General features: G+C 34.5%; 7 protein-coding genes across 14 annotated transcripts; 2 read left to right on the top strand and 5 right to left on the bottom strand.

Annotated features, from left to right (window-relative positions):
- Positions 1–18,038: 18,038 nt before the first annotated feature.
- On the bottom strand, positions 18,039–26,729 carry LOC113731123 (serine/threonine-protein kinase 12-like). Of its 6 annotated transcripts, none has more exons than XM_027256210.2 (13): positions 26,566–26,729; positions 25,576–25,957; positions 24,537–24,611; positions 24,330–24,425; positions 22,856–22,944; positions 22,628–22,748; positions 21,407–21,486; positions 20,599–20,661; positions 20,355–20,473; positions 19,996–20,081; positions 19,371–19,492; positions 18,613–18,724; positions 18,039–18,349 (listed from the first exon to the last, which is right to left on the bottom strand). In XM_027256210.2, the coding sequence occupies exons 2-13, from the start codon at positions 25,924–25,926 to the stop codon at positions 18,263–18,265; spliced, it is 1,401 nt and encodes a 466-aa protein (XP_027112011.1). In that variant the 5' UTR covers positions 25,927–25,957; positions 26,566–26,729; the 3' UTR covers positions 18,039–18,262. The 6 variants fall into 6 exon arrangements, with proteins under 6 accessions (XP_027112011.1, XP_027112009.1, XP_071935287.1 ...); XM_027256208.2 differs by having other exon boundaries at positions 25,576–26,025; positions 26,566–26,704; XM_072079186.1 differs by having other exon boundaries at positions 20,032–20,081; positions 25,576–26,025; positions 26,566–26,704.
- A 7,279-nt stretch (positions 26,730–34,008) lies between these two features.
- LOC113729705 (monothiol glutaredoxin-S2-like) lies at positions 34,009–34,317 on the top strand. The gene has a single exon (XM_027253957.2). The coding sequence runs from the start codon at positions 34,009–34,011 to the stop codon at positions 34,315–34,317; it is 309 nt and encodes a 102-aa protein (XP_027109758.1).
- Positions 34,318–34,861: 544 nt separating this feature from the next.
- Positions 34,862–37,778, bottom strand: LOC113731122 (probable ribonuclease P/MRP protein subunit POP5). 2 transcript variants are annotated; one of them, XM_072079183.1, is made up of 5 exons: positions 37,487–37,629; positions 36,841–37,020; positions 36,570–36,707; positions 35,824–35,980; positions 34,862–35,354 (listed from the first exon to the last, which is right to left on the bottom strand). In XM_072079183.1, exons 2-4 carry the CDS (start codon positions 37,016–37,018, stop codon positions 35,832–35,834), a joined length of 465 nt encoding a protein of 154 aa, XP_071935284.1. In that variant the 5' UTR covers positions 37,019–37,020; positions 37,487–37,629; the 3' UTR covers positions 34,862–35,354; positions 35,824–35,831. The 2 variants fall into 2 exon arrangements, with proteins under 2 accessions (XP_071935284.1, XP_027112008.1); XM_027256207.2 differs by lacking the exon at positions 34,862–35,354 and having other exon boundaries at positions 35,564–35,980; positions 37,487–37,778.
- Positions 37,779–38,410: 632 nt separating this feature from the next.
- LOC113731121 (uncharacterized) lies at positions 38,411–42,969 on the top strand. Of its 2 annotated transcripts, none has more exons than XM_027256206.2 (8): positions 38,411–38,943; positions 40,700–40,767; positions 41,201–41,268; positions 41,484–41,551; positions 42,082–42,188; positions 42,320–42,369; positions 42,502–42,584; positions 42,667–42,969. In XM_027256206.2, the coding sequence occupies exons 2-8, from the start codon at positions 40,710–40,712 to the stop codon at positions 42,779–42,781; spliced, it is 549 nt and encodes a 182-aa protein (XP_027112007.1). In that variant the 5' UTR covers positions 38,411–38,943; positions 40,700–40,709; the 3' UTR covers positions 42,782–42,969. The 2 variants fall into 2 exon arrangements, with proteins under 2 accessions (XP_027112007.1, XP_027112006.1); XM_027256205.2 differs by having other exon boundaries at positions 38,802–38,943; positions 40,693–40,767.
- A 479-nt stretch (positions 42,970–43,448) lies between these two features.
- LOC113731120 (cyclic phosphodiesterase) lies at positions 43,449–46,871 on the bottom strand. The gene is made up of 3 exons (XM_027256204.2): positions 46,260–46,871; positions 45,365–45,419; positions 43,449–43,841 (listed from the first exon to the last, which is right to left on the bottom strand). Exons 1-3 carry the CDS (start codon positions 46,833–46,835, stop codon positions 43,636–43,638), a joined length of 837 nt encoding a protein of 278 aa, XP_027112005.2. The 5' UTR covers positions 46,836–46,871; the 3' UTR covers positions 43,449–43,635.
- Positions 46,872–48,267: 1,396 nt separating this feature from the next.
- On the bottom strand, positions 48,268–49,924 carry LOC113728671 (oil body-associated protein 2C). Its single transcript, XM_027253044.2, has 4 exons — positions 49,487–49,924; positions 49,262–49,344; positions 48,871–48,985; positions 48,268–48,740 (listed from the first exon to the last, which is right to left on the bottom strand). The coding sequence occupies exons 1-4, from the start codon at positions 49,752–49,754 to the stop codon at positions 48,481–48,483; spliced, it is 726 nt and encodes a 241-aa protein (XP_027108845.1). The 5' UTR covers positions 49,755–49,924; the 3' UTR covers positions 48,268–48,480.
- Positions 49,925–51,259: 1,335 nt separating this feature from the next.
- Positions 51,260–53,426, bottom strand: LOC113729224 (oil body-associated protein 2A-like). The gene is made up of 4 exons (XM_027253547.2): positions 53,046–53,426; positions 52,300–52,382; positions 52,020–52,134; positions 51,260–51,730 (listed from the first exon to the last, which is right to left on the bottom strand). The coding sequence occupies exons 1-4, from the start codon at positions 53,329–53,331 to the stop codon at positions 51,471–51,473; spliced, it is 744 nt and encodes a 247-aa protein (XP_027109348.1). The 5' UTR covers positions 53,332–53,426; the 3' UTR covers positions 51,260–51,470.
- Between the last annotated feature and the right edge of the window lie 2,763 nt (positions 53,427–56,189).

Here is a 56,189-nt window from a genome sequence, read left to right as displayed (position 1 = left end):
TTTAACATTCAAAAAATTATATAATTTGATGATCTATAGTAAATTGACCCAATTTGATGTATTATAATAAAAGACTTAATTCATAATTATCAATGGGCTACAATAAAAATAATTACTTTATTGGTCCATATACAAATATACACCTTAGCCTAATTGATAAAAAAATTTAAAATTAGTGATCTATCCTCTTGTTGACTCATATACAAATATACAAATAATTACTTGAAGGCTTGGTGAAGACAAGAAATTGAGTGATATATCCTGTTATTGGCAGATTGATGATATTTGTTCTCACTCTTTTTGTATCAATTGCAACTATAGAATGTACATTTTCAATTGTGAATATAATCAAAACAAAACTCTAAAACAAGATAAAAGATAATTTCTTGAATGATTGTCTAACAATGTATATAAAAAAAAAGGATGATCAAAATTTAACACTGATTCAATTATAGATGAATTTAGTTCTATGAAAGAACGTAAAACTCAATTTACTTTTAAAAAAAGAGGTTGAAATTTCAAGGTATGCTAACATAACTTTTATCTTTTATTAATTGAAAATAGTTATATTATATTGTATAGTTATATTTTTATTTTTGCACAAATGACATATTGAAGCATCTTCTCATAATGTACAATTTGGGTAGTTTGTTATGTTATAAGATATTTAATCAAAGGTTATTTTTTGTCCTAATTTTTGTTATGACTATGCTGCATATTTATGTAATAGACATACCTTTATAATTAAAATTAAAATTTGATATTTTAAGATATCATATATTTAAATAGATGAAAATTATTTTGAACATAACATATTAAGATAATTTTGTTCAAAAAAATTTTGGCCCCCCTCCCAAGGAAAAAATCATGGCTCCGTTTTATAGTCTATAGAATGGACATTTTCAATTATGAAAATAATCAAAATAAAGCTCCAAAACAAGATAAAAGATCATTTCTTGAATGATTGCCTAACAATGTACATAAAAAAAGGAAGTTGTTCGAAAATTTGGCATTGATTCAATTAGAGATGAATTTAGTTCTATGAAAGAACGTAAAACTCAATTTATTTTTAATAAAAGAGGATGAAATTTCAAGGTATATTAACATAACTTTTATCTTTTTTTAATTGAAAATAATTATATTTATATTACATAGTCATATTTTTGTTTTTGCACAGGGAACATATTGGAGCATCTTCTCATAACGTGCAACTTAAGTGGTTTGTGATGTTATAAAATATTTAATCCAATGTTATTTCTTATCTTAATTTTAGTTATGACTATGCTACATATTTATGAAATAGACATACCTTTATAATTAAAATTAATATTTGATATTTTAAGATGTCATATATTTAAATAAATAAAAATTAGTTTGAACATAACATATTAAGATAATTTTGTTCGAAAAAATTTTGGCCCCCCCAAGGAAAAAATCCTGGCTCCGTCACTGAATGTGAGTTTTACGTTTAAATAATAAGTTAGCTGACGAATTCCTTGCATAATATGGAGAAGATAGATTGTCTTCGAGAATACTATAGTCTATTCTTCCATCCAAAGCTGAGAGTCAACGTGGTGTTCCATTTGCGTATTTTGCTTTCTTTTTCCGACCATCTCCCTTTCTTAATCAATAGAGAAGAAAACTCTCTAAATTATTTGCAGCAATGGCACTTGTCAAGAGTTTTGTACAACTGTGTTGGCTAATATATGTAATGTATATACAAATACACACACAACCCCTTGAACTAACTTAGTAAAAATGACCTTTTTTTCGTATTTTTCCCTAAACAGTAAAGGAGTGAAATTTAAAAAACGAAAAAGGGAAAGAGAGATTTAAACCCAGAATTTCAAATTTTTAGGATCTCAACTTGTAAAAATGTCATGTGCAATATACAAATCTAAAATTATGCCCCTTTGTTAACTAAACAGACCATTTATACAAATTCTTTCGAGATTCGAAAATTTACAACTAAATATGTTTTTTGTCAAAATGGAAAATTTCTACAACTGTTGGACCTAAAGTGGAAAAGCATGTTTTATCCTCAAATTCCTTGTTTTTCCCCCCTAACAGGGAATAGATGCTGCTCGTAGGAGTGGTGAAGGACCCATTTGCGGATATTATTTACAAATGGTTCTGTTCTCCCTGAAAAATTCAGAGTTACAAATCTCCGAGTTGTAATGTGTTTGAATTTTCTAAGAAAAATTTATTCCCAAAATTAAATGATAAATTATTTACTTATCATTGAATGTGATATGCATTCAAATATATTATATTTAATAAATAACTTAATGAATTCAAATTTCAGATTTCAGTTTTCAAATTTCAATTTTATCAACTGCATCCTGACAGAGTTGTAATGTGTTTAAAATACCACTGGGTTGCATATTTTCGTTGATTCACGAATAATTCAACAAATACAGTACAAAAAGAATTACAAAAAATAAAGACAAAAAGGATATAAAGCTTCTCTAGCCGTTGCTGAGGGAATCCTGATAATTATTTAGACATTGCATTTCATTAGCCTTCCATGTGCATTTAAGACCCATAAATTTTCAGCGAAAAGTGAAAAAGATTTCGTTAAATTCATTTTCAAAGCTCAACCGCCCTGTCGTTGTGAGTTCCGACCGGCAACATCACAAGGAAATTTCTGCCGTTTTCCTCTGTCCTACCACTTTACGTAGAAAAGAGAAGTCCGAAATGAATATAGTAGCAAATACAGCAACCGTTTTGTTGCAAAACTGATCTTAATTAGGGAAAAAAAACACTTAGTTGCCTTTTTGTTCATAGATTACCAAAGGATACTGATATTCATTATCACATACATAAATCTACATACACAGATTTAAATTTTCATGGAAAAGTGAAAAATTGCTTGTAACTGCTAAAGCTAAATTAAACGGACTAATTAGGTTTTATGTAAACTACGACTGTTAGACATAATTGATCTTACCGATTTGAACACTACAATTTCTTATGATTTGGGATTAAAGATTTTATGGTAGAACCAAATATACCAATTTATCGTGGTCATAGTCATGTTTGCCTCCCTTAATTGTCACCCCAAATCACATCTTCTTAATATAATCTTTCTCTTCCAGGCTATTAAATTTATAATGACACGTACGTAGTTGTATTAGCAACATTCTTTAAAAGCTGATTTTATTTGCACTTGAGGGCCACATGTTTGTTGGCTTCATTTTGCAAGCCTTTGATTGTTCAAAACTTGATATGATTTTTAATAGCTGGATCACGAGTGTTTTAAATTCTTGATATAAAAATATTTGGGTTAGGTTCGATTTCGACCATCATCATGGATAAGAACATGCTTTCGAAATCCTAAGTTGCTTAGGAAAATTTTTACAAATCAATCATCAATACAGCCTTTATATCAGTAGCTTGATTCGAGCACATAATCTTTATGAGAAAATCTCTATCCTCGCTAGCTGAATCATGAGGGCACTTTGGCGTTCATACTTTTCCTTCATTGTGGTACTTTTCACTTTCTATACATTACATGACTTTTAGAATTGACCCTACGTCTCATTGCCTGATTTGACCTAACAATGGCTTAAAATACTTGTTGTCACTTTGGCCTCCATATAGTTGTTCTTTAACAAAACTTAGAATCACAGAAGACAAGCAATTCTTGCATGCCAACCAAGTAGCATTGCGATGACAAGTCATTATTTGGCTAGGAAATGTACTTTGCTCCTCTTCTTCATTGAAATCCTTGATGGATATTGTCCACATAGTTAGTGCCAGCTTAAACATCACCCCTTCTGTCAATTGTGCTGCAACTCCATGATCAATTTATAACACGAACTTCGGACGTAATTCTCAACAGCTAAAACAAATTACATCTGGCAACGTTTAGATTAATTTGCTTTCAATAGCTACACATGAATTTTTTTTTTTATCTATTACTTACTATCGAGACTTCAAAAAATAGAAATCACCAATTAATTCTTCCAGTCTCCTCTGCTGCTTCTTGCATCTCACCTTTTCTCCTATTCAGAAAAAAAAAAAATTTTTAAAAAAAACATCGTCACGTCATCTAATCACTCTCAAAATCCATCCTTAGAAACAGACAATGACAATTAGGAGAAATTAAATTAAATAATCGGTACCAATAGAAGCCTAGGACATAAAGTGATAGCAGGCTGCAGTTAGGTACCATCTGTGGAATAGAGACCACAGTCTTCATATGTTGTGTCCATTCGAGTCTAGCCAAGCTCCGTGAAAAACGTCGAGCTTTCTAATCGGGGAAACAAACTGACCGTGGGTAGGCAAGCTCTTTATTTCCTTCTTATAACAACTCATCCACAACCAAACACCTCAAGAATATACACATGACCAAAAAAAAAAATTTAAAGAAAGCAATCTCCCTTCGCTAAGAAGATAGAAACAAATTAATGTGATTTGTTAACTTTCGATGTTACCTCCTTTCCAATAATGCTGAAGAATGCCAAAATTTCTATTGCTGGCCAGCAATAGTTTTGGATAAGTATACAATCATTTCTTACTATTTTTTCTACCCTTGGTAATTTTAAACCTTAGGATCTATTTTTTTGCTTTTTTGTTCCTGTAAGAAAAAGTACGGTTGCCATCAGTTCCGATGCGCTTGAAAAGTGAATGGAATTGTTAGTAAAAAGAATGACCTTAACCGAAAATCAAGAAACGTATAAAGAGAGCAGGAATCTTCCGATATCCCACCATATATATATATGAGATTTACAACTGGAATAGTCATCATATGAATACTAATTTAATCATAGAATTGCCCAAAACAAAATTAGTCATAGAATTATGTCCTCAAAAAGAATGTCTACGAATTGCCAAAATGCCTCGGGAATAGACTTTTTGCACCCTGATACGGAACAACAAGTCCTGGGTTTAGGAACTCATGATCATCCGTATCCATTAATCTGCCCAAGAACTCATTTAGGGTCCTAAATTAGGATCTTTTCCACAGACTACGCCATCTGATACGAAACGAAGAACTCCAGGTTCAGGAACCCATCATCTGTATCCGTTGATAATTGTTTTAGGTTTCTTAATTAGGATAGTTTTCATAGGTTTCATTTATTTTTATTTAGGCAAGAGAGTAAGTGAAGCAAGAAGGAAGAAAGAGTCGCACAGGACTTGTTTCCGATCAAGATCCACAGAAGTCCGGCTCAATTCCGACCCAATATCCGACATTAGGCTTCCTTTGAAGCAGATCTTCATGTAATTCCAGAAGATGTCTGGCCTTAAGTCCGGCTCGATGTCCAGTGCCCGACATATGCATGCCAAATACATATTTTAGTTCGTTTAGAGTTTTGTGTATTATTTTTTTTTAATTTAGTCTACTTGTAACCAATAAATAGGTGTCCTTAGGGTTTTATTTTATAGCTTTTGATAATATTTAGTAATTTTTACAATTGTTGTGTTGTTTGAGTTATATACCTTGTCTCTTTAGGTACATCCTGAGTTTAGATTCATCTTGAATCTTGTCTATTTTGGGGATTTGATAGTGTATCAACCCTTGGTTCTTTTTTATGGAGGGTGTTCTTATAACCTTATCCAATTTTACGCTTTCGTTGTCGCATCACACCCCAATTTATTTCCCTTCTTTGGACAATATAATTGCTTGAATCCAACAAATGTACTTTCCTTTATTCCAATGTTCATCCTTTATAGACAGGCAATGTCTTTTTTTTTTTGTGTTATTCAACCTAATATAGAATTAGTTACACAAATGTAGGAACTTGAACTTTGGCATTGCAAGTCTATTGGACTAATTCGGTGCAGTTTTTCAACCATGTTTGAACTAAACAGTTATTTTTGACCCGCTTAACAATCTAGATTAATATATAGTCCTATAACTGTCAAATATTATAAAGAAAATAAGCAATTACCAGGAAGTTGGTCATCCCCTGCTTTTACAAAAATGTATTCTCCACAAAAATGCTACACAACATATATTCTCCATATACATATATATATATATATATATATATATATATATATATATATATATATATATATGTGTGTGTGTGTGTGTGTGTGAAAGTAACTATTTTAATTAGAGTTGTTTCTCACTTCTATGTGGCATGCCTAATTAAAGAGAATTAACGGGTTATGGGTCATTTGAATTTTACCCATATTGAATATTATATGTTTAAGAATTATCTCTAATTTTAAAATAACTAATCTTATCTTAATGATATCTAAAATAACTTTAAAAAATATCTAATCTTATCTTAATGCTTTCTATGAAATTATTGCATAGAACTATAGTAAAATCCTTTTCAAATCACAATTATTAAAATCTTACATATTTCATAAATTACTTCCTTTCACCACCATATCATTGATTAGTATTCAAATTGTTCATCATCTCTTCCCTTAATTTTGAATTAACTTAGTACAAAAAAGAGAATTAACCGTTACACCGACAGATTTACCAATATTGTTGAAAACTAAATCTTTATTGATGAAAAAAACTGGATTTCTGGATCTTTTCTACTTAATTAAATGTGAATATATAGTTTTAAATTTATGATCGTTATAAAAATTTAAATTATCTAAAAGAATATTTATAAAAAAAAAAATATCTACCAAGTTTTTTATATGGGATACATTATTTGATATATACTATCATATTATAGTGAAAGTATGTAAACAAATTTTTAAAAATTAGTAAATAATTAAACATTTAGAATAGATTAATTTTTTAAAATAATGAATGAACATGTAGGATTGTTGTTAATTTTCATATTTGTATAAATTCATAAAAAATAAAAAATAAAAAAGAGACCGTGCTAGAGCACGGGCAAAATTCTACTTACTATAATGTAAAGTATGAAGTCTATTTCAATGCCATTACACAAATTAACCTGCAAATGATACTACCAGGTGTCCAACTTTTACTAGCTAAGTTCAAGTTGGGATAGAACTCTTAACGTTTTCAATATGACAAGTAAAACTCAAGTAGCTATGAACAATTTTTACTGCAACAAAAAGCGAGATACTGGAAAAGGGATTCTTAGAACATCATAAGTATGATTAAAATCAAGATATTGGTACACTCTTACCCGTTGATTAATATTGAAGAAACGGGTTTGTTTGGATTGGGCTTTATTTTCCCAAATTTATTTGCTTACATCATCATTACAATTTCCAATACACCTTTTTATCTTTCCAATTACCTTTTTATCTCACATACATCACATCACAAAAAGTACTACAGTAAAAATATCTCTAATAATTCACAAGGAGGGGGCAGCAATTCTTATTCCAAAAGAATCATGAAAATTCTAATGTCGGGACAGCTTCAAACTCAAAATAGCAAGAACAACAAATTATACATAAAAAGAAGAAGTACAAGACCATTTTTGCTAAATAATAAAAGAACAATATAGTAGTAGGGATGCTGTAATGGTGAAAGAATCAATAAATTGAAACCACGTTACTTTTGCCAAAAGTAGTGAGATGTCGATTTCGAAACTGTGTAATAGGCTCATGTTCAAAACTATCTTTTCCAGAAAAAATGTAATAACAATGGAAAAGGGGGTTACATAGAAGAAGCAAGAACGAATGTAATCGAGAACCTCCCTCAAATTTGGAGAAAACTAAAAATCCTTAACCCCTGGATTGTATTGGAATCCAAGTCCCAAATTAGGGTCAAAATCTTGGATTTATCATCTAAAATAACCTTAGACTCTCCGCATACTATGCCAAACAAGAATTCAAACTGACCTGTTTGGGATTGGGGCGACGTATAAAGAAGTACTTCTAATACAAGTGTTTCTAACAAAACTGTTTTTAAATTACCAAAAACTAGGTTCCTTAAATTACGAAAATTAGTTATCAAATATTCTAGAAGTATTTTTAATGTTTAAAAGTATTTTTTTTTTTTGGTGTAAATGCACCGCAACCCTAAATGGGCTAAATCTAATTTCACACACGATGCTTAATTAGAAATGTCTGTCAAAGATCTAAGCTGTTCCATTTCCACACCTCAAATCTATTCCTATACATTTCATTACACAAGTATACGTGCCTTGTTGACATTCTACACTATTTTATCATAATCCATGAGAATTCTTTGGCCAAAGAACAGTATCTGCTTGTGCAAGCGTTTGCTGGCATGATAAGCGTTCTTGAACTTCTCATGTCCTAGTTCTTATTGTTGAGTGTAAGACAAGTGATTTACTCAACTCCTAATTTCTGTTTTTGTTATAATATTAACCTACTTTCTGAAGGAAGTATACCTTTATTTCTAATTGTGGCATTATATGCAAGTGAGCTGAATCCGGATAAAAAAAATGTTGTGGTTGTCAAAGAGTTCCCTCGGCTCAAAGGTCCACAACAAGAAAATCTTCTCAACATCTGATTTGAGGACCACATGATGGCAACACGTACAACAATTTTCTTGCTTGACAGCTCGAGAGGTTATGAAGATTTCCACTTAAACTAGCATCTTATGCATCACTACTATAACATTTTTCAAGATAAAAAGGTAGAAGTTCCAAGAGAACAACATCTATATATATATATATATATATATGCTGTCTATTAATAATTAATTCAGACTAATTTCATTTTACATCTTTAAACTTGTACCATTTTTCGTTTTGTACTTTAAACTTTCATTTTGGATGCTTTGCACTTTAAACTCTTAATTTTGGACATTTTACACCCTAAACTCTCAAATTTGTCGCATTTGAATTCAACTACTGACAACATTAATAAAATTAACAATAAATAAAACCCTACAAATCAATGGTAATTTGCTAAAAGTGGTCAAAAAGAGCCAAGATGTCACAATTATAATAAAACTACGTATTATCATTAATGTGCACCATGCATCTTTTATCAGTTAATTTTGCTAATAGTATTAGTGATTCAGACCATACAAATCAATGACTATATTCTGTAACTATTGTGTACTTTACATTGTGTACACACATAATGTCTTATAGTAAAGGTAAATTCTTATCATATACATCAAAATTCATATAAAACGCCAACCAATATGGAAGTGTATACAAAATTCTGTAAAAAAGTAAAACAGTAGGCTCCTTAATAAAAGCGGCAATAATGGTTGATTGAAATGACGGACTAGTACCAAGATTACTCGAATTTTAAATTCTGAAAATCGCGCAGTTTATATAACATTTTGTACTTCATCTAAAGTGTTATGTGTAGGAGACAAAATTGCATTGAAACTGTACATTAATTGTGTTCAAAATTATTTACTATTGTAAGGAAATGATTTTATAATGCGTTAAAAAGTTGTACGCTATTTTGACACAGTTGCATGATGACCCTTCTTGCCTCTTTCTGGGATAGTACTGTTCTAGTTTTGTTACATTCGCAAGATCTGCAAGCTCTTTTTTTTTTTTTTTTTTTGAGGTGCACTTCTTTTTACGTATAAAAACAAAGGCTAATCTATAAATCCGCTATAACAGTATAATTAGTAAAAAATGGCAGACCTCCTATTTCTAACCATCAAGAATCATCTTATTTTAGACCACTGGTAAAGACGTAGTAATTGTATGGTTACCTTTTTAAAAACAAAATTCTGATCGGGGAAAAATGGGATTTAAAAAGCGATGAGAGAGATGATAGATTGGAATTTGAAGTTTTTAAATCTTGAGATTTCAACCTTAGTCACTAGATAAAAGCTTTATCAGCTAATTGTATGGTTACTTATAGTTAGTTGTATCCTTGCAGACAAGATACTGAATAGTTTGATTGAGGAGGTCGAACTATTCATCTGAACAACACAGTTGATAAGGTCAGAATCAAAAGGAGAGTTCTTGCAAGATTAGAGTTACAAAGAGTGTCTTCTGCCCCTCTTAAGGCAAAGCGCGTTGCCAGGATAATTGGATGTAACGTAATTACTAGATTGTTGATATTCCCATATACTATTCCATACCGATTGTACTTTTACACAAGGTAACTAAATTGAATTGGATCGATGCTCATGGATGCACAATCTAAATTGTTTACTTTATAGTGTATTTATCAGTAAAGATACCAAATCCTTCATTTGAAAGTAACTCATCTAAAGCCGGTGGCGCTCTTGGATAATACGTGTCATAGATATTCATAGGTAGGCAATTAATCACTTTTTTTTTTTATAAATTCGTCTTAGATTGTTAAATCATCTAGCTGCTGTTGGGCTGATACATGTCAATCACAAATCTGTTTGCTGTTTAAATCCATAACATTGGAACTTTTAGGCCTTGTTGTCAAATGCTTTTTATTCTTAAAATTTTTCTCCAGCAGGGAAAGGGTGGAATTTTTTTTTTTTAATTCTTAGATTGAGAAGTACCAGTGTTCTTTCTATGCAAGGAAAGCTCATTTTTTTTCCAAGATAAGAGATTGTATGTAACATAGAGAGATCAAAGGCACCTATTTTGCTGCTTCTAATTTTAAGCTTTATGGAGGCAAAAGAAAAAGTGAAAAAGAAGGTTTTGAAATAGAAAACGAGGTCAAAGCAAAACAAAACCAAACAACTTTTTAAAATAAAATACTAATTACACGATTATAGTCTAGGTGTTCCGAGTCATTTGAAAACACGATTAATTGGAATTAGAGTCTCATCCCAGTTAAATTCTGTAATACATGGTGTAGACTGCAAAATCATGCATATAAAGGAATTTTTTTTTTCTTTTTGGTATTGGCAAGAGTTTGAATTGCAACATTGAACTTACTTGGCAATGTTTTTGCTCAATTATCTACCACTAAGTTACCAATAGAGGTGGTGGAGTTTATTATGTACAAAAGAAGCACCATAACCAAAAAATGACAAATACCACCAACCTATTTCAAGCTTTTCTGACGAGGAAAATGGAAGCAAGCAAAAAAGTTTCCAAAGAATGGTTTCCTCAATAGAATGTTACTTTACTCACATTATGATCATCAGCTAGCAATGAGAGCAAAGTGCAAGCTCGAAAGAGGTCGAAGCCTAATCAGAAGTGCAGTAACAGATTTTCTTTGTGGGAATGGGACCACGAAACAACTTGAGATGTAAACATTGGCCCATGGATGGTGACCATTGAAGGACATCAATGCAAAACCTAATTCCGTAAATGCTATAGAAGCCTTAAACTCTATGCTCACAACTTCTTACCTAAATTTGAGCTTTTCTTTTGAAGTGCAATTCCTATTGCATGTTCTGTCTTAATCCTTCGTTTATGGACTTTAGCACCCCCCCCCCCCCCAAAAAAAACCCAAAAAAAAAGCTTCATGCATATTATGTTGTTTTCTTGTGTGCAATTGTTATATATTTTCGCAGACCTCAGGGTTTAGCACAAAGGTAATCCTAGCACATTTTGGTGGAAATTTGCTCCTAACAGGAACAATTTCCTAAGTTAAATCGATTAGAAATTGTTGTCAAATGCTAAGTTGCAAACGACTCAAGCAAACATCCAAAATGCTAATTAGAGGACGGATTAGTAGTAGAAACATGAAAATTTGTAGATTGGTGGAAATCGTAATTTGTGTGTACATGTTCACTGCACTGGATTTCACGAAAGCATTTCCAAAACCAGAATGTGGTCCTTTAGGTGAAAGTCCAACATCTTGCTAAATTTGGTGAACAAGATGACTGGTGTTGATTTATGGTTCTCCATCAATCAATTCAAGGCTATAACTTTTTCTGGTAGGCAAGGTCCCCCAGCTAGAGAGTTGTGTTGAAATTCTGTTCTTTAGGCCGTCTGTATGTGAACTGGGAGATAGAGAAAACACTGCTTGTTTCTTAATTATAAGGTTGAAAAATGAACTTATATATCCACCAATATTAGATCTATCATTTGATGTGGAGCCATTAATAGGGACATAAATAGAGTGAACCTACCTTGAACGATGTACAAATGAACAGATGCATGAAGTTCTTAATTAGGTTTGAGTAAATATTGATTATTTATCTTGAGGTGCTAAATTGACACCCCCTAAATTCACACTTTTAATGAATTAATGATTTGTACGATCTACATTAAAACTTGTATAAGATGTGATTTACCATGGAAGAGTGCAAGTGTAACTTATTATCCATGTTTTATATGTTGGCTCTAGTGCAACCAAAGAGGAAATTGGCTAATAAATCTTATGAACAAATAAAACAAGTTAAAGCTAGATTTGAACACAATAATCATGAAATAAACAGTTAAGTACAACAAAACAAATTACAACAAAGTAAAAAAGTAGGCAACAAAACAAACTTGATGTATAGTGGTTTTTGCAATCCCCTTGAAGCCTTCATTCTCTACCCAAGCTCTTTGAGTTTAGTATCTTTACAAGCTGCACTAGCTTAATTTCTTACGCTTAATGCCTCTCCAATCGAATGAGAAAAAACCCTTGCACAATTGGCAACTGTTGTAGAAATCAGCTCCAAATGAGTACCCTTACTCTAATTGAGTCAATCTTTATACTCTCTCCATAAGAAACCTCGTTAACACTAGTACAACAAGTTTCAATCTACAAAGATTCTCTCAGAGGTAGAAACAAGCTCTTGCATACAATAATTTTGATTGCTTTCCTCTCTTGAATGCTCTCGAAATCATTTTCCTCAAAACGGATGAGACTTGGTTTTTATAAGCTTGGTTCCTCCAACATTCAAAAAATTCGTTGTTGGGGCCGTTGGGGGGATTGGATAGTTGAATTCGTGTGCTTGCATCTGGACATGGAACCGAACAACCTCCAAAACGATTTTCTTTTTTGTCTTCAAGGAGTTCAAATAGCCGAACCTATTGCTTCATACAAAGTATGCGTCCGACAGATGACAAAAATCCATAATTTTTTCTATTAAACAAATATGGTCTAGTGATGCATTGCTCTCTATGAAAAGAACGTTATTGGTTGCCATGAATCTTTAATGATGTGATATGATGCTAAGCCTAACCTCGATAAATACAAATCTAGGATACCAATTGTTAGACCTATTGTCTAAGATGAAATTGGCTAATAAACCTTATCAACAAATAAATCAAATTAAGTCTAGAGTAAAAAATAACAATCATGAAATAAAAAGTTAAGCACAACACAACAAAAACAATAAAGTAAAAGAGTAGGAAGATAGAAAAATAAACTCGATTTACAGTGGTTTGGCTTTTTTCTTTGGTGCCTGAGTCCGCGACCCAAATTAAGCTCTCGAGTTTAGAATTTCCACAAGTTTCACTAGTTTGATTTGGTCAACTGAAAGTTATTTCAACCGGGTGAGCGTGAGACAAAGACTTTTGTACTATTAATAGCTCTTATACAATGAGAGTTAACCTCGCTCCTATGAGTATCCCTACTATAATTGAGCAAGGATTTTACTCTCTCTATAAGAAACAACAGACTAGCACAAGAAGTTTCAATATACAAAAATTCCCTCAAATAGTAGATGATGAAATTAAGTTTTCAAGTAAAATAATTTTGTTTTCTCTTGCATGTCTAAACAATATTGTGGCACAGGCATTTTTCTCAATATGGACGAATATATCTTGGCTTTTATAGGCTAAGAACAACATTCAAATATTTTTGAAGAAACTAACTGTTAAAAATTAGCCATTGAGGAGATCAGACTGCTGAACTCATGTGCTTGCGTTTAAACACGATAATCTTTTATGTCTTCAAGGAGTTCGGATGGCCGAACCTATTGGCTATTGCTTGCGTTCGAAGTATTTCTCCAAGAATATGACTTGTTGAATTCCTTTCATTCTTCATGTGCTTCTTTTTATTTGCAATAACACTTGAAATTAAATATACACAAACTTGTGCTTCCTTTATGTATTTAGAAACTTTCAAATAAACCATTAGTCATCTTTCATTATTCATTTCTTGTTATCAAAACTTAGAAGACAACACTAACAATAGCGTTTTCATTTCACATATCTTTATAATATATGATGACTAGCAACACTTATTATTGATTAAGGTGACAAAAATGATAAGAGTACCAAGAATCCTTAGAGACATAATAAACATCTCCCAAAATACGCATCTACACAATTCTTGCATTCGCCCCAAGTAACAATTTCGTCGCAAGTCAAAAGCCATTGCGAACAGGAAACTAATTCATCATATACAAGAGGCATGATTTTGGAAAGCAAAAGAAGAAAATTCACGCGGGGCACTATAAGATACGATAGCTGAAAAAGCCCTGAACCATGGAAAAGTTTTTAACAACGTACCTTTGAAGAATATACAACAGAGACAGTTGTACCGTGAATAAATAAATGCATATTTAGTGAAAAGATTAGTTTAAGGCCTTCAGGACTAGAAGCATTAACATCAAGATGGGGCCAAAGCAATTTATCCCGGAAAAAGATATTAATAACCCATTTGAAAAAAAAAACAAAAAAGAAAGTTGTAGTCCTCAGTTTATCTACTTGAACGTTTCTATTTCAGTCCAAGTATATGCTATTGTATCTTCGTATAAAGCTGATTTCGTTTAGTGGGCTTTTGCCTCCTTTCCAACTGGGGAAAACATAAAGGATTGTAGACCCCAAACTGATTATTTGTATTTGAAAGAAAGAAGCCAATTGAATAACTTTAGGTGCGGGTTCCTCAGTGATAGTTAGCACTGACTGTGTAGTTCCCTCAAGTCTTTACTTGAAATTGTTAAGGTTTTGTTCATCTATAAAATCACTTATCGTTTCGGAAAAAAAAAAAAAAAAAGAATAACTTTAGGTGAGAATCAGGCAACCCATTTTTCACTATAATTTGTCTCAATCATTTAGGTAAGTAAATCTTTTATGACCATTTGTTGCCTTGGATGGTTTAATTGACCTTACACCATTTTAGTTCATGTTAGTTCTTGAGTTCAATATTTACCTCTCCCTTCTCTTAGTTGCCAGATTTGCATCCCCTCCCCTCTTTCCCTGTTTCCCAACCAGTAATAAAGGCCTTGTAAATTTTTAACAAATTTATAATCTCCAATCGACTACGCCATTTGGATTAATTGCACGGTATAGTTGGGTTAAAATTTATCAGACATTGTGCCAATTATGTAAAATGCACACATTTGCTTCATTTCTACAAGAGAAAAAGGTACTAGCTCACTTAAATATATCAAATATGCTTTTTGAACAAAAACCGAGATAATTTTGAGAAATTTCCCAGTAGAGTTTTTATGCATTTCACTTAGCACCGATGAGGTTTCTAATGATATATACATTTACCTTCCCTATTTTGATTTTGCATGTAATGATAGGTCATAATTTGTTGCTAAATTTATAATTATTTTTCCCTAGATTTTAGCCAAATGTTATTTTAATTGATTGATTCTACTTATATTTGGTATTTGGTACTAATTGCAGGAAGGTGAAGCAAAAAGAGATAAAAGATGTTATTTTTCAAGAGTTTTCTAATTCAAAATGGAGTCTACGTGGATTATTGACGGAAGATTAGGAGGAAGTTTATTTGGTTTCAAAAAGTTAAAAATTAGGAAAATCAATTCTTTCAATTTTGTGGCTACCAAAAGGAAAAAGAGGGAAATATTAGACTCCTAGTAGGTCTACTTGGCTTGGCATGAATTTCTGTTTGGCTTTGCTATGTAGGGACCATCGAGAGAAAGCCACGGTGGTGGACCTTTGTATTTGGACTTTGGCTAATTTGGACTAGAAACAAAATAGCATTGTAATTGGTCTTGATTTTGCTCCTTTAGCCGACCGAGAAAATAGGAAAGGGAAAGCCGGATCCGCGTGATTAAGAGTTGAAGGCAGCAACAAATTCGGGAGGAACAATTCGGCTGGCACTTAGGTCTTTGTACTTTTCCTTTTTAGCCGACTTTGGGGAGGACAATTGCTTTGATTTTGATTTTCATCTTTTACTTTTCTTCCTTGGCCGATTTGGCCAGGAACAATTTGGTAAGATTCAGATAGCTTTTTCGCAAGGTTGTTCTCCATTAATGGAGGACTAACCTCCTAATGCTAGTCAAGGGGACAACTGAAGATTTGGTTCAACAATGACTGTGAGATCTAATTTATTTTAATTGTTTCTTCCATTTATTGGTATTCATATGTTTCCTGCTTTTAACCGTTATAGCTCGTGTGGATGATTGATTAGTGCGCAATAAGTAATTATTCATAGAGGCTATTTTGCTAGATAGGGGTAATTGAATCCGTAATTGTTAGTTACCTCTGTGTTAGTAGCAACTGGCGTAATTGGGTTTACGTCAGGGGACCATGTGATCTAGTTTAAATAAACCCTCGTAGCGTGTTTGTTAGCTAGGATTGGGCCTTTCTAATTGATAATGCAATCTAGAAATTAAATCCTACGGTCGTACCTAGGGTTGTTTTTGGGTTAGAGAAATAGTTAACGGTCGTACCTTAACTATCGAGAAATTAAGGAAAGGTTGGTTGTTTATCGCGTGCATGACAACTATAACTGATCTATTAATAAATGTTGGAATTATTTTTGCATCAATGATCAGTGCATGACCCATTTCTGAAGTGTACCCTTGGCTAGAGTTTCTCTTAATTATTTCTTTTAATCAGTTATTTTCTGCAGTTAATTTATTTAGTTAGCATTTAATCCAAGAACCCCCCATACTTTGGATTCTAGAAGAAACGAATTATCCCCAATCCCTGTGGATTCGACCCTACTCACCGCTATATACAAAATCTGTATTTTTTTCGAGTAGGTATTTATTATTGCACAGGTTCGGCACCTGTCATGTAACAATATCATAACACATCATGTCTGTGACAAAAATCCATACAAATCTGAGAACTGATTTCCATTTACATGGCCAATCATAATATTCTTATTTAACTTAAAAAAGGCATAGTCATGCAGGTACAAATGAGCAAATTCCAGCTTCATGAGCCCTTTTTTCTGCATCTATTTGCCCTTATTTCATTTTAAAATGTTACTTCACTTTATTGTAGTCTAAGTAAGGATAAGCGGGAAAGAATATTTTGTACAGAGTTTTTTTTTATGAATTTTGTATATCATTACTACTAAATTGGCTCAATTACAAGAAAGTTAAAGTTAATGGAAGTGTATAATCAAAAAATTCAATGGGCTATGTGCAATTGTTAAAAATTTCAGGGGCGGCTTCTGAAATCACTCCTATCACATTTTTGTCTACACAACCCTTTTCTCCACTTGGACTTTTATCTTCTGATTTGGGCTTTATCATTTTCCAGGGTTCACTTTAATATTTAGAGGCTGCTTTATACCCCAATAAGTAAATAAATAAATAAAAGCCGACATAGTAAAACAAACTTCCATTTCCAAAGCAAAAGTCTCGGAAGAACAAAAAACAAGCACTCGTTAAATTCCAAAGATTGTGTACCGTATAGAATTTGAGTAAATTTTATATACACTGTCAATGTATACATATCACGGTCAGATGGATGACACATGAACAAATTTTGAATTTCACGGTCGGTATATTATATATGTAATATATATAATAATATAGTGTATATACTGACAGTATATATAAGATTAATTCATAAAATTTTCCCAAATGTTTTAGGCCATGTAATGTGCTTCCTTACTGATCACTATCTCAACAGACCTGTCCCCATCTCAATAGATAAAGGGAAACATAAATTTGGCTATTAGTTATCTCAATAATGAGCAGCTTTATGCTTCTCCCATGTTCCTGTTTCGACTTATAGTTACAATCTGAGCTACTGCAGCAGCAACTGCACCTGCTGACAGTTGTGGTCCAAAATGTACTTGAATTCAAGACAAGGTTTGGGACCAGAACTACATAGAGATGCAGACACATCTCAATAGACAGAAGGCAGAGGAAAAGTGTGCCCTTAATCATCATAGGTAGTATCTTCCATGGCCATACCAATCGATAAGGACTGCAAGACCAGGGCTTGAAAGAGCTTAGCTGGCTTTAATACTTTGGTTCCTAATAGTGGATCCTGCTTTAGTGTAGATTTCATCGTGCTATGGCCATATATCAAGAAAAAAAAAATCATATCCTTGTGATTTTAAGTTCTGATGCCAATAATAAATTCCTTGTGTTTCTCAAAAAAAAAAAAAAAAAAAAAATTCGAGCCATGATGCAAGTAATTCTGCGTTAATGAACAAGATTTTGCCGAAAATTCATACTAATGAAGAGAATACGGAAGTCATCGACACTGGGAGTGAACTCAATGTCACTAATAATCATCAGGAGATGTGAACAAAATATTCTAAAGGCCTTGTGCGGTACAGATAGCAATCAATCTCTTCTAACTTTGGCTGGAAATTCTCATAGCAGGAAAAAGAAGTAAAACTGCATGCTTGAGCCAAGACAAAAGTATACCCAGATGACCTAAATGCTGCTGGTAGATCGAGAAGAGGGATCTAAATCTTTCTTCCACATGGCCTCCACTCTCTGGAAACATTTCAATGGTCTGACCTGTACATTTAGGCACACATTATCAATCATCAGCACAATGAATGAGTGAAAGACTACCTCATCTGCATCCTATATTATTAACAAGTAGATAGGTTTCCAGCCATTTTCGAGGTTAGAAACGGATTTTTTGCAAATCAAATTGCAAAACCCCACCTAACAGCCACTTGCTCAATAACTAAGGATGCAAAATTAAAAAAGTATAGACATGCAGTAACGCAGACACAAACAACAGACATCTAGACGGATTTGAAGAACAGCCTGACCTTCCAACGACTTCGGTGCCCAAATTTGTTGGAGATGATTTCCAGCTTATGAATTATTTGCTCAAATGTTGGTCTATCTGCTGGAATTTGGCTCCAACATTCCTCAATCAATCTGCACAAAGACAATTGGAAATATAAAACTTCCGCTACTAGATAATGCAACACAATCTGCTGCAAAAAAATATAATTGCATCACGGAAGAAACAGAATTTTGGTGAGGAGATACAAAATTTTCACAAAAAAAAGTTCCAAGAAAAAAAGGACAACACTTTTTGATAGAAAACGAGAGGAAGATTACATTACACTTTGTCAGGATATTTGGTTTTGGCATTTCTCTATAGTTGCAGGGATAATAATAATAACATCTCTTTCACATTTAGGATAGTCTAACAATGAGCACAAAGAAAGGTTTAGAGTTTTTTGAAAACCTCGAAGGTGCATGACTGCACCTGCGATATCTCAAAATATTTCCCAGTGCAATTGCATCACATAATATCTCAGCAACTAGTTGCAACACACCAACTATATTCTAGGCACAGCTCAAGGTTGCACAGAGCGGAAATAAAGAATAAATGCCAGTGAAGACGACCAAATGCACTGACAAAGCATACCAGGAACACAAAGAAAAGCTTAGCGTACTGCAATTCAGAGAATCTGAAGACAGTCAAAAACATTTCAACCCAATAATGCTGCATGCATCATTTGAGGAGAGAGCTATCTTATTAGCACAAGTTTTATGTTTGAGAAGAAAAACTTACTCTTTTATTCCATGGGCATAAAACTTCGTTGGGGCTTTAAAAGGAGGGCGCTGTTTCGCGGCATATAAATCAGGAACTTCACCTGCTTTCTTTGTATAAAATGGTGGGCATCCTTCAATCATCTATGGTAGAGAACATCACAAAGATTAATTTACGAGACTGTTTGTGACAAAGAAAATTTGTCTAAATAGTCAGAGCTTACCGAGTCAATGAACGACAGATAACCCAATAAAATAGTGCAAATAATTGACCAACTTGTCCTCCATGGGAGTGATAAAGAAATTGTGCTTCAAATTAGTTAGCAAAAGGTAGTTTGTAAAGTTCTCAAACAGATTCCTTATTTTGATGGGGGGAAAAAATAAGTGACATCAGACAAAAAGGAAAGTAAGACATGCTAGAAGAGGAATCAACAGACTCTGTTTATATTTGGGTAATTGTAAGAGTCGTTATGCAGACTTTACACAGGTATGTAGCAAATTAGCCCTTCAAAAACAAATTGAGCTCAAGAACAAAGGATGAGACCTATATTTGGGGTGATAAGAGTGGCTACGCAGAGTTTACACCGGGATGTAGCAAACTAGCCTTTCAATAACAAATCAAGTTCAAGAACAAAGGATGAGACTACCTCTTGTAAAATTAGAGCAAATGAAAAAACGTCCACCTTGGTATCATATTCTTCATCCCTGAAAACCTCAGGAGCTTCATATCGGCCTGTAAAAAAACCAAAAAAAAAAAAAGTTAACTAAATAATGGGCTCATCATGTAGGTCATCAAAATCAGATAACTATGCTGTTTGGATGGAAAGCATGCTCCAGATGTATATTACATCCTACTGGGCAGATAAATAACAAGTTATATTCAGTCTAGTGGCTCATCAATTCAAAGTACACAGACTACCAAAAACTCTCATCTAGTGCTTTTCTCAACGTGTAGCAAGCAAGCATCTATGAGAAGGAAATCAAAAGTCCAAAAAGCAGCACTCACAAGAAACTTCATGATATGATAGAGGCCTATCTTCTTTAACCCTTTTGGCAACTTTTAGTAGCTTGGTAACTCCGAAGTCTGCAACTTTGAGATGTCCAGAATCATCTCGCAATATGTTTCTGTCATATTACGTGTACACAACGAAAACAATAAATTCAAACCAATTAGCCAAATGTCTGGATGTCCAAAGTTCAGCATTTTTTCTTTGCATATGAAACTGAGAATTTGAGGAAGAGAATATTACGAAGGCTCCAGATGTCGATGAATAATTGCTTCTGGTTTAGTTTCATGTAAATAATTCATTCCTCTGCAAGGCCAAAGGTAAAAGAAAGTATTCAGATCCTGCTGCAAAATCAGAATTATCACTTTTTTCACCAATAACAACTTTTGATATCCTGAACAAAATTAAAAAGCTTACTCAAACAAATCAAGCAACAGCTATCAACTTTGCGACTTTCATGTAGATATAAAGAAAGAACTTTTGTACAAGAACAATAAATCCAGCAAACATGAAGTACAAAATCCGAACAGTGAAAAAATAAAACCAAAGTATCTCTCCACACAACATGATTTATACCTATGGGCTTGTCATATTATACAGATGCTTCTACGCTTCTATCCTTCCACACTTCAAAGGTTATAAATAAAAAATCAACTCTATCGGCCAAAATTTTGGCTGAATTACATGCACGAAGTTGATTGGCAATTGAGCAAAGATTATAGGAAAATCTTTCCAGGATCTAACAATTAAGCATAACAAGCAGCTCTCTGAATAATGTTATAAAGTACATAGGAAAAAAAAGAAAGAAAATAACCATGATCACTACCTCCAATGGCAATTACTACTTATTACTACTTAACACCAGATACGTCAACAGACACCAATCCGAGATTCATATTTACTAACCACAGATCCATCAACAGACACCAATCCCAGATTCATATTTACTATTATGTACCATATGTATGATGCCAATCCAAAATTTGATTGCAAATTTAATTATCATATGAATTATGTCATTGATGTACAGAAGATAGAGTACATTACATACCTTGCAATATCCAACGCATATCTGAGAGCTATAGTAGGTTTAAGGGCTCTTTTTTTCTCCAACAATGAACGCAGATCACCCTGGAGGTGCACAGAGATCAATATCGAGCTAACTATTCTAAACATTAGTCACATATTCATAATGCCATAAGATTATTTGCTTCATAAATTAAATATCTGCCACATTTGAAATCTCTTTAGCAAATATTCAAAAGACTAGTTAAAGAACAACATAACTGTAATCTATGATATCCATATTTGATATGTGACAATGCCGTTAATGTGGTTACCTATGCGAATGGAGTTAACTGCATTGAAAATTACATTTACCACATTAACTGCATTGATAGCGTAACCCAATGCATTGATATATGACAATGGATTGATTAAATACATCTATCAGTGCAGTTAATTTCAAAACCCATATCACCCAGCGATAACAATCATTACGACATCTTGAACTTCAACAATGGATAGCTAATTATTCTTCATTGTAGTTAACTTTTGGACTGTGGTAACCTCCTGCCACCGAATTAGAGCACAACATAATACCAAAAATAGGATTGTTTTGGAAGTTGAAAATCATGTTATTCACAAAATCCATATCATCTATGAATCAGATAGGGACAGAAATCTAGAAGTGGAAAAGTTGCTGACAGAGTGTCTCTCCATCATCCTCACCACCTACATGCTACCTTCTTCCATACTAGACAACAGTGAAAAACAATTTGTAAACATGATGTTTGAGAAGAATAATGACAATTATTGGATAATTAATATAACCAAGCAAAATGCTCAAGTAACTTGTGCAAATCCATTTTCTACATATTTTTGTTATCCTGTGACCACTAAATTGCTGTACGCTCAAGATGCTGATCACTGAAACTCATATTACTGCAATAAAGTACCAAATAAATTGATAAGCAGGATAATGCTCAGAGATGTAGCTGACCATCTAATTTATGTTCATTAAAAAGTAACGCATAAAAGAATTGAAGCTCCTTTCTAATAAAAGTTGAGCTTCCCTACTAAAAAGAAGAAGCATCCTTGCAACAGTAATTCTGTATTGGCAACAAGAAAATTTGTAAAGTCAATCTTTAAACTGTGAAAGCTATTAGGACATGAAAAAAACAGACAAAAATTGGCAGAGAAGGAGCAAAAAAGTATTTAATCTGGTTTCAAATTGCATTCATTTTGAAAGTATTCCAGGGGTCAAAAGTACCTTTGGAAGATATTCTGTCACTATCATCATGGGGCTCCTTTGTGTAACAGCACCAAGAAACTGAACCAAATTTGGATGTCTTAACTTCTGAAGCAAAGCAAGCTCATCTCTAAATGCCCGCCTGCACAGGTATTAAACATTCACAAATTTCATACAATTTATAGAGAAACGCAACTGTATAAAACGAAAAATATCAAAAACAACAAAAATATAACATAAACAACTCACACTTTATCTTCATCAGAGATGACTTCCTCTCCAAACTTTTTCACTGCAACTTTTGTTCCTCGCCAGGAGGCTTCTTCGAAAGTTGTTCCCTAACATTTGCAACAAACTTTCAAGCATTAAGTAGCTATTTAAAGTATCTGTCAAAATGTTTCAATATCATTCTACCAAGTATTGAAAATGCTTAATACACAAAAGTTTCAATGTATACTTATTGGAAATTATTGAAGGTCTCTATTTCTGACAAGTTTACATAATTAAAGTTACATTTCTTCCTGATTCCTCTGCTGCCACACAATCTGAGAGTCCTAAACATACATATACCATCTTATGATACTGATAAACTGCAATATTATATCTGAAACTAATAAGTAGTTGACAGTCTCCAACAAGAATATAAAACCTTATGAGTCCAAAACTCACAGACTCACCATCAACCTTCCCCTCAAGAGTTCAAAAATATTTAAGTTGAGAACAACGAATAAAAGATCTTGTAATTACAAAGATAACAAAAAAGAACACTTTCAAGTCATAGAGCCACTTTACATCACAACTCCAAGCAAAGTTTATTAATTGTCGCATACTCTGTAGTTTTTTTCTGAAGACTATAAAGCGAAATAATGTTCTCTCACAATGGTTAGGAAGAAACATAATTACAGATTGCTCCAACACAGATGAAAGCTGTACTTATCCTCACTTCACAGCTCAAACTTTTAATTGGACACACGACGCCCTAAAGTTTTTCTCTGGCAAATGATAACACTTTCCTATTAATTTGCAAAGAAAGCTTTAGAATAGAGGAAATCCTCCCATTACATCAAAACAAACACTAGTGTTCTATCAACACTAGAACTATACATAAAAAATCAGAAATAGAACAAACACAAGTATAATGATGCCCCAAAGTTACTAACTACTGCCACACCACACCTCAGACATTTATCTTGGGCACACAATCCCAAATTACCCTCATTTCATACACTATCCATGAAACTAGAACAACACATGCATGCATACATTGGCACTCTTCCTTCTCAGGGATCAAATTGGCATCAGTTCTTCAAAATTGCTAAAAATAGCATATAAACGTATAGGTTTTCATACTTCCATCAATAGTGTGGGTGACTAAGGTGATTGGGACCTTTTGCTAACTTCAAGTTATAAGTTCTCCAAAATAAAAGTAACGTTACAAAGTGAGAATCAATCAAAACATTAGATGTGTAAAGTCAAATTGGTCCTGGTCTTGTGCCAAAGCCCTCAATCAAGTTCCTTGATATCCTCAACTTGACAAGGCCAAAACCACTCAGTCTAAGGATGGAAGAATAGCACTTTATAAGTAGATAAAGTAGTTATAGGTCAGATTAATAACATAGCATAACTGTGAATTCAATTTTGCATCACATAATACAGAATATTTAAGGGAAAGTAAAACAAGAATGAAGGATTCACTAAATGAAACCAAAGAGTAATCTATTACCTTCTTTATCTCAGCACCAAAAGTGAAATCAAGTTCTTCAGGATCAATCTCGTATTCAGGAATTTCACGATAATTTTTGACATGCATGGGAGCCATCTAAATAAATGTATCCAATAAGGAGAATCCAAACGTACAGATATCAGTTAAGTGTATCCTCTTATAAAGACCCAAAGTAGAGGGCAGGGACTGGAAAATCAAATGACATACCAAAGGCTTTGCACCATGCTTCTCCAATAGTTTGACCACATCATGATTTTTGTAATGAATAGCATCTGAAAGAGGCTGTTAAACCAAGACGTCATTGTTGTGAAAAAGATAAACATACAAGGTGAATGAGAAAGATTCAAGCTTTCAGTTAGCCATTGAAACTAAGGTCGACGTGAAACACAGAATTTAAGGGAAGAAAGACGGCAGACTGTTAAATGATATTCTTCCAAAAACTATACTACACATAGTGCGATGGTTAATATCCCTCTTCCCTTCTCTTCTATTGCATCAATCCTTTTCTGCCTCATAAATACAAACTAGAAAGAGTTTTTACAGCATAATATAATGGTATAAACTTATGTATGAAACATATGAACACGATGCTCAGAAGCACAGTTAGGAAGCATTTGCACCTTAAATTTTGAATACTATCAGACACTTGAAGATGTCATCATCACAACCATCAGACAGATTATGGATTATTACTTTTTCTGTCTCCATTATTTCTTATGGCAAACAAACAGAATCAACTCTGTCCAAGGAATGCTAGCAATCTACATTTGGCTTCAACTGATACAACTACTTGACTTGAACAGATATTTACTACATTTTTTTCATTCTGAATTCCAAGGGACTCCATGCACCAACTGGTAGTAATGGTAAGTCATTGTTCAAGATCAACACAAAATGCACAATATTTATTCAACTCTTTCCAGTTATTATAAAAAATTTAGCAAGCCTAACTAAAGGAATCAATGTTCTAAACAATTCAAAATGACTCCAGAAAAAAATAGAATAATTCAACATAACAAGAGGGCTACTATCCAAACAAGGAGACATTTTCTGCAATTATTCCACACTGATAATGCTAGCTTGTATACCCAAGTCTTTTATGTCAGTTACCAAGTTAAGATATCCAAAAAAATAGTAATAAATGCAAACAATATACCCATCCAACATGAAAGCATCACATGACAATTACAACCATAAAAATATGAAACAAATATGGCTTAGTTCTGTTCAGGATTTGATGGCATACCGTGCTGCCCCACCGATCTTTGGGGTCAACTTGAGCCTCATTTTCAATCAACAACTTGACAACATTACTAAACCCCTGGCAAGCAGCAACGTGTAATGCTGTCCGGTCATCAATATCCCGGAAATTTACATCGACACCGGAGTCCAAAAGCTCCTTAATGCCATCCAAGTCACCCTCATTGGCAGCATACATAAGCCTCACCCCTGGATCAATATCCTCCCCGTTCCATTCCTCTTCTTCATAATCCTCCTCATCATCATCACCTTCCCTCTCCAACTCATCACTCCACCTTTCTGAAGCAAGTGATGATTGCCTTCCTAATGTAAATCTCACCGACGTTTTTGCCTCCATTTTCAAGAAAGTGGATCACTAACTCGATAAACTAAAATTCAAATATTCCAATTTCAATAAAAATGATCAACACCTGAATAAGCTGAAACCCCAAAATCCCTATATCAAGAAAAATTATCAATAGGTGAACAAACTAAAATCCCCATAGCAAGAAAAATGATGCATAAAAAAATCTATAAACAAAATTCCTAAAATTCGTATATCATAGAAAAAAATATCAAGAACTCAACAAACTAAAATGCCAAAATCTCACAATCCCAATATCAAGAAAAATTATCAAGAGCTCAATAGAGTAAAACTTCAGCTTCAAGAAATTGATCAATAAAAGAACTTTAGGTAACTAAGGCCCCAGTGCAAAGCCCTGAAATTTCAAGACTTTTAGTACTTCAATTTGAATATGGGATTTTCGATAACTATGGGGGAAGCAGGGAAAACCCAGAAATGGTTTGACTTTGAAAGACCTTTTTTTATCTGACAAGCAACAGCTACTGTATGGGAGGGATTTTGAGGTGGTTTTTTCTGTTTTTTCCTTTATTTTTATAAATTCTGGATCATCATTGACTGATACAACTGCATATTGTGGATAGTAAAACAACTAGAGAAAGTAATATATAACAAGGGATCAGTGAAACGACCTACTTTGAAGTGGAATGGTTTCTAGTGTTTGTTAAACTTTGACGACAAAAAATGGGAAAGGACTGAAGGAGTGAGGAGGAAGACACGTGAGGTCCTCGTCCGAAGGTAGGAGCGTGAAGGGAAGATTCAGGTCGCTGGGAAGACTTTTTCTGTTACGCGCCTAGTCGGTGATGGATTGAGCCAACTTGGACGCTGACGGTGGTAAATTGGTTGTGATTGGCGAAAGGTATTTTTTTTATGGAGTAATTATATTTTCCTCCCCTAAGGTTTGGCAAAATTACTAAACGAATTTTGTAGTTTGACTAAATTACATATAAACCAAATTTATGCTAGTAGAGAAATAAGAAAATTGTCCCCTACAAAAGAAATATACATTTCCTTCTTTAAAGGTTTGTTTAAATTATAAAAAGGAACATATAGTTTGACAAGAATGCAATCTAACATTACAATATCCAACTATTTTTAAAAAAAATACCCTTAATATGATCCAAGAAAAAATGAAAACCAAATTTTAAAAAAATTAATCACTTACTACTATGAGAGGCTAAAATTGATGTTTGCTAAATCATAGAGATATAAGTTGAACATTCACCAAATCACAAGGAAAGTTTTTTGCATTTAACCCAAAGATTTACCCATAAGTAAAGAATTTTATAAGTTAGCCAAACTCAACCCCGTTTGGCAAATGAGTTTTTTGAGTGTTTATCTAAAATTTTACTGTAACTTACTGTAGAAGTTGTAGGAAAATTTTTTGAAATATGTAAATTTTGAGATATTTTAAAATATATAGTTTAAAATTTTTTAAAAATTTTTTGATGTTACTATAGATAAAGTTATTAAAAACTTATAGCAGACAAACTTGATCGAAAACTTATTCGCCAAACAGCCCTCAAATGTAATTAGTTGGTTTTTTTGTATGGTCTTTATAACTCATCAACTGACTGCGTAGGTTCTGTAGGAAAGCTTTTTCCTTTTTCTTTTTTCCCCTGTAGAGTGAAAAGTGGGAAGAATTTTTGTTGTGGTTGTGTCTTAATAACAAAAGCTGTCAACCGCGTACAGGTATAGCTGCTGATGGGGAAAAAGTATGCCTTGTGACGCGCTGGAACACGCGCTGAGATGACAAAGAAGCCGACAAATATTCCGATGTGGAAAACCAACGCAATGTCTACTCCTCGTTTGGAGATTTATTTTCTTTTTCGTTTCTTATTTTAGTTTTTTTTTTGGTGTAACTCAAAAGTGAACCACCATACTGTTTGAAAACTTCAATTTCATGAAACATCCTTTGTCTTGTAATTTCTTCCCTTGTCCATGGAACATTCAAGGATAAAAATCCTGGTGAGTATTTTAGGTGCTGGGTTTGAGCTTGAAGCACGGGAGAACATAAGAACTGGCGGAGGAGGTCTTGAGAAAAAATCAGCAACCACATATTATCTTTTCCTTTGATGTGCTTAACGTCAAAAGTGCACTGTGAAAACCAATTTGACCACCTGAGAAGCTGCAGATGGGGCACTGCGTAAATTGAAGCATTTTTGGGAAGATGCTCATACCCATTTCTACAAGGAAATTATGTGATCTGAGATAAAAAGAAAACTTTTAATCCCATATTTTAACGCAAGGATCTTCTTGAATGTAGAATGGTAATGTTGTTCTGCTTCTTCGAATTTCCTGATAGTTTCCCGACTCCGTCATCTTCTTCTAACAATACTGCTCCCCAGTATTTGTCATTGGCATCAGTTTGGAGCATCAAGATCAGTCATAACATCCTGATCCCTCTAAATCATATACCTGAGGATGTGGTAAAGCAAGCTCAAATAGATGACAAGATGGAAATTTCTCTAGAAAAGATGACAAGATGAAATAGCGACAATGTGAGGAGGTAGAGACAGGAATTTATGAAAAGGAAGTCTGTACAATCCAAAACCATGTAATGCTGTATTCTTGGAAGGATGAAATCACGGTAGTATTAGGTAGCTTGGGCACCCAAACTTTGTGACTCTTGGGTTTCATATCACACTATTTATGAGCATGGCCAAATTTGCTACACAGTTTACACACAGAACAGCAGGAACCGATTCACTCTCTACTCTTTGCACAATCAGTTGACCAAATTCATTGATCAAGGGAAATGACTTAGGCAGAGTCGAAGAAGCGTCAGTTTCCACACATACTCTTGCATGCAATAATCTGCCTTGAGAAGCAGTAAGCTAATCTATACAGAGAGGAATTCCTACAAAGCTAGCCAATTTGCTCAAGGTATCCTCATTGAATAATGAAATTTGATGTCCCAACTAGGTACTTTCTTGATCTCCGCCGTCGAGAAATCAAGTTCAGGAGACCACTCCTTTAGGTAAAGCATTTTGTTGAAATATTGCCAAGGAGAACCTTCATCTTAGACCCCTCCGATTCAAAGTTAAACACAAAAAAACATACTTGTTATTTTTCCCAAATTCCTTCCAAGTGGTTGAGACAACTTTTTGCATCACAGAAAATGGAGGGTTATGCCCAAGAACAAATCCTACCAGAGCTGTTTTCCACTTCTTCACCCCATCCACCACCTCTTAGGCAGAACTATCACCACAGCTTGTTTCTGGAAGGTCACCATCGCCGAAGCCAAAACTTTCAACAAAAGTCTACCATTCTTTAGCTTAGTAGTTTTCACTTTGCACTACATCAGCCCAAGATGATGGACCAGTACGAGAACTTTGTTCCTCCTATGGATGCTTTGTGTCGTAGATAGGAGTGAAAGATGAACCAAACTACTCTATATTCAAATCTAGTGTGACTCCGTAAAAGCTTTTTCACCAACTAATCAAATTAAACTTAAATAACAATTGGCTTTTGATAAATTTTCAAGTTTGGCTCAATTAATATATAAGTAAAATTTACACATAAAAAATTCAAGCTAATCGAGCTTGCCTCTAGCTCGGCTCGATAAAAGTTCAATTTGTTTAGACTCATTTACATTCCTAGGTGTAGATAGAGTTAGGAAATGCTTCGAAGAAATTTTCCCTCCGCCTAGATCTATCACTAGCCAACCACTCCACCACACATCCATAATACTAGGACGAGGCAGATGCCTTGCATCGGACCCCTCAAAGTTATTTTATCAAGAGACTTACAATCAAAAGAAACCCATTAAAATCGATGCAATGGAGAGTAAAAGTGTTCGTGTAGCGAGTGAAATCAACAACAACACAATGAGAAGACCAAAAGGAATCAAAAAGTAGACAGCAGACAGGATAGAGATTCGAAATCAGTAGCAATCTGTCCCCAGAGCTTGGAAAGCTCCATTGATTGCGAACATGGAAGAAGCGTATTTTAGCAATAAGTTTTCTTCTCATAGCATGCGTTAGCACTTGTTTTCTCTCCATTAGGCATGTCAATGGGCCAATTAATATCTAGATCAAATTGATTTGCAACTTCTGCTTTCATGTTTACTCACGGGTGTTCAAATTTGTTTCATTTACTGGCAAAAAGAGCAACCTACATATTTTGACTTCTCATTACAATTAGGAGGGTCCTAAACTGTATTGAAAAAAATATGTTTCATAGGAAAAAAGATTCCCAGACCTCATTCATCTATACTTTATATGTCATCCTGAATCCAATGCAAACCCTAGAATAGTGCTTGCTAAGCAGTAAATCATTTGACTAAACTAATGGATATAATCTAGGCCCCAAAGCTTGTCTAATAGCTGTACCACAAAGACACAAACTTGACATTAACAACGTTATCTTATAAAAGTGTGGAACTATGTATGTTAGGAGATGTTTAAGATAGCAATTACTCGAAAGTAAACTTGCATCAATTGAAATAAAGTTTCCTCAAGGGAGATCAATTACAAATTCATGAATGCCTTTTTCAATAATTAGAAGGTAATGATTTTGGCACTCCACCAAAATCTCTAGGCACTTTTTTTTTTTTCTTAATGAAAATAATATAAACAAATACAATATTCTAGAGCACGAAATTACCCCTCTACGTATATTACAAATTCACAATCCTCTGTAACTTGCCTCTTTAACTCGATCTCACTTTTCACTATCTTGCACCAATTCTAAAATTTTCTACTACTATAAGTGGAGGAGAACCATAATGACGATGAATACACCCCATTGACCTTGTTTGGCTTTTGTTCGGGAGGCATTCACAATTCATTTGCGATCATGTTTGCAGTTTAGAAGCTGTCTATTATTTAGGTCTTGTTCATTATTCTGTATGTCTCTTCAATTCGCTCTTGCTTTTCCATACTCTTGCACCAATTTCTAAAATTTTTACTATTATATGTGAGACCTCATGATTTGTCTGGCATCGGTGGGAAGGAAAGGACATGTTACATGGATAAGATTGGCTTGGCTGATAGGCTATTTAATAACTTGAATTAACTACTTTGAGTTTGTAGTTTTGCTAAAAAATTATTATGCCCAGACTGTGGATTTAAAAGGAAAATTCTAATAATAATCTTTAGGTGGAGTTTCACGGTTTAAAACATGTTTAGGGTTTCTTGTTTTTTGGAAGTTTTAAGATTTTGTAGTAGAGGGCTCTCCATGAAGGTAATGAAATATGATCATTACGTATGAATCGGAGTCTTTTTGGCATTTAAATTGAGTAGAGAAATTAGGTTGTGGATGTTATATGTTATTTTGAAAGGGTGGAGTGCTTAAAGCTCTTCATGGTATGCCAAAATCATTGGCACAATTAGAAACTTTAAAGACAAAATGGGACTTAAAAGTTATAACCAAATGCATCAATGCTTTTTACAACTGTAACTTAGAACTTTGAGAACAACTTGAAATTTTAGCATTCTTTGTTTGTCAAATGAACAAGAGTCTTCGATAACCTATTGCCAAAGGGTTCTTTCTTATATTGGAATCATGGTTCTGTGTACCCATGAAAGTTCACTAAAACTACACTTTTTTTGGTCAAAGCAAGCTATTTATTTTGAGGAAAAAAAAAAAGAAGAGGCTAAAACGTTTCACCAACAAATTCATTTTAGGAGTAAGCAAATATCTGGAAAAGACTAAAAATTTCCAATTAGGCAGAACAAACATACGTGCTCCTGTATAAAAGAAACGACCCCATATATAATGCATCAATTATTAGTAGAGCAATGTGAACGAGAGAATGAAGAAAACAACAGCAAATATACTGAAAAGATAGACGGAAAGGGCAGCAAATTATGGATGCCAATTTAAGAATAAATATAGGTAGGGTACTGAAACAATGCAAATTGAGTGGACATGTAGGAGTTTTTCTCTCTTTTTTTTACCCTGGAAACATACAAAAGAGCAATGAAATAGCATTGAGTATTAGCATTTTCAACAAGATGACATGATATAGATGCACAATTTGTTGCTTTTGTGTAAACTAGTTCAATGATATGTGCGCATTGCTCCACTAGTAATTTGGTGCCTTGTACATGTGGTCGTCTAAACAAACCATTTTATCGCTGCAGATTCTTTCATGTAATCAAGGAAATTTGGTTTTTGTTCTCGATCTTTTGTCCAAATAATAAATACTTAGGCCCTGTTTGATAACCAATTCAGTACTTAAATTTAATGAATTTAAATCTTAACATATTCAAACAAGTTTGATAACCAAAAATTGAACATCTGAATTAATTAACATTGAATTTCCTAGACAAAACTTGCTCTCAAAATTAAGTGATAAGTTGTTCACTTATCATTGAATGTGATATGCACTTAAATATATTAGATTTGATATTTAACAATTTAATAATTTAATGAATTAATTTCATATTTCAGTTTTATCAAACGCACCCTTATAGAACAATGAAAATAGACAAATGAGTTGCGTGATGCTAGGATGTGTACTTACCATAACGCTTTTCAGTTATTATCCAGCTCATGCAGCATAATACTACCATATTTTTAAAAAATCCAAAGAGTACAATAGTGCACTTATTTAGTCGGAGGTTCATCCCCCAACCCCCATACAAGCCCCATTAGACTCCCCTTCCCCCATAGTATAGATTAGTATAGGAGTAGCGTAGATTGTTGCCGTTGCTGGGAAAAAAAAGTTATTATCCAGCTCATGCAGCAAATAAATCCTACATTAATCAGGCAAGCTGTTGATCTAATTGGGGCAATACATACACGTGTACACAGATTGAGTAGGATTTTCAAGAAAAACATATGGAATAAAATTATTTATCATTGCAATTCTTTTGAAAAAGATTGCAAGCAGAATGAAATTTGGCCATGAGAAAGAAACTAGAGTCAGAAAACCCTTTTTTGAGTTAATTAGTGTGACTAGAAGAAAATTTGCTAATTGTTGTTATTCTCTGCATCTTCCTTGTGGCCTCAGATGGCTCTCCAATCTACTATCAGTAGATCTTTTTTATGCCTCCAGGTCTAACCCTCCACAAGAGCCTGTCGTGAATATTAATCAGAAGATATGGAGGATATGTGCCACAGAAACAAAGATATGGCAAAGTCTTCACGTGATATTCATGATTAGAGATACGATGACAGGTCCTTTTTATCGATGGTGAAAAAGTTGATAGGATAATGTGCTTTCTTTAATGTCGAGTGTCCTCATATTTTTGGTACCTTCAACTCATGTTTATCAGGTCTGGATTTTCATCTGCAGTTATATGAGGATATAGTTTCCACATCAATTAACTTAGTGGGGTGAATTGGATGCGATTCTCTTTAGGGAACTGAAAAAAGTGATACATTTTGGATAAGCAACTTTTTCTCATTCTCAATAGTTGATGAAAACAGGTTACGTTTTCAAAGAATGCACACATCAAATAAGGGAAAATTGTCTATAAAAGAAATCTTCACATTACTTAAAATCCTGTAAAAAGCAAGCCATAAGCAGCTTTAGGCCTCAAAGATTTGAGTGTTTAATTGTTTGTAAATTCAAAAATCCTTTTTATATCAATTCTAAACGCCAGGAAAAAAAAAAAAAGGTACAATTATCAATGCATTTCGAAGTAGAAATTCTAAATGATTGGCTCAATTATACAACAGCTTGGCGAGAATGTAAATACGTCCTCACCGTTGACATAGGATAATAAACAAGCTATGGTTTAATCTGAGGGCTGAATGCAGGAAATTCTGGTTTAGTTACATGAAAAAAGCTAAAATGTCCATGTTGCAACATGTAAGTTGATGCAGATAAGGCACAACAGGACAATGTGGGGCAATGATTTGGGGTGATTTAGATTTTAGATTACAAATGCTTTGGCCTGACTTTACCAGGAACATTCTTCAATCGTTTTCAATCTGCAACAGCATGCAGCTCACCATCTCTAAGCTTCTATAAATAATTTCATGCAAGATCAATTCCATTATGCAACAGCTTGCTACTTTGCCAGTAATTTAGCACAATACCTCACTATAACTAACATATACTTGGCCTCTTCGAAATCCGAAAACCTTGTACAACTAGTCTCCGTTCACCTTGTTCTTGGAGAGATGGGCATGGTTAAAAAGTTGGGGTCTGAAAATCCTGTGGTTATCTTCAGCAAAAGCAATTGTGGTATGTGCCACACCATTAAGACACTAATAAACAATTTTGGGGCAAATCCTAAAGTTTATGAGATTGATCAACATCAAGATGGTCAGAAAATGGAAAGGGAACTGCTACGTCTAGGACAAGAGCCAAGTGTGCCTACTGTTTTCATAGGCAAAGAGATGATCGGTGGCTCTGATGAGGTGATAGGCCTCAATGTCAAAGGCGAGCTGAAGCCACTGCTTATAAGGGCCAAAGCTATATGGATATAGAGCTAAATCAGAGAACTCGAGATCAGGCTAGCAGAGAACAGTAAGCGGAGAATTCTTGTTCCCCAATACATAAGGTTAATAAGCTTGTTACCTAATGAGTGTAATATCATAGAACTGGCGTACTATAGAGTATAGACCTATTTTTATCAGAGTTTCAGCAGCTGTCCTGCATTTCTGCAATCCTGCATTAAACTCATAAAACAACTAAGTAGTACGAGAACAATCGATATTTCTCGTCTACTTAACCATCTATATGTGAGAAATTACTTTCCTGATTATGTAATTTGCTACTCTAACACAGGGACTGAGACATCCTGATCCATCAACTCTCTGCGTATTTTTTGTACTTCTCTACATTTCGTCTACTTAAACATTACATAGTCACATGATCTTAGCATTGAAATATGGAAGAAACGCATGGTAAAGGTGATAAGCCCACTGACTACCAGGAACTAGCAGAAATTAGGTTAGATGAGGAAAGCTGACCATGATCAGATAAGCAACCTCATAATTCAAACACGAACAAGGCATAAGACTAATCTAATAACTGATGTCTCAGAAATATCAAAGATTTTAGAAAGTAAAAGGTAACGAGAACAGAAAAGCAACTAAATGTGGAAATTGTACAAGGAACTTGGAAGAAGTCATAGATCATAATCGGTGTTCTGTAAAACCAGATTATGATCTCCTCTCACTAAGGAGGGCTTGTAACTAGAAAGCTTAAACCACTGACTAGTCCAAAATCTGGCTTGATTGAGCAAAAAATGAGATGCTTTCCTACAAATTCACAGATATGAAAGCCCATTTGACCAAAATCATTCCCTTCCTTGCTCGCACTTAACATAAATGACTTAATCATGCAAGACTTTGAAAAGAAAAGAAGATCCACCGTCCACAGTTTTATTGCCACCCTACTCTCTCGATGCAACCCCCAGCTGGAGCAAGGCAACAGGACTACAGGACTGTGCAGTTGCCACTTCGCAAAAAGTAACTAAATCCCATTCTTTTATACACTGTCTTAATCCAGGAGTATGCAGCTTCAGAGAAAAAGGCAGCAGAATGACAAGAGTCATTATTGAAATGTTAAAGATGCACCTCGCTCTCCATAAGCAACAGAACATCAAACAATAACAAAAAAATGATTTAAGAAAAAACGGAACACGGAATAACTCCTTCCCTTTTAAAAGAGAATACTAGATTTTAAGTATAGAAAAATGAATTCTCTGTGGACAGTATGAACCAACAGTTAAAAAGTGCAATTCGACCTACATGATAACAATTGATTCACAATCATCACTCAATCATTATGAAAAAGTAAAACAGATGCCTAATATCTACAACATCGATGCTCAAACCATAATAATTTGGTATCAAAGGAGGGAAGGTATAAATGATGGACAAAGCCACATGTAGAAACTAGCTGGCAATCCAAGAGAGGTATGAGTAGAATAGCAAAATGGCTTTCCAAGTTGGAAAGACAGAAATGAGAAAATCTGAAGGCAACACCTTTGGCCTTAGTGCTCCAAGACTTTGATCTTTTCAAGACAGTTCTGCATCTGTTGAAGGATGTCATCTGTTGTTTGGACTTGGGCCATTAACTTGTATTGCTCAAACTTCAATTCGTCACACTTCAAAGCAGCTTTTTTGCAAGCATTGATACTTCCTATTTGGAGGACAATAGTAGTGCTGATTAGTACTAAATCAAGCATGATAGGATGCACATGTCAGAGCTGTGCTTGCAAGATATCTTCCCAGCTTCCACATGATTTTAAAGTCATAGAAGGGAAAAAAGAAACTTGTAGATGCATATAAGAGACAGTACAGAGAAATTAAGAAGGCAAATGCCAAATAATGAATTTTGGTTCCGACTACACTTCTAGCTGGTAAAGCCAGAGCTTTCACGAGATTTTCAGGTCAAGCATCTATAAGATTCAAGTGTATTAACCAAATTGAGTTAGTGAAATAAATTCCCAGCAAGGTTTCCAAAAATGATCTAGACAGGACATGATGCATTTGGTCGAACAACTTATGACAAAAGATCATTCTGCCAAAATAAAGAGAATAAGCATAAACTCCTATGGTGTGCAAGGATACCATTAACCGAAAAAACATAGAACAATAATCCTCAGCATCCATTCTATTAGAAAGATTGTAGCTATTCTATTTTACAAAGTTATCCTCAACATATTTAGCTACTTCAACAAACAACAACATTTCAACAATGAAATGATTTTGAAGCTGTTCTAACGCACCGCTTATATCAAGTAAGCTGAAAGTCACAGGGCAATTCCCTATACTCCTAACCATGGCAATTGCAGCCCAAACTTTTTGATGATCCTCCCTTGAGGCTCTGATGATACAGAGCTTTGTAATAGGATTCACGTATTTTACTGCAACAAAGACAATAAAACTAATGCACGTTATTGATGAAAACAAGCAACATGAGTAGACAACACAATTGTATTCTCTAATCTCCATTCAAGCACTTGCTCAACTGAAAAGTAAAGCGGCAACAATGCTAACCTTGAAATGAATTAAGCGACGAGGCCAAGCCACATTCACCAAAATTCGTAAGAATGCTATCTTTGATGGCTTTGGACAAATTAAACTGAGTAATAATAATGGGTTCATCAGCTGCAAGGTCTTTATTTGGATCCAGAAACACCTCCATCACCAAGTATCTATTCTTAAAGCCCACCATAACTGTTCACAAATTGTTCACCATAAAAAATATTTTAAGCCAACTACCGATAACAATTTGAAAAAAAGAAGTTGAATGCCTTTTTTTGAAAAAAGTTGAATGCATTCCTAAAAATAATAATCCTCAGAAACCCTTTTGAAATCAAACACCCCCAATGCTGTTTAGGATTGGTGTCATACGGCACTTGCAATTAATGGGCATTCCTCATTGGACTGAAAGAAGCTATTTACAGCATATAAATCTGCAGGAAGTAAAACATCGAAGACAAACGCCAATACCATTGTTCAAGTGAAACAATACTATTTTAAGTTACTGGAAAATCTCCAAGAAGTGCTAATTGAACAATTTTCACCCCATTAAAAGGCTGTATTCATGTGTACCTATCAGAATAAAACATGGAACAAAGAAAATTGACCAAAAATTCACAGAAAATAAAAGAAAGACAGGGAAGCAAGTTGCCAAAACAACCTTTAAACCCCAGAAGGAGCCTTGGGAAGCCTCTGATTGGAAGCTACTGAACAGATTCTAGTCAGTTTCCGAAGTGGGAGTAAAACCTTTGGGAAAGAACGCTTTCTCTCTTTTTTTTTTTTTGGTCGACTGGGGGTATCCTGGTCAATTGACCAGACTAATCCCCTAGGCTGGAAGAGCGCGCCCCAAGGATTCCAGCGCGGTACAGGGAGAGAGTCGACACGGGACCTTGCTCCTGAAGAGGAGGCTACTGTCGCACTAACCCCCGGGCAGGAAAGAACGCTTTCTCATTGGTGTATTTTTTGTGCGGAAGAGGGCAGGTAGACAAGGTAGGGAGAACTTACTTTTGGAAAATGATGAATTTGGTCCCTTATATTTAACAAATATGGTCCTTTATTCATCAAGGCAAATTTGTTTAGTCCATTAATTTTAATTACTTGCCCTAAAATGATGAATGTATGACCCTCTAATAGAAAAGATTGGAGTTATTAACCAAATTGAGTGTTTTGAACCACCTGACTAATCCATTCCCTAATCGAAAATACACTTGGCAAATTGGGTGTTTGGAATACTTGGCACATCCATTCAATAATCCAAAATACACTTTGCTCATTTTAAGAAATCATATTAAGTTAAAATTACAAGTTTATACTTAATGTGAACTTTAAATAATTAAAATAACTTAAAGTGTGAGCTCCAAGCGGATCAGGTTGTCAATTTAATCCCTAAAAGTGAAAAAGTTTTAATTAAACTTTCCAAATTGGAAATTGTGAAATTGTGTTTCGAGTGAGATTTTTTATCAATTCATTTTGAGTCAATAAGGTACGGCGAAACTTTAATATAAAGTGAAATTGTACCAGTATTTTAGGAATTTTAAAGTGTTTAACTTTTTATATAATGAGCCAAAAAGAAAGGTAAAATACTGCTCTTCTTAGGGGGAAAAAAGAAGCGTGTAGACTGTAGAGACTTTTGGCGTTTTAGAAAATTGATAGGATTTTTTTCTATAAAGCAAAAAGTTTTTGTCAAACATTTTTGAGCACGATGACAAAGAGGGGCTTATGTGGCGGAAAATTTCTAATTTGGAAGGCATAATTGGAACTCACTCATTTTGTTTTCAGGGCTGAATCAACATATTGATCTACTTTCGAGGGTTAAATTGAAAATCACCCTTCCACTATAGAAACAAAATTTTTAATTATCTTTCTTGCAACTCCAAGCTTACCCTGGGTAGCCTACCGCTTAAGATTGAAGAAAGAAATGGCCGACTTGAACTTCTCTACTTTTAAATAGGGGCTGGAATATCAATTGACTCTCCTGCAAGCTTTTATGGTGCTCAAAACCTCACCCTCTAAATTCTCTCAGTTTCCAGAAAATGCTCAAAATAGAAGAGTAAACGAGGAAGGGAGAAGGGTTCATCGTCACTGACCTCCACCGCTTAACTACTTTGACATAGCACTGTAAAAACTCTTTCTTTTATCTCTGAGTTTCTTTTTTTTTTTTCTGGGATTTTTTGTTTTCTGAATTGAACTGGCTTTTCTGATTTGGCAATTTATTGAACGTTCTTGTTCTTTCGGTTTGTCTCTTATTTGCTTGCCATGCGTAGTCTTCAATGATGGTGTCATGTGTTGATGCATTTGGTCTCGTGTTTGAGTTGTAAATTCGTGTGATTAGATAATTTTTTTTTTTTGAGCGATATTTAAGCAAGAAAGTATATTTTTATGGATGTACACAAGGCGTTTGTGAAAATTCCTGAACAGAAGTAAACAGAGAGAGCCAACTGGTTTTCTTGTTATGTGTCCTTGTGTGAAGCATTTAGGACTCCTGCGGTTGTGGCAGGCTTTACTGCTGCTGCCGGAGGTGCAATAGGGCCAAATAGTCGAGGAAAAGTTTGGTTGTGCCTTGTATTCTATCTTAATGTTAGTGGAATGTGGCGGTGTTAGCATGGTTTAATTGTTGGAGTTTGATTTAAGTTAATTAATGCATGTTAGTTGTTTACCTTAAGTTCTTGAATTTTGGCCTTAAATTCCTAAGAATGCAAATTAAACACACTGCTGGCTTTCACTGTATGAAGATGCTAAAGGCTAACGCTTTGATGTTCCTCCTTTTCCTTTTAACTGAGCTCCTACAGTTATTTCTCTTGATTTTCAAAGATGAGGAGTTGTCTATGTAAAGGGTTCTAATTTCTTCATCTGAAAAGTAAAACATTTCCTAGAACTGAATATTAAATGTTGACTCCTAATTTAAGAACTATTCCGTGCTATTGTTGGGCCCCTAAACTATTGCATTTGTGAAGCCTCATTTCAGGCCCATATTTCTTTGCTGTTTAATTTACTTTTCTTTCTCTTTTTTTTTCTTTTTGCTTTTACTTCTATTAGTTAAAAACTGGGGCTTGACAGTGTAAAATAAAATTCTGGCAACTAGAATGTGCCGCTAGCAACTTAGTATTTCAGCCATTGAGTTATCTTTTAATGATAATGTTCACCTCAAGGTTATAACCTTGCAAGCTACCAAACTGGTCTATTCTGCATCAAGGGCTGTCTATCTTTTGTTTTGGGGGAAGGAAACTAGCCAAGGGAAATATGATTGCTGAGCATTCATTTTCTTTTCTTCTTTTTTTCCCCTTTTAACTGACTGTTTTCATGTATAATCTTGATTTGTGGGAGATTTGGATACACCAAATTTATCTTCCCAAGCGTCGAGGAACTGAATTTTTCCCATATTGGTTCTCCAACCAGGAGAGCAATAACCCAGTATCTTCAAAGTGACCTTCACTTTCTTTAAAGAAAATAAGAAAATAGAATTTTCTTCTTCCTTTGGCTTTTGTTTTTGTTTATTTTTGTATGTTACATGCTCTCCTGTTAAATTTTAAGTACCCTCAAAACATTTTTTTTTTTTTGGTAATTATATTTCTTTCTTCCATCTGGATTGTAAATTTCAAACATGCCAGGAAGTATTCTGCATCATTTTCCACTGAAATTTGCCAAATAGATAGTTTAAGGCCACTACAACACTTTTTTTTGATGTTATTGAAAAATCTTAGTGGGAATTACTGATGAGTTTCACAAGTTTGAAATCCAACTCTGCTGGTAACCTTTTCAAACTAATAAGGACACTTTGCAGAATTTTTCCATTTGTGTCCATGAGATCTGCTTTTGTTCAATTTTTTTGAAGTTTTGCTTTTGTGGTACGTGCTGTTTATGGTGAAGCTGCCAGGTGCCTGGATATGTTTACCTTAAAACTTTCTAAGCTTGGAGCGCATGCCATCAAGAATTGTCTTAAAGGTGCGTAATTTTTCATGTTATGCCTTGATTTGTCAACATTGTCAAGGGACATTAAAGGAGATGGAGAGCACTTGGAATGTGGAAAAGATATTTGACAATCTGGTTAATTTACCATTTTGGGGGTTTCGGGGGAGAGAGCTGATAAGTGGTGGCACGATGGTGGTTCTTTTATTGTTAAGGTGGTTATGGGGTTTAAAGAGGTTTGCAAATTTGTTCAAAAAGAGAACTTTTAGTGCTAAGTATGACTTACAAGAAGGTTAGTGGATGAAAGTATGTGCAAGCTTACAATAAGCATGCTTTTGCCCTGCAAAAAATAATGCAATAACTTCGCAGCTTAACAAAAGCTTACCTTGCTCCCCCTCCACCAGTTAGAAGATTGTGGATTTTGCCACAATCTTGTTTTGTCTTTTCTCTCATTTTTGTTGCTTTGCAGCTCAATTGGCTTCTACAGCAAGGACGTTGCGTGTCCCTTTGTGTCAAAATGAAAATTTGCTGCCTTTGGTTAGTATCTCACTACATTGAGACAAGACATTTTATTTTCCTAAAGAGAAAGTTTGCCTTTTTATGCCTTCTCTGTATAATATCTTTGTGCTGCTGAAATGTAATAATCTTTGTGCAAGTCAGCTCTTAATTAGTTGTGAAGTCTGTCATAGCAAATTAAAATGTTATCTATATTCCTGCCCTTTCTCATTCATTTTATGGTTCATTTTATGCAGATACATCAAAGGTATTCTACTGCAGCACCTGATAAGGCTTTCCAGAAACAAAATGAAGAAAAAGAAAAGTAAGGTTGCATTACTGATATCATCTGCAGCTTTATCATTCTTTTTCTCTGCTGCTACTTATATGTGAAATTAAGTTTCACAGTATCGTGCAAAAGTCTACTTTTTATATTCCTTCGATTAAAAAATCCATAACCGTGAGAAGAATGTGAGCAGGTGAAGTCAAAACTTCATTTACCCACTAGAGGGAAGAGAACCATCTTTTTGGAAAGTTTTATCAAATAATTGTTGGCCTTCTGACTAGAATCTTTGCCTCGAAATTTTGTACTTGTTGACCAGAGGTAGTGAATATCTGCAGAGTGGAAGCTTCCTTATGCGAACATAAGGCTAATATCTCCATTGTCAGCTTTGAAACCCAGTGAATTTATTTCTCCGATATCCTAACTAGTAATCCCAGTAGCGCTGCTAAATTGGCATCTCAATGACCAAGATAAATGCATGCACTTCAGTTGAGCATTCTTGTATCAGTAGCACACCCTGCCTAGAATGTAGGTTCATGCATCTTAACCTTTGATGTTTGTGGACCCTGCAGAATATCTGTGACATTTGTAGACAAGGATGGAGAAGAGAAGCATATTAGGGTTCCTGTAGGAATGTCAATGTTAGAGGCTGCACATGAAAATGACATAGAGCTCGAAGGTAAGAAATGCCCTGAGCTGTATGTGCACAAATTATCTTGTCCCTTTGTTTTCAATCTGGTTTCCAGATTTACCTGAGGTATTTTCGTATTTTACAATTTCCAAAAGGTTAATGCTTTCATGTGATTACAGGAGCATGTGAAGGATCCCTTGCATGTTCCACTTGCCATGTGATTGTGATGGTATGTCATGGTGTGAGAACGATTCTTTACTAGTCCTCAAGGCAAATTTTCATTCTTTTCCTTCCTTTAATATCTTCCAAAGGGGGAACATTGTCTATGTCGATTGCTGTATTATGTGTTCCTATTTTACAGGATCCAAATCATTACAATAAACTGGAAGATCCAACTGACGAGGAGAATGATATGTTAGATCTTGCTTTTGGCCTCACTGAGACGTATGTCCCATACTCCAGAATCAATGTTGCATTGCTTTGTCAGTCATCCTAGCAACTCAAATTCTAAAATATATTTATGCAGATCACGACTGGGCTGCCAAATAATTGCACATCCAGATATTGATGGAATTCGATTGGCACTTCCTGCTGCCACGCGAAATTTTGCTGTTGATGGATACAAGCCAAAACCGCATTAGATACGCATTCAACTCGGTGACTTCCCTTTATTTTTGAGTGTAGGACAGGCATCTGCCAGTTTTGTAGCGTTTCCAGTGCAATAGGTGATATACACGGTTGTTGTCCTTCCAAACTCTTTGACGATGTATGACTATTCCATTTCATACTTTGGATACAAAACCACATGAATAAAATGATAATTTCAATATTCTTTTGTCTTGTATTTCCTTTTGTACACATTTTGCATAGCGGACATTGTCTCAGATGGAGGCTAATTCCTATGTCCTATGCGTAGAAAATGATAACTTCAAACCTCTAACTCTGTTCCTAATCATGGGGTTATTATCTAGGCAAAGATGAGATGTGGACCAGATAGCTTCCATGAAATGCAGAGACATGAAAGCTGATCGTCCAAAATCATTACTAGACTTGCTTGTAATTAACTTCATCATTCATGACTTTCAAAAGAGAAAAACAAGACGCACCTTCCCCATTTCCTGCCTTGCAATCCCCACCCAAATGGACCAAGGCAGGGCCTTTGCCACTTGGCTAGAAATAACTCGATACGTATACTTTTAAAACATGGTTTCTATCAAGTGGCTTCAAAGAGCAAATCCCCAAGAATCAGTCACAATTAAAACGTTGAAGGTGCACCTTGCTCTTCATAATCATGGTAAAAAAACAAACTACAAAATGGCAAATTTATTATGGAATTGATTTATTCAGAATGTTTCAACTGCTATATGGGAAACCTACAATTTGTTCAGCTCCCAGACTGCTTATATTAGTAAACATTATAATCATAGAGTCTCTTCAAACCAGCCAGAAGAGCAGGTAGGAGGGTTCTATGATACATAACTGAGGTTCAGCTACTCTAGTTAGAAATGAGGTGGTACTCAGCAACTTTTTCCCATGACTTCAGGCTTTTGTCTTCGGTGTCTGTTTTGTACAATGCAAGGCGAGAAATCTCAAATTCTAAGTCGCCAATGGTTTCATCAAGGGCACAGGCTCTCTCTTGAGCGGCCTTCTTCTCCTCTTCTGATGTGGCCGCATACAGGAGGCTTAAATGTGGCATGTAAGCTGTGAGATCATAGAAGACGCATCAGGATGAGAAACATGGATGATCTAAAGAAAAAACCACAACCAATGTATGGGATGCTGAAATATTAGAGGAAGCACATAAACTAACCTAATTTCAGATGACATCATAACGATTAATAACTATTATTTTCAAGAATTTGTAAACATACGAGAAAGAAATCTTATGTGCACCATAAAGTTCACCAAACAACTCATTTTGCATCCGTGATAACAAATCATGCACTTATTCCCAAATTTTCCTACTACATAGTTTCCTAATGCCAGAACTTTTTTTACATTCTTTTGAAGGGATTGCTGATGTCTGTTCTAAGTTATAGCTGAAAAATATCTTGTTCCCTCACTACCCATGACCCATGTATCTTGTATGTCTTAGGTTTTAGCCTGCAGATAAAATCTGCAAGGAAAAAGAGCCTTTAGACCATGTTAGCTGTGAATTAATTTGATCAAGCACATTGACCCAGAAAGTTCAACATAAACAAGTGTGAAAATTACAATTTCACGAACATTAACAAATGTTTTAACTGGAAAAGCATTTCAGTTTTCCAATTGTTATACTGATCGCCTACAAAAGTACTAGGAGATTGAAATTCACCAACATTCACGAAGTCTTCTAATTCAGTAATCTCTGCCCTGCAATAAGCAACTTCACACACACACGCGGTACATAAACAACAAAATTAGAGAAATTATCAGCATCTATAGCTGTGAAGAAAAAAGAAAAATATGATAACAACCAATTCTTAATCCTGACTCGTTTTCTTCATTAACTAATCCTAATCTCGAGTCATAAACTGGTCTAATTGCCAGGTAAATTGACTGCAAAAAGATGTCAAAATTGGATCCAAGGTCAGTGAGGATGTGCAAATCTAAGCCTTCCAGAGGTCTAGCATTAATAGGATCCTCAACTACATTAGTTTCCCAATGAATCTTCTTTCAGAATAATGAGTTTTCTGATGTCATTTATGTAGCTTTGTCAGAATTCTTCTTTTTCAATGAAAGGACAAAGTTGATATACATTTTCCCAAAACAAGCAACTAATGATGCAGTAAAAGACAGGCAAAAGAATCAAGTTCAGATCCATTCATCCAATCATCTGACTGTAAATTAAAACAAAAGAGAGGAAAAAATAACAGAACAAAACATGTGATTGGAACTTGTGCATGCTCTGTAATTCAAAGCGATACTTAGCATGATGCTCACAGTTACTTTCACAAAGCAAAAATACAATGACATCGGAATTAAAATGTTGTAATAGAACTAAGCAGTAGTATAACATTTGTATATGCAACAAGCACATGTGAATGCTTCAACTACAAAAGATGCATTGCTTTTCCTCTCTAACAAGTACAACTTGAGAGACAGAAAAGGACAAATAAAGGCATGAATTGAACTATATAGTGCTGCAAAGTTTTAATTTTTAGAAGATGGAGCAAAATTTCTCCAAGTAAAATCTCAAATACCATTAGATGAACAAAATCTAAACAAATAAATGAATAACTCACGTGTTGAGCGCAGGTATCCAAAATGACCACAGCAATGATTACTAGCTTCCACAACCTGTAAGAAGGTAATTGTCATCACTATCACAAACTATGAAAATGTATCAAAAGTTACAAACTAATGATAAGTAAGATGGAAGTTTCTCATGAATATATTATAAAATGGATGTATACCTATAAATTTGTACTTTTCCAACAAATATCAGGTAAATCCACAGAGCAACAACCTCTTTTCCTTTCCCAAAGCAATGGACATTGCACAGTTAGCATTATTATTTTCCTTCTAAGTTTGCATATTTCACTATTCTACAAATCCTGGTAAGGGAAATGCTCAAGTTTGACAGAACAAACCTTGATCTCGCAAGTTTAAGTGTTATTCCACATGTATTTGTGTTAGTAAAGCATATCCATGAGCTAAAAGGAAACAAGCAAAACAGAATACATGTAAAAACCTCAAGGGCTACTATATGATTCTATGCAAGATTGAATATACAGTATGTCACGCCCCAGAGCCCGGACATGCAAACAGAACAAAAATTTATTAGTCTTCATCCTAGATTGTCAAAATGAAATCCTAGGTTGTATATTACTACTTAGGAGGTTACCTATAGACTACTGGATATTTTCCCGTCACCTTGATGCAGGTGAAAGCTTCAAAGGGTCATCATGACATCCCACAAGACCATACAGCTCCTACAACAGGAATACTTAAAACACTTCATCTAAAATTGCAATCCATAAAACCTGGCACAATAATCATGTCAATTTCAACTCAGGGAACAGTCCTAATCAAGAAATGTGGCCAATTTGTCCTTTCTTCATTTGAACTGACAAAATAAATATAATCATAGATAAGTACATCCTCTTTCACCAAAACTTCGGAAATTATTAGTATTACCTCAGGAGATGGTTCAAGTAAAAGAAAAACACACTGATAAAAGAAAGTCCCAGTGGCAACTTTCTCAACTTTAGCCTTGTAAGCCTTCAACCCCTGACAAGCCTTGTTGAACTTTTCACGAGCTTCATTCTCTGTCAAGCTTATAGCTCCAACAACAGTCACGTGAGGCTCAAATTCCGGCCCATTAAATTCTGATCTCAGTCTCTCCATCAACTTCTTCAATCTAGGCCTCAAATCTTCTGGTGGAAGTCCCCACACTGAATAAGCATGCTTCTCTTGCTGATTTTCACTGCCGCCTTCCATTGAGATTGAATGGAATAAACTCAAAGAAACCCAGAATTTTAAAGAATGACCCAAGAAATGATTTGGGGTGGAGATTAAGGACTGGTTTAAGGGGTTGAAAGAGCAAATTGAGGTGAACGGATGTTCCAAGGTTGACTTTTTATTGTTCTTAATGTGGTTTTTTATTCTTGGATGTAATATGTTTTTGGGATTGGGAATAGGGAGGTGAACCAGCTTGCATTCGGAATTGAATATTGAATGGCATATGGTGAGGTGGGGTGTGGTACAGTGCATTGTTGATTAATTTGGTTGGTGTTTAATGACCATTTGATTATTGTGCTTGATATCTGAATAAAGCTTTTATCAACTTAGTCAAGGATTAATTGCACTTTGCATCCTTGATAATTTCATTGGTTCTCAATTTACACATTTTTTTCATTCTCTCATTTAACACCTTAACATTCATTTTGTGCAGCTTATGTTACGTGTAACTATCTATTATTACTACTTTAGATCTCAAACTCTCGATCTTGATGTTTTAGACAATCCAAAAAAGATACCTTAAACTCGATCTTGATATCTTAGACAATTCGAAAAAGATACCTTAGATTCGATGCTTAGACCCCAAATTACCTATTTGATTGAACTCACCCAATTTTGATACCTTAGACCTTGAAGCAACCTATTCAATTGAAATCACCTTTAACTTGTAGCCAATAATTGCATATAGAGATCTAATGTGTAGGGATATGTACGTTAGTAAGCTTGATATTGGATAAGAAAGTTGAAAGATGGCTAGTGAAAATCGTTGAGAATAATTAGTAACTTGAATGACTAAACATAATGTAATTGTGAAATATTTCGACGGAATTCTCATATGTGGTGTATCCAAGATATATGGATGCGATGTATTTTAGCTTATACCATCTATTTTTGGCTTTACAATTTCATTGCTATAATGTATAAGATGTATGCGACCCACAATAAAGTATTCAAAAGATATAAAATGTACCAGTTGAAATGGGGCTAACACTTGCATGTCAGGTTGTCCAGATTAATAAATTGTTTATATTAAATTGTGTTTTTCTCTTAGGTGAATCAATTAATAATACAAGACATTGCTATAGATCGGATATAAGAAAAGTTGCTTTTTTTTTTTATGAATTGTTGTATATTTACATTAATATAGAATGGGGGCCTTGATTTGCTCAAAATCTGCAATTAGATTGGTCCATGTGCAACCATTTGGTCAAACCGGTGTCTTAAGTGTTGTGCCCGCCGAATGATCTAGAGATCCAGAATCATTAAAAATGAAGAAGAGTGGATCACCAGCCTTGGGGATTTAAACCTTGGTGGGGTGGAAGGAAGGCAATCTTGGTGAAACTTGCCTCCCACCAAATGTCACAATTAAGTGGTTCTCTTACAAATTCAGACGGATGTGTAATGCATCTGTCTGGTCCGACGATGATTCGATTTTCGTCGGACAAATGTCACAATTAAGTGATTCTCTTACAAATCCAGACGGGTGTGTAATTAAGTGGTTCTCTGACAAATCCAGACGGTGTGTAATGCATCTATCTGGTCCGATGATGATTCGATTTTCGTCAGCTCTCATTTGTCCTGTTGAATCTTCTCTTAAAATATATTAGAGTAGGTATAGAATAGACTATTAACGACCGTCGGAAAAAAAATGAAGTAGAGCACTTGCATGAATAGACTCCGAATGTAGAGATAAAAATTAAATGAAATTTCTGCGGTGAAATATATGCAGCAGATTACGAAATGTAAATATCAAAAGGCACAGCTATAATTTGCAGCTTAGACAAACCTAATAACAAAACCTTAGATTATCTTTTTCTACATAGTCACATGAAAACCATATACACTACCCCTATACAAAAAAGATGCAAACATTAATCATGGGAAATTCGTCAAGAACTCATGGAAAAGGAGCCATTCGTTTCATCTCCACCGGCTCAACATCGATTGCAAAACATTTACCATGCTGTTTCCAGTAGTCTGCTTGGGGATTTATCCATTCGGGCTCGTTAATTTCCAGCCGAGTAGTTTTTATGGCTTCATCAGTGGATATGTTATATTTGTCATCCCTCTTCTGAACCAGGGCTGGCTTCACCATGCCCAAATTCACTGGCTGCGGAGACATCATTAGTGCTGGAGGGCCTAGTGGCAACTTATCACCTACAAGATTATACCAAGAGTTGATTAATCTTCTGAATTTTACGATAAAAAGAGCTGTGTCTTGAAAGAAAGGGAAAAAAACATGAAATTTTTACTGTCTTTACTTGGTAACTTGTAGATTTGAACGTACCTCTATCAGTTTGCCAGGTACACCAAAACTTGCCGTAAGTTTTGGCAAGATTTTCAAGTTCAGGCCTCACTACCATCTCTGGAACCCGAGGACTGACCCAAAGGCCTGATTTGATCTGTAGATTCCGACTTTTTTTTTATGACTTATCATTAAACCAAGAATTGATGCAAAGCCAAAATGTCATTGACAAGGCATAAGTTCAAGATCGAATGTCATAATGCATGAAAAGAAAAATATACTACTACTTTTCTTCTGATGTAAAAAGGTGTACGTGATAATTAGTCTGTAATTAGAACAGCATTTTTCTACTAAAAAAGGAGAACTGGTGATGACTGTTGATTAATGTCCAACAAAGGTCTCAAAGTTAAATAGGATAATTAAAGTTGCATACTTCATAAGCGTGAGAATGCCAAAGCTTCTGCTCCTCCGGATCCAAATTCTCAAAAAGACGATCAGAAATAATATACTCCACTCCTATTCAATCAACAAGAAGAGCAATATTATCATTAATGTTAAAAAAAAAAAGAAAGAAAAAGAAAACAATACTAATTTAATTATTGGAAATTGACACGAATTATTTTTTTTTAAAAAAAAAAAAGAAAGAAAAATGGGCTACCAATAAGGCATCCTCTGGAGTCATCAGAGTCATAAACAGCACATTGAAGAAAGTCCTGATTGATCCGAGTGACATGGTGATGAGTCTCAATTTGTCTATTCATGTCATGGCTGTACAAAGCAAAAGTGCACACATGCTGGCTCATTTGCTTAATTGGCTTCAAAGATTGCAACATTTGAGCCCCTTTATCCACCATGTGTTGCTCCATTGACATCGGCCTCCCCGGTGGGATTTCTTCATGACTTGATGCTTCATCTCTTCCTGCCATGGCAAAACCAACAGTAATAATTTTATCTCTTTTTTTTTTGGTTTTTTTTTCTCACTAATCACTGCCCCTTTTTCTTGTTTTCGTGTTCTTGATGGTTTGTCGGGATTTTGGGAGATTTATTGGGGTGATGCATTTGTGCATGAATGAAGCGGAGAGGTTTGGTTAGCCACGTATGCGAGCATGAAAGATTGAGGTGGCATCTATACCTTGGACCTTTTGCCAGGTGGTGTAGATATGACTTGTTGCTTTCATCTCTTTACGACACGATTTTGTAGTGCAACCTAGAAGGTAAAAAAATATATATATATATTGTGCAAATTTTAGAATATAATTTTTGTGGAAAAAGGAAAAAAGAGTAGATATAGAGGAGCAGAAATTTGTGGGAATAAAGAAATCTAAATCTGGAAAGTGCAAGTCTGGTGTGGTGGACAATGAATATATGAGAAACGGAAAAAAGAATGAATAATCATGACAGAAGTTTATTCAGAAAGCATGACATGTTGCATGTCACGAAATTTGAGCTACTGCATCTGGATTCTTGTTCCAAAGGACTCTAACTCAAGTATTTTTTTCAAAAAGTTAATCCTTTATTATTATTTTTTTTTTACTAAACATAAGATTCTTCATTACCGTTCAGTAGAATCTTATCGTTTGAATCATTTAATACCGGTGTTCACACTTTTGGATAACTGGAACTAAATTCGGGCTGATGCAATTTAGTGTCCGTTTGGGGTTGCGGTGCTTTTGGTAAAAAAAAAAAAAAAGCATTTTTGGAGGTTAAAAGTACTTTTAAAGTATTTATAAATATCATCCCATAAAATTAGGAGTAGAGATTTTGATATTAAAAGTACTTTAGCAAAAGCTCAAATTTAGTACTTGTAGAGAAACTTTTGTGATTTAAAAAATAAAATGTCAAATTTAATCATTTTATCCTATATTATGAACTGAATAAAGAGATAAATAATTAAAAATTTTTAAATTACACATTATCCAATACTTATTGAACTATGTTTTCAAACAATATATTTAAAAGCATTTAAACAGTTAATAAGTATTTTTTTAAAAGTTATAATGGAAAAATACATTCAATAAGCTGCCACAGCAACAAACGGGCCCTTAATAAAAATAATTTTAGGAGCAAATATCATATTTGGTGTCAATTCACACACTCCCACGTAGAATCAACTAATGCCTTCCAACTTTGTTTGGTTAGGGAGAGCAATTGGCATAAGTAGCAATACAATTCTATTCAAGAGAAATTGTCAATCATTAAGCTTTTAAGCAGAGGGAGAATACAAAAAGTGAGAAACTGCATCATTTTTTTTTTTTTTTACATCAGAAAAGATAATTCTATAATTTTTTCTCATAGAATCTTATTAATTAAATTCATCTCCACTTCAAAGGCAAAGCTAACCATTTTCGTTGTCATACTAATTAAAGACCATACATCCTAAATTGCATCGACCCAAAATGCATGGTAAAAAAATAAAGAGGAAAAACCCAAGTTGAAAACCCAAAATTATGCACTTACATATACTAGTACTAGACTACCATAGCTAGTAAAGAACTTCTTTCCGATATGATACTGATAGAGAACGTAAACAAAAACAATAAGAAAAGAAATTATCTCCAGGCCAAGATTTCTAGATTCCGTAATGCAAAAATACAACATGCATATACTGCAATGAAACTAGGTGATGAATTTATTGGACTTCTTCATGGAAAAGGTGCTATTCTTTTCATATCAGTCTGTTCCACATCAACGGCAAAACCCTTCTCAGACTGCATCCAGTAATCTGCATTGGAAAGCAGCACCGTCTCAGGCACCGTGACATCTGCCCTCGACATTCTCAGATTGTCAGTGGAAACCTTGTACTTCTCGTCCCTCTTCCGAACCAGCTCCGGCATCACCATGCCCCTATTCACTCCTTGCGGAGACATCATCAGGGCGGGTGGTCCAAGTGGTAGCCTGTCACCTGCATTGATATATTACATGTCACAAACCACTGTTTCATGGCAAAATTTCGTCCCTGGTAGCTAAAGAAAATGGTCCAAAAAATTAACATCATCATTCTTTATTAAATATATGTTGTAGGAAAAATGCAATTCTTGCATTATTTATAGTATGAAACTAGTTAACTAGATTCGTCCTCAGTGTTTCAATTTCACGCATTAATTTGATTTTTGCTCATCAGACCAGTACCCGTAATAGACAGATAGGTAAAAATACTTTGATTTTGTAGATGCTAAATACTTTGCACTCACCCCTATCAACTTGCCAAGTACACCAAAACTTGCCATAAGTCTGGGCAAGATCTCGTAGTTCAGGCTTCTGAATTGCCTCAGAAGCGCGAGGATTCATCCATAGACCTGCTGTGATCTGTACCATTTTACATCCAAATTTCATCAGTGATGTTTACACAATTCAACCCCTCCCCCGGCCCCCCAAAAAATCCAGCTTTTTGGCAAGAAATTGTAGATTGCAATCCATGTCACACAATAAATTGAAAGACATGGTAGTCTAGTACATGTCCAAGAAACCAACCTCGTACGCATGAGAATGCCAAAGCTTCTGTTCTTCTGGTGGAAGAGTCTGGAAAATTTTATCTGACACAATATACTCCACCCCTGTACCATCACCAAAAGTAGTAAAACAAAAAATTCATACGCTCTATTTTTCTACTTTACAGCAGAAAGAGAATGTTTAATTTTCATTTAGTTCCATAAACATATCGATTCTGCCTTAACTTTTCCGCTATCTTCTACTCCCCCTGTTCCAAAATTTTTATCATATTTTTTTTATTTTGAAATATCTCAAAATATATGTTCTATTTAGAAAATCAAAACTCTTTCAGGTGTCTTCTCCCTCTTATTGTCCCTGTTTTTAAATTGAAAATTTGAATTTTGAGAGATAAGATTGAAAAAAGAAATCCAAACATCATAATCAAAACACTATACACTCTGGAGAAAAAGTTGAATTCCTGAAGTATTACTAAAATTTTGAAACGGGGGAATATCTTTTTTCTTTTTTGAAGAGTGAGATTTTGAAAATGGGAGGGCCAAGGGGTTCTACCTTCAATAAATTATTTTATTAGCCGTTCAAAATTTCTTAACACCATAAATAATGTTGAAATAAAACCCGTTATTCACATTTCTTAGACCAAGCCTAATTAGAAACATCTAAATTCCATAGCATAAAAAATTTCATTATCAAGATCAATTAGTAATAAAATTGATAATAATGAATACCAATAAGTGTATATATATATATAGGCACACACACATACATACCAATAAGACGTGCTGTAGAGTCATCAGAATCATAAACAGCACACTGGAGAAAGTCCTGGTTAAGACGATTGACGTAGTGATGAGTCTCAATCTGACGGGACATGTCTTGGCTATACAAAGCAAACGTGCAAACATGCTGGCTCATTTGCTTAATTGGCTTCAAAGACTCCACCATCTGAGCACCTTTGTCTATCATTTTCTGCCCAAAACTCATGGGTTTTCCGGGCGGAATTGATCCATCCCCCGGTGGCATCTGCCCTGGTTTTTCTTCACTAGAAGATAACATTTATTGATGGGAATTAGAAGCTCAGAAATCTTCTTGTTATTCAGTAGAAATAAAATGTTTCTAGTGTTTCTTGATTTTGTGAAGCTAAAGTGAGAGTATGGTGGTGATGGTAATACTGGGCTTGCGGTGCATGCGGGACGTGGATTGTTATTGAGGTCCCACGTTTTCATGCGAGGATATTGAGGTGGCTGACTGAGATTGTATTACGTATAAAGCCTTTTCTCCTTTTTATTTTTTCTACTTTCGATGAATTACTTTGGGAAAATTTAACAGTTAAAAGGAGGCATGATTCTTCTTTCGGGTTCTATTTGAACAGAGGGAAAGCTACGTGGAAAACGAAAGTGCAAGAAAGTGATGTAAAAGAAAATGAAAATAATTTCTTCAAATCTTTGGGTATCAAGAAAAAATTGAAAGGGAACGAGAGGTTAGTGGTAGTCATCGGCAGTTCCCAAAGTTTTTCATGTTTAATTAAACTATTTTGCTTCAAATCTTACAAATTTTGACATAAAATGTAGGAAAGCCCGTGAAAATTTTCTTACTTTCTTGCAAATCAAACATACATGAAAGAAAAAATAATTAATTTTTCTTCATTTTCTCACACTCTTCCTTATAAACAAACACTACCTTAGGGAAGCAGAAGATTTTTGGTTAGACATTTTTATTGAGTTAAGATACTTAAACTGGTGATATTGTTAGTCTTCGCATTGATTTTTGCTATTGGACCACTGCCCATTGGGGAATTTACGCCCATTCCATTATTTGATCTCTTTTTTTTTTTTTTTTGGTTGAGCCTGCCATTGATAGGTTGACCTCTATGCTGTACTACTTTAGGTTGATCATCTTCAATCAACACAATATAAATATGCTACTCTCACACAAACAATAACAACTTGAATGAATAGAAAAGTATCCAACATAAGTAGAACATGTGCAAAACAAATCATTAAAAAACTTCCATGTAAAACTTTGTTTACCCTCAGTACAAGACAATTCTTTATCCAATGAACCGTGCCATTAGAATCATATGCCACAATTTTCAGAAGCAACCATATAGATTCAAGGGACCAAAAAGGACCACATGACACATAAAAAGAGAAGAAAACCAAGCCCTATTCATAACCTTAAGGAAATTCTTCTTCAACTGATAATACGGACTGCATGCATGCCACCTTCAAATAAAAAGAAAGGATAACAAAAAAAATCACAAAAGAAAAAACCCCCCATTTTCTAATCCTAAATCAATAGTTTCTAGTATTGAATGTTTTTTCGTCAACCAAAAGTCATCAAGTATCCATTATCAGCCACCAACTCTTTGTGAGTTCGATTTTCCCAAGCCTTCTTGTGATCCCTTTGATTGCGCTCAATTGTTAAATTTGAATGGAAAAAAAAAAAGAGGTCCTAATGACAGGGAGAGAGATGACAAAACATGAATTATCGACCAAGTAATCATCTCTCAAGTCTCAGGGTACCCTGAATTTTATAGTTCACTGCACCCCTAATCCAGCCAGACAGCAAAGAACCTAAGTCTGCCCATTCTCTGTGCAGCAACAGCAACAGCTGCAGCGCCAACTGCACCAAATGGAGATTGTGCATGTAGCAGTTTTGCATCAAGCGCAATTTGACTATTTAACTGGACGGCTTTTGCTTGTGACTGGTAATAGAGATTGTGGTGTTGGTGGTGATTGTTGATATCAGTGCTAATGACAGGGGTTGACTTGGCTGGCGGATAGTGTTGATGTGGTAATTTTGCTTGAGCGAAGTCCTTGACAGCTTCAGGAGCATGCTTATCTCGATTCTTCAAAGTGTTAGTAGTCCAAAAGAAATACTGCGGAGACATGGCCTGTGGAGGAAGGACGGCATTCTGATTGTACGCACAGGTGCTGGTGCGGGCTTGGTTGTGAGGCCGAGGATCGGAAGTGCTCGTGGTAGGTTTGGCTAATGTATCACCGTTACTTTTTTCGTTAAAACTAACAGTTAATAGTAAAAAGTTACAGTCAAGCTAATAAATTGATAAATTTATTCTTTTATTATTTTTTCCCTCCAATCATAAAAAAGAAGAAATTAAAATAAAAAATAGATAAATAAGAAGTAAAAAATACCATTAAATGTTTGGTTTAAAAATCTATAATGATATTTGTTGTCAAAAAAGATTTGACATTTTTTATTTCTTAACTTATTTATTTTATATTTCCCTTCAATCTTTTTTCATTTCCTACTATTTTTTTTATTTTCTTTCCATCTCTTTTGTATTTGGAGAAAATTAAGATTTTGTAGGCCAATATATAGGTTTTTAAAATCATCTCCTCTCTTCCTGAAAAGAGGAGAAAAAGGAAAGGAACAAAGAAAAAAAAAAGTAGTAAAAGGATGAATTTATTAATTTATCAATTTGATTTTGACTTTTTATTATTGACCGTTAATTTTAACGAAAAAAACTAATGCTAATGATAGGTTGCAATTCTATCATTTATTTTATTATTAATTTCCTCTATTACCTGACTTGATGTGGATTAATTATTAGATTCTACTCACTTTTCGTAATTTACATTTATTTCAGGGAGTAGAACAAAAATATCACAATCAAGGCCAATTTGACAGTTATCAAGAAAGAGTTCAAGTAGCAGGCATCTAGGGACATTTTTGGAATATCAAACCGCAACCCTCATCGGTAATCGGCCCGAAGACTGCATTAAAAAGGGGGGCCGAAGTCTTCTTTCGGCTAGAGGGGACTGGGCGGCGGACGCCGCACAGTAGCCATTAGAATAGGAGCAATAGCTTAGCTTTTGATTTCTCATCTTTTAGTTTAGTCTTGCTTTTGACTTTTCCTTGGAGAATCTCTTTTTGGTTGTTTGTCCTACGTA

Source organism: Coffea arabica, chromosome 2e (genome assembly GCF_036785885.1).
Source record: "Coffea arabica cultivar ET-39 chromosome 2e, Coffea Arabica ET-39 HiFi, whole genome shotgun sequence".
NCBI classification, from domain to species: domain Eukaryota; kingdom Viridiplantae; phylum Streptophyta; class Magnoliopsida; order Gentianales; family Rubiaceae; genus Coffea; species Coffea arabica.
This window is presented reverse-complemented; position numbering and strand designations above follow the sequence as displayed.

Excerpts from the sequence above, each read along its gene's own strand:
- LOC113731123 (XM_027256210.2), bottom strand. The coding sequence starts at position 25,926 with ATGGAGGCAAAAACGTCGGTGAGATTTACATTAGGAAGGCAATCATCA. Across the intron at positions 24,612-25,575 it reads AAGATCGGTGGGGCAGCACG|CCTCTTTCAGATGCTATTCA; the intron begins GTATGCCATCAA and ends TTGGTTTAACAG. Across the intron at positions 20,474-20,598 it reads CATCGACATCTGGAGCCTTC|AAACATATTGCGAGATGATT; the intron begins GTAATATTCTCT and ends GTAATATGACAG.
- LOC113729705 (XM_027253957.2), top strand. The coding sequence starts at position 34,009 with ATGGGCATGGTTAAAAAGTTGGGGTCTGAAAATCCTGTGGTTATCTTC.
- LOC113731122 (XM_027256207.2), bottom strand. The coding sequence starts at position 37,018 with ATGGTGGGCTTTAAGAATAGATACTTGGTGATGGAGGTGTTTCTGGAT. Across the intron at positions 36,708-36,840 it reads GTCGCTTAATTCATTTCAAG|TAAAATACGTGAATCCTATT; the intron begins GTTAGCATTGTT and ends TCTTTGTTGCAG. Across the intron at positions 35,981-36,569 it reads CAGCTTACTTGATATAAGCG|GAAGTATCAATGCTTGCAAA; the intron begins GTGCGTTAGAAC and ends TCCTCCAAATAG.
- LOC113731121 (XM_027256206.2), top strand. The coding sequence starts at position 40,710 with ATGTTTACCTTAAAACTTTCTAAGCTTGGAGCGCATGCCATCAAGAAT. Across the intron at positions 41,552-42,081 it reads CAAAATGAAGAAAAAGAAAA|AATATCTGTGACATTTGTAG; the intron begins GTAAGGTTGCAT and ends TGGACCCTGCAG. Across the intron at positions 42,585-42,666 it reads GCTTTTGGCCTCACTGAGAC|ATCACGACTGGGCTGCCAAA; the intron begins GTATGTCCCATA and ends ATATTTATGCAG.
- LOC113731120 (XM_027256204.2), bottom strand. The coding sequence starts at position 46,835 with ATGCACTGTACCACACCCCACCTCACCATATGCCATTCAATATTCAAT. Across the intron at positions 45,420-46,259 it reads TACTTGAACCATCTCCTGAG|GTTGTGGAAGCTAGTAATCA; the intron begins GTAATACTAATA and ends ACCTTCTTACAG. Across the intron at positions 43,842-45,364 it reads TGGATACCTGCGCTCAACAC|CTTACATGCCACATTTAAGC; the intron begins GTGAGTTATTCA and ends ATGATCTCACAG.
- LOC113728671 (XM_027253044.2), bottom strand. The coding sequence starts at position 49,754 with ATGGCAGGAAGAGATGAAGCATCAAGTCATGAAGAAATCCCACCGGGG. Across the intron at positions 49,345-49,486 it reads CTCCAGAGGATGCCTTATTG|GAGTGGAGTATATTATTTCT; the intron begins GTAGCCCATTTT and ends TTGATTGAATAG. Across the intron at positions 48,741-48,870 it reads TACCTGGCAAACTGATAGAG|GTGATAAGTTGCCACTAGGC; the intron begins GTACGTTCAAAT and ends ATAATCTTGTAG.
- LOC113729224 (XM_027253547.2), bottom strand. The coding sequence starts at position 53,331 with ATGTTATCTTCTAGTGAAGAAAAACCAGGGCAGATGCCACCGGGGGAT. Across the intron at positions 52,135-52,299 it reads GGCATTCTCATGCGTACGAG|ATCACAGCAGGTCTATGGAT; the intron begins GTTGGTTTCTTG and ends AAAATGGTACAG. Across the intron at positions 51,731-52,019 it reads TACTTGGCAAGTTGATAGGG|GTGACAGGCTACCACTTGGA; the intron begins GTGAGTGCAAAG and ends ATATCAATGCAG.